Genomic DNA, 66,276 nt, shown 5'->3' with positions numbered 1-66,276 from the left:
GCTCTTCCATGTTGTCTGCATTACAAAGCGGGACGACGGTGCGCGTCAGAGTATCCTCATTCGGCGGTCACTACCTTTTAAGCATGAAATGCTTTTAGCTCCCGTTGTCGGCAGTGTGGTGACGTCACGCCGAGACTGAGAGCCAACATCCGGGCACTGAATTACACTCATCCGGGCACTGAAACGAGAGATCCGGGCACCATACGAGATTTAAATTGACTCTCCAAGCCCTCCTACAGGACTGGCATACAAGCGCCGGTAGCTTCGCGCCCTGCTCGGCTGCTCTGACCTGCAGGCCCAACGGGCCTTGGTCGCGCGAGCCCGGGCAGCGGCCGACGCCACTGGGGTCCCGAACTAGGGACCTCCACCTAGTACTTGTGAGGGCTGGCCCCCTTTGGGTCAGCTCATACCTCACCTCCCGAAGTTTATCTGTAAATAAATGTTTTCCACCACCACCGAACGGGTGGTGGCGTTCCTCCCTTCCTGTACGGTGTGGTTCACGTGTCCCCACGAGATGACAGAGAATTACTGCCTAATTTCCTTTCCTCAAAAAGCGTCGCGCGTTCAAAGGGCAAGGCATCGCGCCGAACGGGGGGTGGCGTTCCGTGGACTGCCTGGCAGCGCTACAACACGCTGTCGCGTTCCACTCATGAAGGCGAAGCTTAAGCGTCATTAATTAGCATTTAATTAGGATTTAGTCATTGTTGTGTCCCCTTATTGCTTTTGTGTGTGTGCGCCCCCGCACCCTCCTCCTAACGACCACCCGCATCCTCCTCCTAACGACCACTCGCGCCCTCCTCCTAACGACCACTCGCATCCTCCTCCTAACGACCACTCGCATCCCCCCCCCCCCCACGGTGCGCCCCCGCACCCTCCTCCTGTTCTGGGAAGCCACTCCCTCCCGTGGACGCTTCTCCGCTCCCTCCTTTCTTCGGGCGGCCAGTTCGGCTCCTGCCTCGGTCGACGCTGGTCGCACCCTCATCGGCTTTAAATAAACGAAGTCTTAAAGTACCGTGTGCGTCTTTCGCTGCATTCAACACAGCGACCGGACACGACAGTGGCGACGAGAAAGTGGATTCGACCCGCGCTACGCAACGCTATTGACAAGCCATGGCTACGCGAGGGTTTCCCAATCAGATACCAGAATTCAACGGCTCATCGTGGTCATCGTGGGTTGGACGCCTTCAGTTCTACTTTGAAGCTAACAACATCACAGACCCAGCCTTGAAGAGGGCCAACCTGCTGACGCTGTGCGGGGAGCAGACCTACGATACTGTCTGCGCCCTTATTCAGCCAAGCACACCAGCGGCAGTGTCTTACGACGACATCGTAAAAGCGCTGCAAAAGCACTACGACCCAAGGCCATCCGAGGTCTACAGCCGGGCTCGCTTCCAACGACGAGATCAACTGGGAGGAGAAACTGTGAGCGCCTACGTAGCCGCGCTCAAGAGGCTCGCTGCCGACTGCAATTTTGGAACGCTGTCGACAACAGCTACCGGGCAGGAGGGAGACGCAGCTTCTTCTGCTAACACCACCATGCTTCCCTTGGACGTGATGTTACGCGACAGATTTGTGTGCGGACTGAGTGACGAGTCACTGCAGCAGCGCCTGTTCGCTGAGAAGGACCTCACATTCAGCAAAGCTTACGACATCGCCGTTCGAGCGGAGAGCGCCGGTCACCAGCAGAGAGGGATTCGCCGGAACACCGAGCCGGTACACCAGACAAGCAACCAGGTGCGCAAGCCTTCTGTTGTTGTAAAATCGGTCAAAAAGGCACAACGCTGCTGGCGGTGTGACGACCAACACAACCCCCAGGGATGTCGATTCCAGTCAGCCACGTGTAATTTTTGCCACAAGCGAGGGCATATCGAAAGAGCATGCATTACGAAACGGAGACTTGCCAAGATAAAGTCACCTTCCCAGCCTAATCACAGCGTCAACGCCTCAGAGAATACGCCGCTATCTGATCTCCATGGAACAACATCAGCAACACCGTCTGTGTTGTACGACCTGAACACCATGAATCTCGGCACGCGACCGAAGATTTTTACAGAAGTAAGCGTACATCACCAGCTGATTAAGTTCGAGGTGGACTCCGGCGCAGTCTGTACTCTGATCAGTGAGGACACGTTCCGAACTTCATGGCCATCTGACGCACCCGCCCTGCAACAAGACGACACGCACCTGCGAACGTGGTCAGGACAGAATCTGCCACTATTGGGCTCTGCCAACGTGCAGGTTAACTACAACGGCCAGACCCATACGCTACCTCTGCTTGTTGTGAAGGGCACAGGATCAAGCCTTCTAGGGAGAAACTGGTTTTCTCCACTAGGCGTGATGATATGCGGCATACACCAGACGCCGAGCCAGAACATGGTTGAGCAACTGCAAGAGAAATACGAAAGAGTATTCTCGGAAGAGATTCCAGGAAACGAAGGGCCCCCGGTCACACTGGAGTTGTTGGACAACGCGCAACCCAAATTTCTGAAGGCCAGGCCGGTGCCGTTTGCTCTCCGAGATTCAGTTGAAAAAGAGTTGGACAAACTGGAGCAGCAAGGTGTCATCGAGCCGACGCAGCATTCCATCAAACTCTCAGCGTACGACTACGCTCTGGTCTACCGCAATGGGAGTAAACATCAAAACGCCGATGCGCTAAGCCGTCTGCCACTAGACGCAACTGTTGACGAACCATTTCCACCAGGAGACGTTCTGATGTTCGAAGCACTGCCAGAACCTCCGCTTACAGCAGGCACAGTTGCAGCATCTACGCAGAAGTGCGCAGCTCTCCGGCTAGTTTACACAGCTGTTCAACAAGGCAACGTGCATAAACTCAAAGGGGACAACTTCGACGCTTACCGCAGGCGAGCTACAGAGTTGAGCACCCATCGCGGCTGCATCATATTTGGGTCCCGAGTTGTGATGCCGAGAGAACTACGCGCACAAGCTATGTCTCTCATCCACGCCGGACATCGGGGCATCGTTGCAATGAAAAAGTGTGCCAGAAGCTACATGTGGTGGCCTGGCATTGACAACGACATCGAAACAGTGGTGCGAGAATGCAAGCCTTGCCAGAGCAGCCGGAGCGCCCCGCCGAAAGCTCCTGTCCCAGAATGGGAAAAGCCAGACACACCATGGCACACACTGCACATTGATTTTGCAGGACCAATTGAGGGCTGCACTTTCCTTGTGGTCGTAGATGCCTACACAAAGTGGCTTGAGATAAGGCAAATGGGACAGACGACTTCGGCAGCAGTCATTGACAACCTCCGATCACTATTTGCAACGTTCGGCCTGCCGCGCAAGGTAGTGTCGGACAACGGAACACCGTTTGTGTCTGCGGAGATCCTCAAGTTTTATCGCGACAACGGGATCTCATCAGTTACATCGGCCCCCTACCACCCAGCGACAAACGGACAAGCCGAGCGCTACGTAGCCGAGCTAAAACGCGCCCTTGAAAGAGATCAGACAGGCTCGCTGCAGCGCCGCCTTGCGCGCTTTCTCTTCAAGCAGCACACGACGGTTCAGAGCACAACAGGCGAGACCCCCTCGAAAATGATGTTCGAGCGTGAAATGCGAACCCAGCTCACAGCCATCCTCCCCGAGCCAAAGGCAGAGACGTTCCGGGAAGAAAAAGCAATTCCGCGCTGCGGCACGCTTAATGAGGGGCAGCGCGTCCTCGCCCGACAGTTTCTGAAAAAGCCACGCTGGGAGGAAGCTACAATTGTCAGACGCATAGGCCTGCGCTCTTGGCTCGTCAACATACATGGCACAGTAGCACGCCGACATCTCAACCAGCTGCGTAGATTTACGACGCCGTCTGAGAGCTGTCCGCCAGCGGAGAGAACACGTGCACCATCTTCCCACATAGCCTGGCACCTCTTCCCGGAAGAAGAGACTTCGCCCAGGACAGACCTAGGAGACACAGCGAACAACAGCCAGCCTACAAGTGTTTCTCCCCCGAGCGCACAAAGCCAGCGCGCCTCCACGCGTGAGCGCCGACCCCCTGCACGATACCAGGCAACTTTCTAAGGGGGAAGGAAGTGTTGTGTCCCCTTATTGCTTTTGTGTGTGTGCGCCCCCGCACCCTCCTCCTAACGACCACCCGCATCCTCCTCCTAACGACCACTCGCGCCCTCCTCCTAACGACCACTCGCATCCTCCTCCTAACGACCACTCGCATCCCCCCCCACGGTGCGCCCCCGCACCCTCCTCCTGTTCTGGGAAGCCACTCCCTCCCGTGGACGCTTCTCCGCTCCCTCCTTTCTTCGGGCGGCCAGTTCGGCTCCTGCCTCGGTCGACGCTGGTCGCACCCTCATCGGCTTTAAATAAACGAAGTCTTAAAGTACCGTGTGCGTCTTTCGCTGCATTCAACACAGCGACCGGACACGACAGTCATTAATCAGTAATCATTCACTAATTAGTAATTTGTCATTACTTCGTCATCAATTATGTGTGACGTAATACAGTGGTGACGTCACCAGTGTCAGATAGGCAAAGGGGTACAAATAACCGAGGAATGAAAACAATGATTACAAAGATGAAAGGCAAACAGAAACTGGATACAGCTGACGAGGCAGGACGGAAGAGATTCCCCAGACACTCACAGGAAACGAATTGGGAAAACAGCGCAATGAAAGACGACACAAGAGAAGGACAAAACACCAGTGCCTTCTCTTGTGTCGTCTTTCATTTAAATTGCGCTGTTTTCCCAATTCCTAAAACATGTACCAACCAGCCCGTAATTGCCCTCTACAGGAAACGATTGCGTCCACATGGACCAATGCACAGTATGTGTGGTGTGTTGAACACTAGACCCATTTCAATATTTTTACTAGTACCATCTACAACCAATGTGTTATGCCCGTAAACATTTCATGCTTACTCTACTCTCGGTTACGGGAGAGGCAGAGATTTTTCATCTCTAACTTAGACTCGTTGTTCTCATAAATGTTACTTTTCTTAAACCTGGTTAGTCCGGGAAATAATCGAGGCAGCTTCGATAGCGAGTCTGCGCGACGATTGTGTCAGCACGCCGTCTGTTGCTTTGTCTAAGAAAGAATTTGACATGTTAAAAATGTGATTATAAATATCTGTGATTATTTGTCTTATGCTTTTTTGTGGACGCTTGAACGATATGGTTGCGACGCATGTGCTTTTTGAGAGGGTGAAGAAGGTATAAGAAGCAATGTTTCTTCGAAATAAAAACCAGTTGTAAGTCAGCGCTTGTCTCTTGCCCCGATGTTTTGCGCTGTTCCATCAAGAATTAAACCTGGTGTTCTTAAAATTACACGTTCGCCCTTTAAAAGCGCAGAGGGGCGGGCCTCCAGTTTTTAGAACAGCCGCGTGCAGCGCGGCCGGCCCCCAACGGCATTCGCTCGCCTGTTACCTTTTATATTTCTCGCGCCTGTACGCTATTCATTATTTCCAGCACATCCACACGCGGTTAGCGCCTGCTGCATCCGCGTTGTATCCGTGAATGTCTGCCAACATGAGCCATCGCGGCCCTATTGCATAAATCCTGCCTGCTGGCGCTGACGCAGATAGTATGAGCTACGGCGGAAGTCGTTTTATACTCGGTCTGTCGTAAAATCGCTCTATCGCGGATGGCACGTGCAGGCTTGTTCAGAGTTATTTGTTCTTTTTTACCCTTTTCCTCTACTTACACAGTACTACTCCGTCAGTAAATCACGTAGTGGAGCTAGTTGGCGGTGCGTATTTTCTAGAAAAGGAATTGTGCCCTGCTTATTTAAGACGATCTGTTCTCGCTTCGGCGAGCGCGGCTTCGGCCGCTTCTTTTTGAGGGTGGTGGTGGTGGTGAAAACATTTATTACGAATGAACAGGAGGTATGTTTGGATCAGCCCGTAAGGGACCGATCCTTACAAACACTAGGTGGAGGTCCCTAGTATGGGACCCCAGTGGCGGTTGCCGCCGCCCGGGCGCGCCCGACTAAGGCTTGTTGGGCCTGTAAGTCGTGGCAGCCGAGCAGGGTCGCCTCCCAGTCCTCCCGGGTTGGGTTGGGGATGGGGGGAATAGCGGGGTTGGAGGGGCAGGCCCACACCATGTGATAAGTGTCAGAAGACACTGCACTACAGTGTGGGCAGCTGCCGCTAAAGGAGGGGTCAAAATGTTTTAGCGCTGCCGGGCACAGCAATGTATTGGTGAGAAGGCGGAGAAGGAGCCGCTCATCCGCCTTCTTCAGGCCTTTACATGGGCTAGGGTAAAGGCGATGACAATTTTGATAATATGTTGTAATATCTTTGAATGTATAGACCGGATTAAAATCGGGTTCCTGATCGGACGGGGAGGAGAAAACAGCCCGGTGAGAGAGCGCGCGGGCGGCTGCGTCTGCTGCCTCGTTTCCTGCCAACCCCTGATGAGCAGGGGCCCATATGAGGTGACGGTGTGCGGGGTCCGTATCCCGTATGCAATTTTGGTATATTCGATAGGCTAGGAAGGGAGTGCAGCCTTGTTCGACGTTCCGACAGGCCCCTCGCGAGTCGGTGATTATGTATTTTGAATTGGAATGTGAGGCCGCGAGAGCAATCGCGACCTCTTCTGCTTGTGTTGCACTGCGGGCTCTGAAAGTTAGGCCGTTAACTGTGTTGCTGTTGTGAACTACCGCGGCCGTGTACCATCCCCCGTGGTGAGGGCCGGAGGCGTCCACGTAGTATACACCTGTTTTGTTGCCATAATATCGGGCTAGCGCTTCCGCTCGTGCCAGGCGCCGACCATTATGGTCTTCATGTGACATGTTTGCTGGAAGAGGCCGCACGTGGAGGGCACGTCTCCACAGTTCCGGGATGCGAAACCTGTCTTCCATTGGAGGGGTGTGTTGGATATAGAGTCGAGCAAGAAGGCGGTGACCCGACTCCGTTAGCGACAAGCGCGTGTACTGGTTTGTAAGGTGCGCCTCCCGGAGTTCCCGGAAAGTATTCACCACCCCAAGAGCCATAAGCCGGCTGTTTGAAGTAGTGATGGGGAGGTCAAGGGCACGTTTAACAATTTTGCGAAGGATGACCTCAAGGGCGTCCTCCTCTTGTTTCCGTAGGTGGAGATAAGGAGTCGAATAGAGAATTCGACTAGTTACGAAGGCGTTTGCCAGCCGCAAGGCATCCTTACTTCGTAACCCTCCGCGTTTGTTGGAAACCCGGCGGACCATGCGGCCCACCTGGTCCCCCACCTTACGGAGTTTGGCCAATGTAGTGTCTGGCCGCCTGTGTTTGTGGATGTAGAGTCCGAGTACCCGTATCTCATCACTTTCGCGTATGGGACCACTCTCAAGAGAGAGAGATATTTTAGTTGTGCACTTCTGTGAGGGGCGGAGGTGCACAAATTCCGATTTTTGAGGGGAACATTGAAGACCGCAGCGGCGGGCGTAGCGGTCTACTATCGTCGCCGCTGTTTGCAGGCTGGTTTCAATATCTCCTGTGCTGCCCTGCGTGGCCCACAGAGTGATGTCATCGGCGTACAGGGCGTGCTGCACGCCGGCGACACCACTCAGCTGGGCCGGCAGGTGCATCATGGCCAGATTGAAGAGCAGCGGGGAAAGTACCGCGCCTTGAGGGGTTCCCCGCGTGCCGAGTAGATAAGGACCATGGTCTCTATCTTGAATTCGAATGTAGGATTGACGATCTATTAAAAATTGGCTTATGTATTGGAATGTATCGAGGCCGCAGTCGGTGTGACTTAGGTTAGTGAGTATGATCTCATGTGTTACATTGTCAAATGCCCCTTTAAGATCCAAGGCGAGTACTACCCTGTCATTATGGGGGCATTCGACGGGGTCAAGGACTTCCCGATTGAGTTGCAGGAGGACATCCTGTGCGGATCTGTGTGGGCGGAATCCGAACAAGGTGCTCGCAAAGACTTGTTTGTTTTCAAGATATGTAGATAACCGATCCCGCACCATCGTCTCCATTAGTTTGCCCACACATGAGGTGAGAGAGATGGGGCGGAGGTTATCTGTGTCAATTGGTTTGCCAGCTTCAGGAATAAAAGTGACCAAAGCCGTTTTCCATTCGATTGGCAGGGGGGTGTCCCCGCGCCAAATCGCATTGACGTATTCCAGGAGGGACTGGTATGCCAAGTCGGGCAGGTTCGTCAAAAGCTTGACGGTGACCTTATCCCGTCCTGGCGCAGTGCCCCGTTTCATTTTGGCGAGAGCCGCCCGCAGATCATGGAGCTGGAAAGGTTGATCCAGCTCCGTGTTCTCTCTGCCTGCATAAGAGTACGCAGATCCACGGGGGTCTTGGGCTGTACACAGATACTGGTCCCGAAGTTTCTGTGCCAGTTGAGTCGTGTTGCCAGAAAAAGCGTGCAGGGCTCGGTGCAAATGTTTTTGTGTTTCGGTTCGTGTTTGTGTTGGGTCGATTAGGGCTCGAAAGAGACGCCACGTGTTTCGGCTGGACATTTGTCGCGCGGCCGTATTGCATCTATCTACCCAATTGGAGTCGGCGAGTTGGGCCGCGTACTCTGCCGCTTTCTGGGTAAGCTCGGCAATTCGAGCTTTAAGCTTTCTATTGTGTTTCTGGCGTCGCCAACGGCGGACGAGGCTGCGACGGGCTTCCCAGAGGTGTAGAAGGTGGTTATCCACGTCCGTGACCGCCTCTGAGAGCTGGATGTGTGTTTCATGCGAGGAAAGGTGTGCCAGCAGCTGTTGGGACCATGCTGTGTAGCCTTGCGCGGAAATGGGTGTATTATCAAGTGAGTTAAAATTTTGCCTGAATTTCGTCCAATCTGGGATATGGGCTTGTGTTCTGGGACGCTTGAGGGGGCGTGTGCGTAGTGTAGTGTTAATGATGCAGTGGTCGCTACCGAGGGTCTCCTCGGTGTTGAGCCAGTCTGCGTGTCGTATGTTGCGAGTGAAGGTTAAGTCCGGACACGTATCCCGTGTCACGGAATTTCCTAGCCGGGTTGGGTGGACAGGGTCCGTGTGGAGGGTGAGGCCCAACGTGGACGCAAGCTCCGCCAGCTTACGCCCGCGCGACTCCTCCTTGCGATACCCCCACTGCTGACTGGGAGCGTTAAAGTCGCCCACAATCAGCAGGGGATCGCGGCCCGCTACTCTTAGCGCGCGGCTAAAGAGGTCCGCAAAAGTCACTCGCTTTAGTTTGGGAGAGCAGTACACGTTGAGTATATGCAACGGTGGGTCCCTGCGGCGGACTGGTAGGAGGGTCACCATTACATAAGAGTACTCTAGTTGGAGGTCGAGATCCACTAGGTTGGCTGTGTAGTCTTTGTGAACGAGAAGACAAGACGCGGGATCCTGTTGGAACGTCGTGTAATTTGAAATTGTGGCGCCCAGGCCTGGCTCTTGGAGGGCAACCACGGCTGGTAAGGACCCGAAAGTTTCAAGGTAGAGGCGGAAATTGGCCCGCTTAGTGCGGTCCTTAAAGCCTCTACAGTTCCACTGTGTTATTGAAGTTGACATGGCCGAATTGGATATGGCGGAACTCCTTTGATTAAGGTGTCTCGCCATGATTTAAAATTCTTGGGGGGGAGGAGGAGGGATTGGCTGCCTCAGAGCCAGCTACTTGCGCCATCAAGGGGGTGATGACGGAAGGAGCGGGGCAGCTGTCCTCATTGTCCGAATCAATAATCAGACGGTTGAATTTTGAAGGGCGGGATACGTCCCTAATGGGTCCCGTCCGACGGAGGAGGCGGGGGTTGTCCGAGATGTGTTTTGAGACCACCGCGGGGACGGCAGATTTGACCTTTGTCAAGATCTGGTCCATGGCGGTCTCGATCATATATCGCAATTTAGAGGTTAAGCGCTCCTCCATCGCAGAGATGGCTGTCACGAGGGCAGGCGAGATCTCCGCGTCGCTCTCCATTGCGTCCGAGTTCTGCGGGCTCGGTGCGGCGGACGCCAATTTTGTCTCTAAATTTTGAATTTTGTTGAGCAAAAGCTCATTCTGTGCCCGGAGCGCGTCTATCTGTTTTTTGTACTCCGCGTCGAGTGCGGAGACGGTTACGGGGGAGGTTGAGGGATGGGAGGAAGAGGAGGCGATCTCAGCCCAGCTGCTCACCTGTTTGTCGTGTTGAGGCGCTGATGCCCGGGCGTCGGCAGCGCCAATTGTCTTGAGGGCCGGGAAGTGGCCAGTGTCTCTGCCGCTGGGCGGTGGAGGCGCCGTCTTCTTCCCGGGCGCTGGCTTCACCGATGGTGAAGAAGGTGACGATGTCTTGTGGTCGGTGCCGTGAGCACCACGCGGCGTTCCGCCACCGGCACCTGGTTTTGAGTGACTTGGCTGCTTGCCAGGTCTCTTGTTTTTTGGCACCTCTGGGCGTTTAGCCTTGGGGCCATACACCTTGAGCTGCCGGAATTTTCCCGTGCAGTCGCGGGAGTTGGTAGCGTGGGCTTGCCCACAGACTGCACAGGACAGAGTACATTCATGCGGCGCCTTGACTCCGTCGACGGTCGGCGCCGTTTGGCCACACAGGCCGCACTTTTCGTCCGGGCAGGGGCAGGTGTCTGCTCGGTGGCCCACAGTGCCGCACCGCACGCAGGCCGGAATGGTTCTCTTGTACGCACGCACAAGGGTCACCTCAGAGTTATAGTGCACATATCGCGGCACCACTTTTCCCACGAAGGTGAGCGACGCGACGTCGGATTTTCCAAGCTTGCGGATATCGGCAAGCTCTCCAGCACGCCACTGGATCTTGTTTTGGAGGGACTCACTGGTCTCGTGCTTGGCCACGGTGATGACGCCGCGGCACACGTCTCCAGTGAGTTTCAACTGGCCGTACATAGAGAGTTGGCCCTTCGGTGATGTTAGTTGAAAATCCCGCAGAAGCTTGTCCGCGACGTGCGGCTCTCTGGTGCCTGCGACGATGAGGTTTTGCTCCCATGTGGGGAGCAGGCTGAGGGATGCTGCGGCCTTGGCGCCCAGGTAGGCCGCGAACGCTGCTCCCAGCTCGCCATGTTGGTAGACATCCCTCAGAGCGACGGTCACCCGGGGCTTCAGGATGATCACGATGTCTTCTGGATGAAGACGCGGCAGTGGCTTTGGTTTCCAAGAGGGTCCCGTCTTAGACTGGGCCCCTCCGTGAAGCGCTGCAGCGCGCGCAGCAGCGTTGTCCCGTGTTGAGCGGCCTGCCGACGTGGCGTCCGCTTTCTTCGAGGCGGCGTCCCGCTTGCGGGAGCGGCGTTCCACTAGTTTGAAGAGCCTCGGGTTCTCGATGGGCGCAGAATCCGGACTCTCAGGCGTTGGAGCTGAGGGAACCTCGGACCAGGCCATGGCGTCCGGGTCGTAGCCGCGTTGTACTTTTTGGGCAGCCATCTTGACACGGGTGGGCGACTCACTCACGGCCGAGCGTCGGCGTAGGCGTTAGGCCTAGCGCCGTCGCCACGAAACGCAAGTGAGGATCGGCCCTAAAATGCGTAAATGTTGCCCCACCTGTGTGTGAGTGGTGTCCACAGGTAGCTGTCGACTTCGCGAAGACAGACGCGGCTGCGTTGACGGGGTTCCGGCCGAGGAACCGTGGCTCCAGCCAAAAGTTGGCGGAGACGATGCGCTGTACGTCCACTCGCTCCGCGCGCTCACAGCGCCCCCCTCTTTTTGAGCAGCGACCGCTCCGGCGGACGCAGTTGTTGCTGCGACGCGCGTCTTTTCTCTCCTTTACTTCTTTTCTCTGATCTTTTAACTCTCCTCTATCTGCACGTGGCAGCGGCGGTGGCTTGGCTCGAGCCAGTAGCAGGCCCGTGCAATTTCCTCTTCATCCTTCTCTCAGTCACAACAACAACAACAACAGCTTATTTAAGACTAGCACACAGAGAGACATGGCAGTTATTGCGGGCTCGTAGCAGGGCGTTCATTGTTGATAGCGCCCTCACCACGCCCAGACCTGATAGCAGCTGCGGGATTTAAGCCCTTGAAGCAAGGCATTTGATTACAGGCATTGCGGATTGCACTACAGTGCTTCTTCTCGTTTTCGAAAATATTATCAAAAGCGGCGTTAGTTGAAGAGGCCGTTTGGTTAGATTGCGTATTCGCGGAGAAACCACTTGCATGAAATTAAATTTTGTTTTTAGGAAAGGAAATGACGCATAACTGTCTCACATTTATCGGTGGACACCCGAACCGCGCCGTAAGGGAAGGGATAAAGGTGGGAGTGAAAAAAATTACCGACGATTACGTTACTTCCTAATGCGAAATTTGAGCGCAGCAAATAAGCTGTTTCACCTTTTCGATAGATTGAGGCAAAGAAATCGAGCAACACATGTATGCGCTATCACAGAATTTTTTTTTTATTTTTCACACGTATTCGCAATTTCGGCTCGGGCGGTGCACATATACAGATCCGCCGCCACCGATCTGGCTCTCTGATTGCCACCGCACAGGGGTTGCATTGGAGGAGGAGCGAAGAAAGGAATTAAGTTCGAGCCGGCGCTTTGACAACCGGAGACTCGCAGGAAGAGGGGGGGAGGGGGGCGGCGTGTACACCCAGCGGCAAACGATGGGGGCAGAAGCGCGCGCAGCAAGCGGACAACACGATAAAGGGAGGAGGGAAGAGATAGCAGCGACTGACTGATGCCGCTGACGCCGATAGCGCTGGGGGGATGAAAGGGGGGCGGAGCTGGTTACGAGGCCGACGACGACGCGAAACCCAGGAACGGACGCCAAAGAGCTGCGCTCTAAAAAAATTCTCTACCTCTCCCGCAACCGAGAGTAGAGTAAGCATGAAATGTTTGCGGGCATAACACGAAGCGTACGCGGACACGACGAGACGCAGGCCTGACAAGAATGTACGACATGCAACGCGTTCGAAACTGTCTAAAGTACGTAGAGACGAAAGCGTTTTCCGCACCACTTTGCCTATGTGACACTGGTGACGTTACCACTGAATTACATCACACATAATTGATGACGAAGTAATGACAAATTACTTATCGGTAACGAATTAGTGACTTAATTACTGATTAATAACTAATTAATTAACTGCTAATTGATGACTTAAGCTTCGCCTTTAGGAGTGGAACGCGACAGCGTGTTGTAGCGCTGCCAGGCAGTCCACGGAACGCCACCACCCGTTCGGCGCGATGCCTTGCCCTTTGAGCGCAACGCTTTTTGAGGAAAGGAAATGGCGCAGTAGTTCGCTGTCATCTCGGTGGACACCCGAACCGCACCGTACAGGAAGAGAGGAACGCCACCACCCGTTCGGCGCGAAGCTACCGGCCTGTAGGTCCTGTAGGAGGGCTTAGAGAGTCTCGTTAAATCTCGTACGGGGCCCGGATGCTCTCGTTTCAGTGCCCGGGTGAGTGGAATTCAGTGCCCGGATGTCGGCTCTCGGTCTCGGCGTGACGTCACCACACTTCCAACAACGGGAGCTAAATTTCTCTAAGCGGCCTTCTCTCAAAGCCCCTAACAGATCACGTATGACAACGAAGTGTATTGTGGCATCTATGTGCTTTTTGCACGCGTTATTAGAAATCGGAAATTATAATTCCGTGCATTATCAAATGCACAGCTCGACTGATATCTTGATAAACATTGAGAAGACACTGGCAGCAGTTATTTTTTGTGACTCGTTTGGAGAGCAACCGGCGCTTGTATGCCGGTCCCGTAGGAGGGCTTAGAGAGTCTCGTTGAATCTCGATCAGTCTCGTACGTTGCCCGGATGTTCTCGTTTCAGAGCCCGGATGAGTGGAATTCAATGCCCGGATGAGTGGGTTTCAGTGCTCGGATGATGGCTCTCGGTCTCGGCGTGACGTCACCACACTGCCGACAACGGGCGCTAAAAGCATTTCATGCTTAATAAGAAAGGAAGAAAGAGGTGACGTAGTGGAGGTCTCCGGCGTAATTTCGATCTTACTGACATCCCACAGCAACCCGCGCCTTTTGCGATTCTCCTCCATCGAAACGCGGCCGCGGCAGTCGGGTTCTAACCCGGGTACTCCGGCTCGGTAGACGAGCGCCTTAAGGTATGTCACCACCTTTTTCAAAAATTTTTTTAATTTTGAGTATTAAATTTTTATTTCACATTTACGTTATAAAGCACCGTTTCATATGATATTCAAAAGGAAGAAAGAGTGAAAAAAGCCATGCTGGTATTAATTATTCATAAAAAAATGCCCAAACTTGGTTCTTATGCGAACATTCATAACTAGCGAATGGAGAGCAGGAATTTTAAACTTTTTGGCACAGACTTAGCCAACTAACCATACTGTGCAACCAACTAGGATCTTTGCTATCTGAAAATTGGGAAAAAAGTTATAGGAAAAATGCCAAAGAAAACAAAAAATTGTGTCATTTTTGCCTGCATTCCTTGACATAAAACATGATTATATCAAAACTCACCATTCAATTTAATTTATCCTAGTTCATTGCACAGGCTAATAACAAAGGAAAGAGCGTGCAAAGTTTCATTGAAAAATATTTATTTATTTCGAAGTTATGAATGTTTGCGCAACACGAAAGTGCAAGAAATAAAGTTTTGAGAAAAACAAGATTAAAGTTTTTCAATCCTTGTAGAAAGAAGATCATCATGCCCTAGGAAGTTAAAATCCTTCAGGTTCATAGCTAGGGCACTCCTTAGCTGATGTGAGCTCTATTTTGGCATTTGTTGCTGCCCGTCCTTTTTTGCGGAGATGTTTTGCCTCACCCGTTGATTGACGTTGGGCCTTCATCACATGGTAATGGTCACTGGTGCAACATGCTAGGAGAGTGTGGTGGCCAGATTCGATGCCTGCTTCCCTCAAAATATCTGCTGTACTTCTGTTGCCATCACTGAAGGACGAATTCGGTAGCATTCAAAGCGATAGCGCGAAGCAAACAACTCAGACGCTTGTAGCCTCGTACATCCCCCTTGCGGAAATTTAAAGCAATGTTTAAAAAGCAAAAGAAGCCTTAAAAATTGCCTTTGAGTAATCTTTTACATATCAGACTAAAACAAAACAAGAAATTTTCAATATACACCGCTGATTATTGCCGAGTTATCATTTTCTGTTACCAAACCACATTAGTTTCGGTTTCAGAACTGTTCACCACCTGTTCGAAAGTTGGCTGTAACTTTTTAACAAAATAAGATACGAACATTATTCTTGCTGCAAAACATTTTTGAATGTTTTGGAATTCCCAAAATATAAAAAAGAAAAAATATAATTTTTCCAAAAAAAACGCTTTTTCAAAGGTGGTGACATACCTTAACCACTGAGCCACCGCGGCGGATGACCGCATGCACATATACCACAACGCGCATGCGCTCACTGGCTTCTTTCTAAATCAGTGTAACGAGTGTGTGTTTCAATGTTGGAGTCAGCGCCCGTCCTCTCGTGTCTGTCTGCGTGCTGGTCTCATATAAGTATACCGCTGAATTATTATGCGTAGCATATTGCAATCACTCAGTTCAGCCCTTGGGCGCTGCCGGGCAGCCACCAAACCACGTGACGTGACGTCACGACAGCCGGAGGAAAAGCTGGGCCCCAACTCGCGCGGCCGCAGCCACCACCTGACTCCCGCTAAAACAAAAAAAAAAGAGAAAAGAAGAAAAAAAAAGAAAAAAGGAAAAACACAAAAAAGAACGGCTGAGCATGGTGGCGGTTGCCACCGCCCCGTTTCAAAGGGGGCGCTCCTATCCATCCATCCATACGTCACGGAGGAAAAGCTACTGAGAAAATCGAGTGCCGCCAAGCAATACCTCGCGCAAAAAGGCCGCGCAATATGCAACGCATTCTTGGCTTAACCAAGCTAAGCCTGGGCATCTTTTTTCCTAAGGACTATAGTGTACTAGATAATGGGATATCGTACGTCTCTGTGCGCTGGGTGAAGATGGCGGAATTCGCTTGCGAGAGCTCGAATAAAATGGGCGTTACAGAAACGTAAAACAAATTGGTAGATGCACTTAAAAAAATATTACTGCGTATGCGACAGTGTACGCACACCCATTTCTAAATGTTTATATAAGATAAAACTATTTCCGCACACAGGGACACATATAAAAGTTTGAGCGGACACTTAAGCTCCGCCTAAAAGGTATGTAAATGGGTTAATTCTTAATAATACAAAAAGGAATCCTTGGTCATGTTGCAAATCTCGAAAAATCAGTCCAATAAAAAACGCCTCCCAAGCACATTACATCATCCGCGTATAGATAACCTATACCAGTTTCAACTTCTTCAACTAATGTTCTTTTCCACCACCCATGTGAAAAATCATTTATCTACTTTGGCCTTCTTAGAGTTACTCCAGTCTTTAATGCACACACGAAATCAGGATGTATGGGTCATACCATTTTTTCGCAGCGACTATAAATTACAGTCTTCAGCTCATAACCTTCGACGTACCTTAAACGCATTTGAAAACACCGCTGGCTATAAAAGAAAGAAACTACGGAGTTACTTTGTAACGTTGTAGATACTTGTGTGCTATTAATATCATTGTTATTATTATTTGCTGTGTTGTTTAGCTCGGTGTGCTACTTGTGTTTGCGTCGTTGCTTGAAAGTGTGCCATCTTCAGTTGTCTGTTCGTTCTTATTTTTTTTTCTCTGTACAGCTAGGAGTTTCATGACATTTGTGTATTACTGCCTCTGTTCTATGCTTTGTGTTTTACCATTTATTGTTATAATATCCTTTATAGTTACTAATGGTTTATTGTCACATGCTGTACGCTTTGCCTTGTATTGGTTTCCTGGACTTCGTCAAGCTGCGTTAGCAGCTTTTATCCAGGAAACCATCCAGAAATGTCTCGTGAATATATTGGATTTAATTTAATATCATCATCATCATTATCATCAGCCTGGCTACACCCACTGCAGGGCAAAGGCTTCTCCCATGTCTCTCTAACTAACCCTGTCATTTGCCAGTAGCGGCCACTGTATCCCCGCAAATTTCTTAATCTCATCCGTCCACCTAACTTTCTGCCACCCCCTGCTACGCTTGCCTTCTCTTGGAATCCACACCGTTACCCTTAAGGACCAGCGGTTATCTTGACTTCGCATTACATGCCCTGGCCAAGCCGACTTCTTCCTCTTGATTTCGACTAGGATATCATTAACCTGCGTTTGTTCTCTCACCCGCTCCGCCCTCTTCCGATCTCTTAACGTTACTCCTATCATTTTTCTTTCCATTTAATATACAGGCGGTCTTTCTCTTATTCACGTTCATAGATCCCTGGGTACCCCTCCTGGCGCAGTGGTGCAGCGGTTAAGTGATGCGCCACTGCCTTGGGATGTCAGGTGCTGCCACCTGTGGGCCTTGTACGGCCCAGGTTGCTCTTCCCGAGCGACCAATAATTTAACTGACGCCTGACACAGTGGGTCATAGAGTTTCTTACTACTACCTAGAGGGAAAGCTGGCAGCCCGTCTATGGGAGTTTGCATGGCGACCCGTCGAGACCACTTCAGCCACCATGGGCGCTCAAAGCATCATGGGGCGGTGAGCTACTTGTTGCGGAACTGCAACTTTTGGCCAAAAAATAATCAAGAAATAAAGCTGTTTGATAACTACAAACGTCCTAACATTGAAAATCTTGTCTAATGATTGCAACAAACGAGCAGAAAAGCATTTAAGTGCAAAGTTTGCCCAAAATTAGAGACGACTCGCTCTCCTATTGGCCTAGTAATGAACACTATAAAAACTAATATTTCGTAATTAACAGGCGCACTTTTAAAAGTAAATATGTTTTCAAAAAAGATGTTGTCGCTTAAATACTATAAGAGGTTTTTTAATGGCATTTCGGAAAAGTGAAACCTTTTATTGGCGTCGTGTGTCGTCGCGTTTACACTACTATGAGTTTTGCCCACTGCGTTCGCGCGAAAGTCGTCTGCGCACACACGAACAGCGTTTTCGGAATGAAAAATTTTAGTAGTGCCACTCCATGTTTTCGAAAAGTTACGATTGTACCGCAACAAGTAGCTCACCGCCCCATGATGCTTTGGGCGTCCATGGTGGCTGAAGTGCAGCGCCGCCAGCTTTCCCTCTAGGTAATAGTAAGAAACTCTATGACGGTGGGTAGTTCGCTCACTATCCGGTGGGCAGGCTGTGATGACGTCACAAGGTCACGTGACCTAGGTGGCCCACCTGCCTCCTATAGGTTGCTCTCAGGGCACCACCTGCCAGAGCCATGCTCGTGATTTTTCGCTCACAACGCCGACACAGACAACGCCGACACCGCATATTCTAGTGAACGGGGCCTTGAATGCTATCGCATTGAAATAAAACAGCTACACAAATCGAAGTCGCTCAATGATCTGCTAATGCAGGGGCATAACTTATGAGACGCTTCACGCGAAGAGTCACCTTTTGAGCTGCTTGACCTTACAGCATGCCTTCTGTACATGTAGCAGTTGGTAATTTGATCTTGCTTCGAAAAAAAAAATAATAAATGCGGCTTGACGTTCTTTCTCAAGTGGAAAAAAAAAACTGTTGACATCTCTAATGTCTGTGCTCAGCGTGAGACGCACAGCATTACACGGATAGAAGGGCACCCCATAAAACGAAGGAGGAAGTAGAAGAAAGTTTTTTTTTTAGTTCAACTGAATTCCGCTTTCATTTATGGGTGCGTGTCTAGCATTCTTGGACAAAAATTTTGAATATCGGAATATTGTGACGTACTGTTACGAAAACATTGAAGGTGATGGTCAATTCTTCCGATAAGTGTCAAAATGTTTCTTTTAAAGCTTTTCCGTCGCACGCATCGAGCAGTTAATACTGCCACAGAAAATCAATGAGGAACGTTTTTAACGATAGCAAAAACATTAATAGCACAAATAAAATGCAAGCCTTCCGATGGGATACCTGCGGATATATTGATTGTTATAGTGAAATGTTACACTATATGAAGAAAATTGCGTTCATGAACTTTTTCCCGCTCACAAATGCTTTCGTCCAGAATTGCTGGTTACGTCCTGGCCGCTTTCACAAAAGTCTGCCTTGGTCACCCCTTACAAAAAAAGTTTTAGACAGTCTATAAAGTGTCTGTAGACTTCTGTCTATAAAGTCTATAGACTGTCTCTAGACAAAAGCCTACTAAAATGTGCATGGCCATAAATCTATAGATTGTCTATAGACTGTCTATGACATTTGTGTTGCCTATAGACTGTTCTCTAGGATTGGTAGGAAGGGACAAAAAGCAATATCTATAAGAAGCCAATAGAGTCAATAAGAAGTCTATAGACTGTCTATTGACCATTTTTTATAAGGGATGGTATAATTACGTTGCATATTTAAGCATAGTCAATTTGTGAAAATTCAGAACTTGTATTAATTCGCATTCCAAGAAGTGTGTACAGCCTAACAATTTATCTACAAATATCTTGAGGGTGCGATAAAATGTCGTCCTCAAATCTAGGAAACTGAGAACTTCCACGAATGCTATACAATAGCCTTACTACGTGGTTCAGAAGCAAACCCTTCCGTTCCATATTTTGCAGTAAGGCTGCACAAATTGTAAGCGCGCAAATTCGTTCCCTGCCTGCGCAGCCTTGGTTGGCGTCGAGCGCGCTCAAGGTAAAATTGCTGTGCAAGGTAGTTATAGACTGCCGCACTAGCAGCGGCTGCTTTCATGTTTGCCGGACGTTTGCTTTTTTTCTTGCTTAACCTTTTGCAGTCGTTTTTTTTTTCCTTCCAGGCAGCAAGGACTTCTGCGCCAATTTTAAAACCACATTCGAGTTGTTTTTCGGAAGGAAATGCCGCGGAAGGGGTCAGTAAAACTATCGGTTAAAGGTCTTAAATGATGAATTCAGGCGATATGTTTTCTTGCGATGGAGTTAACATCTACACTTCGAAATAGTTCTTAATGATACCATTCTACCTATCTACTGTTAACTGCAGGCACAGTTATTACTACCGATTAGAGTTTCAGCGAGAGCTGTTAGGCGCCCCTTCCTCGCTTTCGCGTCGTAGTAGTTGTATGTTGTCGTCGTCGGCGTAACCGGTGGGTGCGTTGTCATGGGAACCACTCTGAGGGTGGTTACCACCAGCCGAAGGTAACCAGCCGGAGGCTAGTTACCCTAGAAGGAGGAGGACGGTATGACGAGAGTGTAGGAAGGCGTACCACGGTAGTAATCGGCCGGAACATGGTTTAGAAGAACGTCAATTTGGGCTAGATGGTGCATTTTTTTGAGACTGAAATGGCAATAGTGCTACAGCAAGACGTACACAATAAAGACTGACGCAGGACAAGCGCTCACTTCATCTGAGTTTATTTACTGCAAAGCCAGCTGTAGAAAATTGAATGCATGCGCAAAAAAACCGGTACAACAAGGCATCAACGAAACTGTTAAAGATATGATATCTCAGTCTTGAAAAAGGCGGACCGAAATTTAATGTCATTCTAATCGAATGACATTTGAACATAATGTCATTAATCGACTGCTACACGGGAACATGTAATGTCATTAGGTTCGAATGACATTCGCCATCGAATGAGTTGGGGGAACTCATTCGCATTCGATCTTGAACCGAATGCCTACTCTGGACACCAGATACGCAGCAGAAACAAGCGGCGCGAAAAAATAATGTGCACACTGCTAAACTTAGAAAGTTTATTTATTTAGTTCTGCTTAAAAAAAGTTAATGTTGGTGTGAATCTGTTCACACCAGAGGCTGTCGTGGATCGCTATTACTCTCGGTCTCAGCAGCACCCAACAGCAGCGGCCGAGTGTGAAGCAGCGTCTTTCCCGCGACCGTCGGTCATTTTGAGTTGCGTGTTTCTTGCTGGTTGGCGTGCCATGTTCGTTAAGCTCGAAAGTACTTAAAGACATAACTGAGCAGATCCCCTTTTGGAAGTCATTTCCATGCTCCGCGCGTGTCCGCGCGCCGCCATGTCAGCCGTTTTGTTTGTTTACATTTATCAGATTTGTGGTTTACTTTGTACTTGGCTTGGCTTTTGATGGCTGAAGTGGTGCAGAATGGCCGGAAATAATATTTTAAGCTGCACACAAATGTTCTCACCCGCTTTTGAAACATTGCACAACAATTTCAAACATATTTTATGCTCGCTGATGTCTTTAAGTTGTACTATTTTTTTTACATATCGGCAATGCCATCATTTTCGAATAACATTATTTTTTTCCGTGTAGCACTGAAAGAGACCAAACGACATTCGATGCATCGAATGTCATTAGGTTCGAATGACATTAAATTTGCTAGTGCGACAGGGGTATAATCCCCTCTTTTTTTATGTAGAATACTTCAAAAACCTCCCGTGCCTTCATATCTCCACTCCTGCCCAGAATCTTTATCTCCTGAAGTCGTGGTTCGCACTTCTAGCATTGCTGGCATCTTTTTTGCACCAGCCCATGTTCTGCCGCACGATTACACACGAAGCACTCAGCGCAGTGCTGCGAAAGATGTGCACCTCCTGGATTTTTTAGCCATCGTGCATGCTCAGCAGCGCGGTCATAAACGCACCACCCCGTTTGGCCAACATAGGCTTTTCCGCAGGTCAGTGGTATCTCGTATACCACACCTGTGCAGCACGTACTGCTCGCCATGCGTTTTGTTGAAGGAGTTCTTTTTATCGCTCGCCCAGCTATGCACGCGAATTGCGAGCGATAAAAAGAGCTCCTTCAACAAAACGCATGGCGAGCACTACGTGAAGTGCTGCACAGGTGTGGTATACGAGATACCACTGACCTGCGGAAAAGCCTATGTTGGCCAAACGGGGCGGTGCGTTTATGACCGCGCTGCTGAGCATGCACGATGGCTAAAAAATCCAGGAGGTGCACATCTTTCGCAGCACTGCGCTGAGTGCTTCGTGTGTAATCGTGCGGCAGAACATGGGCCGGGGCAAAAAATATGCCAGCAATGCTAGAAGTGCGAACCACGACTTCAGGAGATAAAGATTCTGGGCAGGAGTGGAGATATGAAGGCACAGGAGGCTTTGGAAGCATTCCACATAAAAAAAGGGGGGGATTAGATTGTGTAAATGATACTTCGGTCCGCCTGTTCAATACTGAGATATCATATCTTGAACGGTTTTGTCGATGCCTTGTTGCACCGGCTTTTTGCACATGCATTCAATTTTCTACAGTATATTCGCTGGCTTTGTAGTAAATAAACTCAGATGAAGTGAGCGCTTGTCCTGCGCCAGCCTTTCTTGTGTACGTCTTGCTGTAGTGCTTTTGCCATTTCAGTCTCAAATCGGGAACATTTCTACCTAGGAGGAGGGAGGGTAGAAATGGGAAACCTAGGGGAGGGAGGGAGGGGAGCTGATGCAAAACGCGCCGCCAGAGGGGAGGAGGATCATCAGCGGCGCTTTGCTTCTAGAGAGGAGGACTGGAGAGGAGACCTAGACGAATGACGACTATGTGTGGAAAACTAAAAAGAGTGCCCTAGAACCATACAGGTGTCAGGTCACTCTCGTGTTCTCTACCACGACACATCGTAAAGTATGAATACCTTAACAGCTATCGCTGAATCTCGGGTTAAGCAGTGGTAACCGCTATGTCAACTTTTTTCTATTTGTGAACTTTGATAAGGTTTCCAACTGCTAGTCACGCTTTGTGTTGGTCTGTGTAATTTTGAGAGGATGTCATAATTCAAGACACTTTTTGTGCGACTCTCCTTCTTGCAGTACTACTGCTCCCCGGAGCCTGTGTGAGAATCAATCAATCAATCAATCAATCAATGAATCAATCAATCAATCAATCAATCAATCAATCAATCAATCAATCAATCAATCAATCAATCAATTAATCAATCAATCAATCAATCAATCAATCAATCAATCAATAAATCAATCAATCAATCAATCAATCAGTAGGTAAGTCAACCAATAAAATATTCACTCAGTCTGTAAATCCCTTACTCACTCGTTTGTTCAATGAAGTCCTCAATCGGTCAGCTTCTGCCAGCAACCACACCGATTTCCTCATGCGCCCTGCTGTAGGGAAATAAAACTCTCTGACATTAACACCTCGTGCTGCGCTAAGAAGTTACACTGATAGGTGTACTGTGCTCCTCCCCCCTCTCACCCACTGCAAGACCAACTGCGGCAAGGCCCTCCTAAATCACATCGCCATGTAAAACACAATTTCTAGACTGCTACCTGTCTGCCCACCTAAGCACAATTCCAATTGGAGAACATTCAACCCTTACGCACGATTGTCTAATAACCAAATGCGACTCGCCTCTCTGTAGACACTGTGGCGAAGCACTCAGGATTATTCATATTTTTATTCAGTATGCACATCTGCAGGAGGAAAAAGGCAACAACATTTAAAAGATTTACGCACGCACAATGTACCGCTGCATCCTCGCCAATGCTCATTAGAGCTCCGAATGCCGACAGCCTGGCCGCCATCTTTATTCGCACGCCGACCAGCATTCAACTGGTCAAGCACGCCCCGCAAGAGTGACAGGGGCACTGGCAGCAGGGGAAAAGACTCAAGCCAGTGGGAGGTACGGGAAACACGGGGAATTGGCGCTGAGAGGAGGGCGAGGGAGACGCTCCAAACGGAAAGAAGGATCTCCCGAATGGACGGGGAGTATGGCGGCTAGCAAGGCCCGGAACGACACCGCTGGCAGTCGCTCCTCCGGCGCCCCAAGCGCCCAAACCATCGGGGAAAAGCTGAGCCGCAGCGAACAAACGAGGTCCACTGCACAGTCCCCACCTTCCTTCTAAAGAAGACTACGACGCCAACGTACATATAAGCTTGGGCACCCCAGCCTCATGTGCTCGTTAACATGCAAATCTTGAGTATATCTGTTTTGTTCCAACCGAGTCTAGCGTTGTCTATTTGCCTCTCCGTCCTGCTTGGACGCGTGCAGTATGAGGGGTCGTCACAGCTTTGTTGGTGCGGTGCAGCCATGATCGGACCACATGCCACACCTAATCATCACAGCTGAAATGGCGGCCCACGATGAAGTCTTTAATTACAGCAAACAGCGCAAAAAACACAAAGACGAAAAGAAATACACTCGACGAGTGCTGACACTCAACTCACTTTATTCGCCATCGAAACCAGTTCTTATACGCATGACCGGCTGAAATCACCTAAGAGAGGAATGCGAAATGGTTATAAACATACAGCAATAACTAACAATGCACAGTGAAACCAATTTTTGTCGTGGAATGCAACTTCATCATCCGTGAGAAATATCGTAGGTTTACTGACACATGTGTTCCGATCAACTCGCCTAACTCGCTTCAGTTCTAGAACTCTTGAAGTGGCCCAAACACTTAGAAATCACTCGGGGCGAGGTCTGGACTGGAAGTGTCGCGTGGGAGTAACGCCAAGCCCAGTTTTTGTCATGTACAGCCTCTGTCAAAAGTAACGAGGCTGCACATTTTTCTTCTCAGTAGTATATTAAAGCTATTATGCCAGCCCTAAAGGTCTAAATGTCTGGTGTGGTAAGAAGAACCCCTCTTCTCACCTTCAAAGAACTTTTTGATCTTTAGGGAAGCCGTGAGGGCTCTGTTATGCGAATGAGAAGCAAACCATGGAACCTGGTTACTTTTGACAAAGACTGTACATGTTATGCGATGCGCGCAGTATGCGGAAGTGCATTGTCCGACAGGAACTGCGACCCCTTTCATCACAACTCGCTGTTCAAAGTGCGCGCTCACCGCGTGCTCCCCCATCTTTTTCAGCACGTGACTTCAGTTTCACGGAGACTTTGTCTTCGTGGGAACATAACACTCAGTGAGTGAGTGAGTGAGTGAGTGAGTGAGTGAGTGAGTGAGTGAGTGAGTGAGTGAGTGAGTGAGTGAGTGAGTGAGTGAGTGGTGGTGTTGGTGGTGGTGTGACACTTTTATTAGAACATCCTTTCTATTAGGCGCTCAGTACATCCTGGGCCAAGGCGACGAGGGCACGTTGCAGCCTCAGATCCAGGGAGGCGAGCCACATGGGCCACGGTGGGGGTGGGGGGAAAGGATAGGCGGTGGACTGGAAGGCTGCGTGGCATTGTGTAAGGTAGTGTTCTACGTCTGCATATGTGTGTGGACAGTTTGGGCACTGAGGTGTGGAAGTGTACCGGTACAGATAAAGTTTGGCTGGTGTACGTAGGAGATTAAACTGTATTCGACGAAGAATGCGAGCTTCACGGATCGATAAGGATGGGTGTGATGGTGGTAAATCAGCTAAGTCCGTTATAGCTTTAACTGGTTCACCTATATAGCCCAAGGTTACTTACTGACTGACTTAGTTTTCAATGAAGCTTCGGTAATGAGTAATTCCTTATTAAAATGGGGCTAGGCGACTAAACAAACGTCAAAAGAAGGGGTGGTGGGGGGGGGGGGGGGGGGCATTCTTGGGCCCGTCTTGGACCAGTCTTGGGCAAGTCTTGGCGAGCCGAATGACGCGTCGCAACTCAAAACCGAGAGACGCCCACCACAGCCCCAGCCACGTGTTCAGGCAGTATATCGGACTCGAACGAAAGGCGACCCGCCGCGTGAAACAGAAAGCTCGTCGGTCGACACGATGCGCCGCGAACGTTCGAAAAGAAAAGAAGAATGAATGAAAGAAAACGCTATGTATAGTCTAGCTGAAGCGAAGAGAAGCGACAGAGCAGCGGTATCGTTCACCGATTGGTCTACCCAACACCGCGTACGAAAGCTGCGCGCATTCTTTCTTCTCTCCCCCCCCCCCTCCCCTTCACCTCCTTTGCTCTCTCCCCGGCGATCTCTGACGCCGGCGTCATCGTGTGGCAGCCAAGTTTTGCGCGCGTTGCGCTAGGCAAAAAGCGCGGCGGCAGCAGCAGCACCTGTTGTTCGATACTGTCGCGCCCGAAGATCACCCTGACGCCGCTGGGCGCGCAGTTCGTGCGTGTTCCTTCTTTTTTTCTGCATCCTGCAGCGGATGTTGCTCCGCGAGACGATGGCGGGTGGTTTCTACTGTGTTGCGGGAACGTGAAATCATCGAGAGGCTCGCAGACTCGCACGGAACAGGATCACCGTACTCCACGTGCCTCTCCCGTCTGTTTTGGTCGCGTGCCTAAGTCTCTCGTTCGTCCAGAAGAACAACTTCAAGAGTCGCTTGTGTTGTCACCACCTTCAAGGGGCATAACCGTAACCGTGTGCAACTTGAAGCGTTTCTTGCGTTGTCACCGGCCCAAGCAACTTCAAGGGGCAAAACCGTAACCGTGTTCACCTGCCTGGCCGTGTTCTGTCAACGCCGCTGAAGACTCCTGGGGATCCAGGGCAGTCGCTTCGAAGTCGCAGCGTAAACTACAAGCGAAGTCATTCTGTTTGACCGTGCAAGTGACCACTGCCGTGGCTGGCTGGCATTGCCATCTTCTTGAAAGCACGTCTCCAAGCCTCGCTTGTGTTGTCGTCGGTCTAGTAGCTTCGAAGAACGTAGCCGTGGTCACCCGCCTCTTTGTGTCCTAGCGACATCGCTGAAGATCACTGAAGATCTCTGAATATTCAAGCGCATTTGCTTCGCGACAAATTTAATGAAGTTGTTCATGCAAGGTGCCACTTTAGAGACGCCGTTTTTGATGCGTTTCGTTGGTTTCTCGTTTCGCCGTGGCTAAGTGTGCCACTGAAAACGACCGAAGACACAGCCCGGCACGGCGTGTCGCAGCTGTGATACGAGAAGGCCCGAAGCTACGTGCACGGAAGCTACACGGAGTACACGTAAAAGCGCTGCTGCAGTTGAAGGATGGTGATGGTAGCAATGAGGTCTTCGTGTTTATGAAGGATCTTGATCTACTTGACGAAGAAGCTTCGAGAAATCCGAGAAGCGTAAATTCGTGAACACACGAATTGTAGATTGACGTCTACAGGCCTTGAAGTGTTTGTGGATTGTGAGGGCTCTTTCAACCATAGAGACTCCTCCCCCAGTCTTGAAGAGCTTATGCGAGTGCTTTCCCGCCACGTGTTTTGACAAGCGCGAACGTGGTTGACGTAGCTTGTGTTGTGTTGGCCGGTAATTCGAGTGAGTCTACGTCACAGAAGGTGACGTAGTATTGCCTGGTGCTTCTGGGAACAGTTTATGGTTGTACTGTGCGTAACGGCGGGCTCCGGAAAGTCAACCCCCTGAAACGCAGTTGAAGCTGAGAAAGGTACGCATTCTTGAGAAGCTTTTCCTAAGTCTCCTCTTCAGCCTTTTCGATACGTTGTTCTTCGCAGACTTACAACTGCAGGAACAAAGCTTCTGTCAGTTCTTCATCATTCATCATTCCGGCTCTTCATCATTATACGTGTTAGGCATTGACCAGTGAGATCACTGCGCGCTTGGATTAAGGTCAAAGTTGCACTGAATAGGCACTGTGCGTTTATAGTTAGTGATTAAGTTATAGTTAGCGTTTATAGTTAGGTTATAGTTCATTTTGCTTGATCGAAGGGGGCATACCGTCTTGTCATGTTTGGACGATGAGAAAAAAAAACTCCGTTTTACGTACCCCTTTATAACCTTGTATTTCTCGTAAGTCGAGGCTAAACGGTGTAAGGTAGCCTAGCACATGAAAGAAGTACGGCGAATTAGTTGCATTGAATGTTTATAGTCATTGGCTCTCTTGAGAGATATGTACGGACGACTGGTCGTGTTTATATGAGCAAGTATTTGCACCGCTATTGCTGCCCCGTCTTTTACGACAGGTATATTTGTTAAGTATGACTTTGTTCAAGCCACAAGGTAGAAAGGACAAGAGCAGACGCTTTTATGCTGTCTCACGGTTTTTGCGTCCTCTCTCAGACAACTTTTGTTCGCTGAGTAAATAGTAGTTACGGAGCGATAAGAAGGAGTGATTTCGTGCGCATGGGCACCGGAGGTATTGCCAAAGCCTAAATGTTCTTGCACTTCGTGTTCGCAAGAGTTTCGGATTACACCAGGGGCGCGGTGACATTTCCTGATCTACTGACGCCAGAGTACAGTCCATTGTTCCCTGAAAGCGGGTCGCCCAGACGTTCTGTTGGAAAGGCTCTACCAACCTTTTTGCCTTCTTCTCTCGACCTGAAGATCACTACTTTGATAGTTGGGGCAGGTTTGAGAGTTTGGGTAGGTTGGCAGAAGTTCGACATTTACTTTTTTTTAGCAGTGATTAGCCTGTTCCATTCTGTCAGGGGATATAAATGCCTATCACCGCACAACTCATGCCCTAAGTGTTCGCGCTGGATGTTGTCAAGCATCTGAATTGAAGCAGTGAAAACTCGGCAACGAATTTCGGCCGTCGAGAGAAGTTTTCACTCTTTTTTAGGCGCTGTATGTTTTCAGTAGAAAACACTGAGCTGTTTGCGTGAGTTCAACTCTGCCGGTCTTTTGTGCTTTTTGTTTGCTCGCTTCTCACTTTCCATCTGCCTCTTATTCAGCTTTTCTTGTTCATAAGCTGTACGTCGGTGTCTTTGTTGGACCCTTCCAATTGTCTACGTTGTTAGGTCAAGAAATAAATAACTGTTCTCAATTAGCAGAGAGCCGAGCAATTACCCCGATCAGGTACACTTTCCAGAAAGGCTTATCTGCACGTGGGAAGACAACCGCAGAAACTATAAACCATTTTTTTTTTCAGCTTGGTGGCACGCTTAAAACTCGCACAGAAGCGTTGTTTCGAATAGCTGTTTCAACAAGGACTTTTGTATCTGGCGATAAGTTATCAGGTAATCTCGCAGCAGCTCCGATATTCGAAGTAGATACAGTGTTCGGGCCTTCCAGAATGAATCTGAGTCGTTCGCATTAGGGCGTGCCTAAAATTTGTCGTCGTGCCCTATTAGAGGACCGGTCCATAAATTAATTCATAAAACCATAGTGTCGTGCACGTTTTAGCCGGACTCTCTCTGAATTGATGGGAGTGTGATTCTAGGCACTCGTCTTATGTTTCCGGCTAAGCTGAGTCTCATGCCCGGACTTCTGAATTAAAACGACGTTCCAGTTCAACACTGTCGCTTCTTCGGTTCTGTTGGGCTCTTATCGGGTTAGGTAGTGCTCACGTGAACAAATCAAGTATCAGGAAAAGTTCGTGCGCTCCCGAAAGTGCAGGCGTTTCGCGTTGATTTCCAAGCACACTTGTTAGTATTGCTTATATCTTATTTCGCTATCGTCAGCTCTCATAACTGTTCCCTTAGAGCTTTCTTATTCTCTTTTCATTACTTTTCCGATCCTTGACGCCCCACTGTTATATGTGAGACTCCATTCTCTGATAGTAGACCTCACTGGCGACTTTTCACAGGTAGAGATTGTCGCGATCTCGTTCCATCGTCCTTGGGGGCGCTGAAAACACTTGTTCCTCAATTCTGGATCAAAGATTTGTATAGGTTCCGGCAGACTGCCTCGCCATTGGTTCCCGTCGAAACATGTGCGTGTTCACGTCAAAGGACTGTCGTTCGATCGTTCCACCCCGGAAGCCGAAAAAGGGTAGCACGGTATGAACAGTCTTGTTCTTTCTAAAGCGATAAACTTTGACTCCACGGGGGTTTGAAACCACTCGGACCTACCGCTTTCCGGACAGAGTGTGCGTACAGCTAACGTCGAATTACACGTTAGTCTCGAGGTTCACCACGGTTGAGAGTTCCTCCGCTTGAAGACACAGCAAATCCGACGTAGCAGCGCTGAGCAGCAAGTCTTCAAGTGTGGTCCATGCATAAACCTCCTTATTGCATTGGAAACCAGCATTCGTAAACAACGGATATTGAACCTGTGGGCCGCTTCTGCAGCAAGAGCTTAACCACCGTTGTTACCTGGATTTTGCGAAGGCGTTAGTTTCGCTAATCTAAGTCACCGTCTGGGAACAACAGTTAGTGAACAAGAGGATACACCGTTCACTTCCTACAAGCGTCTACAGCTGACGCCACCATACACACGCTTCGACGACAATGGCCTGTCTAAACATTGAACACCTCTGATCCCGCTGCACCTGGCCCGATAAGCGGAGTCTGAATCCGTGGCGGGCAAAAAAAAAAGACTTACAAACAAAAAAAAAGGCGAGAAGCCTGCATTTAGAGGCCCGCACCTTATCGGTAGCCTTATCTTCGACGCTCGGCGCTGTACTATCGACCTTCGGTGGGAGGTCCCCGGCTGGAACAGCCGAGCTAGCAAGCGCACGGCTTGACGGCCGGTGCTTTGACGTCCGGTTTCAATTAGACAGCTGTTACGAGCAGAAACTAAAAGTGCACCTATCGTGCGCGTTGCGAAAATGCGAGGCGTTAAGCGATCGGACGTCAGCTTTCGGTGATCCTCGTCGACGGTGGGTTGTGAAGCTCACCGAACAACTGCCTGCATCCGCTAACGTGTCATCTCAAAGGTCTGCTTCTGGCTGATGCGTGCATGACCACGTCGGCGTGAAAATTGCTGTGTCCTGTGGACTGCGTGATAGCACGGGAAGAAAGCAAGTGTGGGAGGAAGACTTTAGGCACGTATTCGCTGAAGGACTCGGCAGCCTGCGTTAAGAGAGCCACGTAGTATAGACCATCTTCTCTCGGGGACCCAAGTCGAAACCTGCGATGCTAACCTGTGAGTATGCTATTGTTTATGCACAGTTTATAGTATTTAGGCAAGCGTATACGTGATAATCTATATTCTGTACGCAGCTTAGAATAGTATGAATATTGCTGAATAGGGTACGGTGTGCTGCTCTATATGTGCAGATTAGGAGAGCCTATTCCACGTAAGCGAGACGTGAACATTCATAATATTCTCTATAACACTTTATACAGAGAGTAGAATAGTATATAGTACGTGGAATAGTGTAGAATAGAACATCGTATAGTAGGGTATAGTATTTAGGTGATTATATAATATATATATATATATATATATATATATATATATATATATATATATATATATATATATATATATATATATATATATATATAGCGAAGTATACGCTTCGTTAAAGGAAACATATTTATTCAACTCGACGTTTCGATCGGAAGACCGATCTTCTTCACTCCTGAAGAAGATCGGTCTTCCGATCGAAACGTCGAGTTGAATAAATATGTTTCCTTTAACGAAGCGTATACTTCGCTATATATTCTTATAAGCAGTCTAGTACTTCACGCTTTCGCAACCTATATATATATATTCTGCATGCTGCCCTTTATGCACACTTTTAAATGGCATATAGAACAGTGCAGCATATTGTGGATGCGTGCACGCCATGCAAGACACTGGGTTTCATCAGCGTCAAATGAAACGCGAACAGCATAACTGAAACCCCGAAATAAAAAAACAAAACAAAATATCGGTTGCTGGACAGGTACACAGACGGAGTGCATTAACACTTCGAGGCAGCGGACTTTACACCATCGAAGTGTAAATCAAGAGGGCTGGCATTCGGTCTCCATCAGCTAACATATTGTCTTTTAGCGGTCTCCTTTGCAGTTGTCTTGTTCGCAATTCATTTGAAGCTTACAGTGCATACCATTATGTATATATACACACTATGGGCATGGATGGCCTGCTTCTGGTATGTTGGGGAATATCTTTTTTTTTTGTTATAGTGACCCAGAACGTTAATCTAGAGCAGGGGTTCTCAAACTGTGTTCCGCGGAACACAGGGGATCCGCGGGCTGTCTTCTTGTGTTCCGCTAGAACCCTCACCGGCCCTGACCCGGCAGCTGATCTGAGACTGGCTCTGAGTGCTACTGAGCCACGCTTTGACTTGCTCTTAAAAGGGAAGCCGCACCACCCATCACATTAGTATTTGTGTTAATCTGTCCAATAAACATTTAACTTTTGCAACTCTCTCTCTGCAAAAATGCACTCGACAACATTGCTGGTAAGTGAAAGCAGGGGGGAAGGGGGGGGGCGGGGGGGGGGGGTTCCCTGGAACTTATTGAAGGCTTTTGGGGTTCCTCCAAGCAAAAAAGTTTGAGAACCCCTGATCTAGAGTAACCTGTCGCCAACACCTCCCCCCTCTTCCTCTTCTTTCTTTCTTTCTTTCTTTCTTTCTTTCTTTCTTTCTTTCTTTCTTTCTTTCTTTCTTTCTTTCTTTCTTTCTTCCTTTCTTTCCTTCTTTCTTTCTTTCTTTCTTTCTTTCTCTCTTTCTCTCTCTCTCTCTCTTTCTTTCTTTCTACCTACATTAAAGGGCAACTCCGGGCATTTTTCGAACATTTCGTGTTGATGGTTACATCAAATTCCCTAAGGTTCCCCTTTTCCGTCAGAACAAACCGTTTTTCAAAATACAGCGACTTTAGAATAGCGAAAAGAAATCGAAACTCAGTCCGTGGTGAGGGACGACTCTTCATCTGACACAGTTATGACGTCATTAACGCTACTAAAACACTCGTACAGCCGGCCAGATCTGAAGCTGGCGTGCGTGAAGACTGCGTTTTCTGCGCTCCTGCAGCTTATGATGGAGCAAAGTTGCGAAAATATCAAATCTAAGCACATGCTCACTAAGCCCCTGCTTAATATTGAGCTTGACGCAAGTTTGCTTCGTCGCAAAGCACAGGAGCGCAGAAAAAGCGGCCGTCGCGCGCGCCAGATAAAGTTTTGGCCGGCTGTATACGTGCTTTCACAAGCTGAAGTATCGACTGCCATTGTGATGAGTCCTTTCAGAACATACCTAGTCGACCAAATGAAAGTCTCAAAATTTCGTCACAGAAGCGAGAGTGTGTAAACGTACGGAAAGCCGCCGTGGTGGCTCAGTTGTTATGGTGCTCGGCTGCTGACCCGAAAGACGCGGGTTCGATCCCGGCCGCGGAGGTCGAATTTCGTTGGAGGCGAAATTCTAGAGGCCCGTGTACTGTGCGATGTAAGTGCACGTTAAACAACCCCGGGTGGTCGAGAATTCCGGAGCCCTTCACTACGGCGTCCCTCATAGCCTGAGTCGCTTTGGGACGTTAAACCCCATAAACAAACCAAACGTACAGATAAAATGACGCTGACATCGGGTCGTCAAGTCGAAAAAAAAAACATTCTTGCCCGTAGAAATCATCCGAACTTATGCCACGCGAACGACCAACTTTAAAATCTGTTTGCGCCGGAATAAAATGTCGCACGGCTACCAATCTTGGCGGTTGTAACCAAGAACGAGAGAAAAAAATTGTCAGTGGCTTAGCTCTGGTTAAACCTGGAGGATTGCGAAAGCAACGAGGAGAGAGAGAGAGGCGATGGAGAGCGCGCGGCAGCGGCGGCGGCCCCGGCACGCTAGCTATGCGCAGCTACTGCGCATGCGGAACTGGCGAGCGCGGCGGCGGCACCTCAGAGTCACCCGCGCAGCGACGGTGGCGGCGCGCCAGCTGTGCGCCGTGTGACGTCACTGCTCCTCGCGCATGCGCAGTATGGCCTTTCGTCCGCTGCGCCGAAATGGCTAGGCCACTCGCGTAGTTTTGCTTTCGCAACAAAAATCAACAGCTTTAGTTTCCTTAGAGTATGGTAAGCTCAAAAACCCCAGAGCTGCCCTTTAGCGAACGTGGCTACATCGATCTTTCCGCACACTCGGCACCTAACTTGCACTATACGACTGAGCGCATGCTTTTTTTTCATCTTTTGCTTCTCTTTGTTTGTGAAGCACGACCTCTGCATGAACACAGTAGGCACGAGAGATGACAAAAGGCTAAGACCTACAGACAGTTCTGATGGGATGCGTTTGAGCATGGACCATAACAGCATGGTACGCTTTGTTGACATTTCCGTATACTTCAGCGATGTAGGGAAGAAGTATATCTAACGCGGAAAATGTTCTGGGACCCATTGTTCCGTTCCAAAAAGTCGGCGGCGACAGCGATGAAGCGACTGTTCTCCGAAACCTCCGTCCATATAACAAATGAACATCGGCCATGATATATCGGCGCAGTAGGGGTTGCAGAGCGCATGGCAGGATGCATTGCTGCAAATTTTTCAGCCGTTCACAAACCACCTGTTACCTTTCACAACATGATCAGTTTGTACCTTTTACTTTATACCAAAGAGCGAGTTTGCGTAATAAAAGAAAACGTATACGTGGTAACCAGCTCCAGCAGTATAAGAGGAGTTCGCGACATCTGGAGTCCGCTTTAGTGTGACGTCACAGGATCATGGCGCGCGTTTAAGTGGCTGTTGAGAGTTCCGAAGTAGCCTGCTGTGGTATTCTGAAGAACTTCGCGAACGTCCCCTAAAAGTGCAAGCGACATCTATGCGAAGATCCGGATTCGAGCACCCGTGAAGTGGAATGGAAGCGACGAGGGAGAGAGGATAGTGACGTGCAAACTCGCACGTGCAAGACTAGACAATGGCATCAGGATGACAAAGTGCGCGCCTACTAAATATAAACTACCGGAGGCAAGATACAAGCAAACCCCGATGACACCACTCCCAACGGACGCCAACCCGTTCTGCTTTGCGCTTTCTATCTGTTACATATTAGTATATGATATACTATCCTGATGAAATTGTATCACTGACATAACTTTCTGAAAGCTTTGGCTGGGGTTGTATAAACTCTATCGAATTTTGTTCTGCAGTAATGTATTTTTTGTCTTAGCTCGCATTGTATGCACAGGATTATTTTTTTTTTGTGTACCCGTTTCCTTTTTGTTCATTGGTCGCTCTATATTTTCTGCCCACTCCCCTCTGCAATGCCTGCAAGGCCCCGAGGGTAAAATAAAATAAAATAAAATAAGAAATATAGTATGAGAATTTCAGTTGTTGCTGCGCTCTTCATGTCCAATATTCTTGCATAAAAGATTTTGAATATTGGAAAATTGTACTGTTACGGAAATATTGAAGGTGATGGTTCACTCTTCCGGTGTGTAGCAATATTTTTCTTTTAAAGTTCTTCCATCGATCGCATGGAACAATTAAGGCTGCCATAGGAAACCAATGGGGAACGCTTTTGACGATCGCGAGAACGTTAATAGCAAAGTAATGCAAGCCTGTTGACGGGACATCTGCGGATATATTGATTGTTATAGCGAAATCTTACAATATATGAACAAATTTCGTTCATAAACTCTTTCCCGTTCTAATGCTTTTGTCCGGAATTGTTGGGTATGACAGCCCTTTTTCATTGGTGACGTCATAGTGAGGCGGGGTTAAGCGGCAGGCTGGCGCTGAAATTCATAGCTTCTTAAGTATAGTCGCCTTAGTTTATTTTATTTTATTTTAGTTTTTTGCGTCGCAAGAGCAATTTTGCGGTGAAAAGAAATAGGGACGGTTAAGCTAGCCGCCGCGGTGGCTCAGTGGTTATGGTGCTCGGCTGCTGGCCCGAAAGTCGCGGGTTCGATCCCGGCCTCGGTGGTCGAATTTCTTTGGAGGGGAAATTCTAGAGGCCCGTGTACAGTGCGATGTCAGTGCCACGTTAAAGAACCCCAGGTGGTCGAAATTTCTGGAGCCCTCCACTACGGCGTCTCTCATAGCCTTAGTCGCTTTGGGACGTTAAACCCCATAAACCAAACCAACCAACATGATTAAGCCGTATAGCATTTTTAAAAGGAAAAGAGAATTGAGTTGACAACAACTAATATCTATACATTTTTAATTAGGAGTTATTGTTCTAGGATCAGTCCGAAAAACTCTGGAAAATACTCTTTCCAAACCGAGGAAAATCTTTTAACAATTCGAAGTTGTTTAAAAAAATTCGATTCTGCTGGCAGTCTCGCCTGAACGTAACAGAGGTTGTTTTCTGACCTTTGGATAGATTTTGACGCGGACTTGTCCGTGTGTGACAGACATAATGTGGAAATCTATGCGGCGAAGGCCCGAAGATCGGGGTTCGAACAGTGGAAGAAGAACGTTGGAGATTGGCCACATTTTGAAGATTGGAAATTCGAGGCTTTCCAGCAACTGTTTGCTCGTTTAGTGCAAGAAAATTAAGAGGTTACCTGTATTGGGCATGAAATGATGTAATATCAAGATCAAGCATGCGATGGGAACCGGTATAGTTTGGGCGTATATGCATGTCCCGAGCGGGTCCTTCCTTTCAAATTTCGCTTTGGGTACGCTAGGTTTTTCGGTAACCGATACAAGACGTCGACAGGGCTTTTCTAGAGCTCAGTGCTCGGAACATGCAGGAGCCGACGCTGCAGTTGATGACGCAATGCTCGTATAATTGTATCTATTTCAATTAAGCTCGTAACGAAATAAATAAAACCCGTAAATCTCCGAATCGTGTGCAATGCAAATTGAAAACCCCGATAGTCTATAAATAAAGAAAATAGGAAGAAAAACTCCAAAGAACATCCTCAAATTGTGTTGAAAAAAAAAAAACTGCAAGAACTCAGAACCCAATAAATTATCACGTGGAATAGTTGCAGCAATAAAACAGCGTGATTGAGGAAATGCGTTTGTACTCATAAAGGCGATGCATGACGAGAAGTGGTGCACATTTTGATCTCAAGGCCTGATCATTTAATCTATAGCGGTGGGAATAAATTATAGTTTAAAATTAAAGTAACTCAAGGGCGCGCAACTTCCAGACGTACCGAGACAAACGTGTTCTAAAATACGAGCAGTTTTTCTTTATTGTTACTGTTTTCAGGGCGAAAAACCGAGAGTGAGTTATCTGCCAAAATCGCTACTGAGGGGCGATCGTTTTGGGGACTCGGAGCTTGGCCTTTAGTATTCGCCTGCACCAATACGTTGTTCTAACCGTAGGCTTGAAAACTTTTGGCTAAATGTGTTTTCTTAGGCAGAATGTGTGTAGCCGAATCCTTGATTTGTGTTGCACAAATTGCTGCGTCATTAACCGTGCAAACGTTCACAAGAATTGCCCACAAGAGAGAATTTTTTTCAGCTTTCCATTACTGCGGCGTTTCTAACACGTGCGACACCGCTGGATACGGAGCATCTTTCGTAGGAGTATCCGTGGACATGTCTGGTTCCTCTATGCTTGTGGGCATTATATGGATGTTTACTGCCGCATTTTTATCGCGTGGTGCTGACGAAACTGAGTGGCGACCGGCGATTTGGGTTCGAGTGTTTGCAATGGGCACTTCCCTGACGGCAAGTCTTTGATAGATCCCCGGGCATTACCGTCATGTGCTCTAGTAATACTATTCCGCCATAAATAGTAATACCATTATCTCAATCAGTGCGCGTCTTCGGTAACAACAAATGAAGCACTGCGTTTCTAAACATCAGGTTAGCGCTGCCCTGAACTGTATTTGACGTCCAAATGCTCTTCATTTGTTCTATTAGTTCCGATTCATTAGTTCATTAGCCCAAAGGCTCTTCATGAATGAATTGATTAGTTTATTCCAGTCGCGGCGGGTGTCGGAGGGCCAGACGTTCATTAAGGCGCAATTAATACCGGAGATTTGTCAATAGACGTAAGACCGCATGATTCGTGGTGCTCTCCTACTTGGGCTCGTTAGTGCACATTTATTCGAGAGCATAAAGCAGCGCAAAAAATAAATAAATAAATAAACGGGGCATGCGGACAGGACAACGCACGGAATATCAACGTTATGTTATATACGGAACGGTTCCGATATATATTTCATAAGCGCGATGGTTTGGGCGACCTGGTTAAGCAACGATCGACACTTTTAGCGCAACGTAGGATGGGACATGAATGCAAGAACCCATATTATTTATAATTTATACCCGATGCGTTCTGAAAGGCGACGGCACCGTGACGATCAACGCTTGTCCGCACGCATAACAGCTCATCATGGGGAAAGAGTGATATAAATCTTTAATGTTACGGAAAATGTGTACAGCTGCCTTCCTGTCATTCGCCTTCAGGAATCCAACGACATCTGAATCGTTTACAAGAAAGGGATCATCCAATTCTAATCGCTTCAAATTCAGGTGTAAGCATTCAGCAATGGCCCTAAAGGTGCACTGAAGAGAAATCTGAACTCGTTTTTGTCCTGCCGGAACTTGACCTACACGTTCCTAGCGTTCTTAGAAACTTCGAGTTATCGCCCTGCGCGGCCGATTTCCCTAATTTAATTCCGATTAAACGTCCCGGCTCCCGCCTGTTTTTTGAATTCCCCGCGCACGGTGGGAGGAGTCGACCAACCTTTAAGCCAGACCCGTGGCGGCTTGCCGCTCTGCCATCGGCGGAGTGATACGTAGTGATCGATGAAAGCAAAGAGTCGACGGGTATTTTTATTTCCGTGGGCCTAATTTGCAGCTATGTAGTCTTTCACAAGATATATTTATTCAAGGAAACCCAAAAAACAAAATAAAAGCGAAAGCAAAGCCGCCACGCGACTGCCTGAAAGGCACTTCATGCGTTGGTCGACTCTTCCCGCCGTCTGCGGGGAATTAAAAAAAAAAAGCGGGAGTCACGCGTTAATCCGATTTAAATTAGAGAAATCGGCCGCACAGGACAATAAATCGCAGTTTCTAAGAATGTTGGCAGCGTGTAGATACAGTTACCGCGGCAAAAAGGCGAGTTCAGATTCCTCTTCAGTGCACCTTTAATATTGCGAAGTTCCGACTTCAGATACGATCATACGCAAAGTACATTCAGCCTTATGCGTCATAGGTCTGACAAAAACTTTCTAGGGTTCTAGACTGCACAGTTTGCTTTTGACAGAAAGGTATATATTACTTTTGACAGGAGCATAACACGCATACCATACCTTCTGAAAAGGAGGGCGTTTTTGCCGTTTTTAGCCACAGTTCATTTCTGTCAAAAGCGAAATGTGTTGTGCAAGCGGTATTTAGCAGAGTGAGCAAAGTGCGTTTTGTAAAAGCAAAATCATGACCTAAAATACTTTGCAAACAGCTTCAAGTAAGCTAGCTTGTTCGTAGTACCGAGAAAAGAAAACAAACAGCCTATAAATGTTTTTCACAGCTAATACGCATAAGCCAGAATTCTCTTTGCGTGCATCGTACCTGAAGCAAGAACTCAACAGAAAGGTGTCGTTATATTCTTGCCAGAAAATTTGCAGCGATCACAATTAGATGATCCTTTCCTTGTGAGATATTCAGAAGCTCCTGTTGAATTTCTGAAAGCGAGTGACAGCTTGACAGGGCAGCGTGATATGAAGAACCGAAAGGCCTCTTTGCCTATTTTCCATAGACATTAAATATTTATTTTACTCTTTGCCGCACCATGAGCTGTCGTATGTTTAGACAAGTTTTGATCGCTATGGGGCTGTCGTCTTCCAGCATGCTTCGGGTATACGTTCTGGTAGCGTCTGTGTTTGTGTTCTCGTCTTCGTGTCCTGTCCTGCATTTGCGCTTGAAGTGTTGTCGCATGAGAGAGCTATATACTCTTTTGTATCGTTTCGCACGAGATTCTCATTTACGTCGATATGATTGTACCAAATTCACCGCGCTACCTCTCCTATTTGCGTCAGTTTATATGTAGTGGTGGATGCGAATCATTTGCTTGTAACGTGCACACGTTTTTGAGAGGAGCGTGAGAAACTCGTGTGCAATCTGATGAGAGTGAATGTCCCGTTGGACGACGTTTCTGGCATCGTGCATCCTCAGGGCTTCCCCCCGAACTGAGCGATGGCCAGTAATAAAAAAAATGTTTAGCTCTGGGCAGCGTAAGCAACGAGGAGAGAGAGAGAGCGAGAGAGAGGCGATGGAGAGCGCGCGGCAGCGGCGGCGGCCCCGGCATGCTAGCTATGCGCCGCTACTGCGCATGCGCAACTGGCGAGCGCGGCGGCGGCACCTCTGAGGCACCCGCACAGCGACGGCGGCGGCGCGCCAACTGTGCGCCGTGTGACGTCACTGCTCCTCGCGCATGCGCAGTATGGCCCTTTCGTCAGCTCCGCGAAATGGCTCGGTGACTCGCGTATAGTGTTGCTTTCGCAACAAAACACTCGAAGTTTTTCGACTACACTGGCGGCCTCGCGGGACAGTGATAGATACGAAAAAATAATTCAAATGGGTGACTCAGGCGGAACCGTTGCCGACATGCCATGGACTGTAAGGCTAATTCCGCCTGTATGTAAACACCGCCACCGAACGGATGAAAGCTGGTGAAGACGACGATATCCAACGTGTATCGCGAATCGTAATATGCGCAATTGTTTCTTGTTGTTTTCCTTGCCCTCTTTGCCTGTATATTGGAACCTTTCAGAACAAAACACACCGTTGATAGTAAGCGCCTCGCTCTGTCCATTGGCTCATCTCGTTTTAATGTGATTTTTTAAATGTTGCTGAAGAATAAACTGCTTATAAAAGCGACACTTGTGGAACGCTCACGAACCAATGAATGCCTTCCACATGCTGTACAAAATGAGCTGGTACCGCATTGGTAAGACTACAAATCAAAATCTCAGCGCAAACCAACTAGACGAGTTTTAACCCAGCGTCCCATTAGGCTGGTGGCAGCCAATTTGCGACAGTAGCGATAGGTTCATTCCTGTATTCAGACATACGCATGTATAGGCATTCGTAGAAAAAGGAGGCTGACTGTCCACTGACAGGCCCTTCGCCAAAGAGTTCCAGCACACTGGTACCTATAAGCGCAATGCATGACTTCTCGCAAGTAGTTTCATCTAATACACTGAACAAAAAATGCAGGCTGTTTAGCTCACAATGAGGGCACAGTAAACGGCAATATATTATTTACTGTACACATTTACTACGTGACGCGCAGATCAGGCATTTTATCATCAAAATGAAAGAAGTGTACATCGGCGAAACGGGAAAAAAAGATGAAGAGAACTACAAAACAAAACCCTGAGCTTGATTGTTCGTTTTTAATTGAGAAATAGTCTTACTTTCCCACATGAAGTAGGCCTCGAAAGGTATTAAAATGTTTCTATATTGGTTACCGCAGTTTATTGTTACTCAGGCCGAACTAAGGTTGTCAAGGATGTAGTACTTACGCAAGTAGTATGTAATACTTGTTTAAATATTTATCTGAGGGGGAAATAAAGTCGTGTTTAACGTCACGGTAAATAAGTACAACCACGCGGAGAAGTTGTAAAGCTTATCTCCTGAATAAATAACGGTCTTGCCGTTTACCTGCGATACACGGCGGTCGTATATCGTTTGGGAGAATTTTCTTCTGCCCTAAACTGTGGGTCCGATAAGGATAAGACAAGGTGAGCCGCAAGAGGCCGCTCCGTGATATCGGACGTGCTCTCCAGAATGGTCGCGTATGATCCAGTCTAGAGCACTGCACGGGCCTCAATCTGAGGCCCGAGCCCGGCCCGGGCCCGAGACCTGAAGCCCGAGCCCGGCCCAGGCCCGCGGCTTCAAGCCCGGGCCCGGCCACGGCCCGCTAAATTATCGTTCTAGCGAGCCCGGCCCGGCCCGTGAATCCCGGAGTGAAGCCCAGCCCGGGCCCGGCCCGGCCCGTTTCACAGTAACGCTTCAGGTATACTGCTCACTCTGAGCAAGTAGACCGCTACTACACCGATAAGAAACTGGCCGACAAAGGTTCTGAAACTGCAGTTTGGCTTTCAGAAAGTTTGTTCTTTTTAACCCAGAAAGAAGTGATGAAGAGTAGTGCTCGCCAGGCCCGTCTTTTGGAGAGTGATCTCGTGTAGGTGGGCAAAGATAAACTCGGAAGTACCGAGAGCTAAATAAAAAGGGCTGCATACACTCGTAGTAGTCGACTTTGCGTTCCCCCATGATTTTAATCAGTTATATTCTGCCGCCCTCGAAGTATATATATTATAGCTGCCTAGCAAGCAGTGGGATGACATTTCTTTTAGTGAACGCGATCTTACAGCTGGAGCTCATAGCTGAACTGGTCGCCTTTCAGCAGAAACGAAAAGCTAAAAGGCTTGAGTATTTCACGGTATGTGCTTAAAGACTATAAGCGTCCTAAACTGATATGTTCTTCCCAATTGCATTTCTCGTAGTGTATAGGTATGTTTTGGGATGGCGAATGATCAATGACCAATTAAGGCCGGTTGAATTTTACTCGTACTGCACCGCGGCGTGGAAATAAGGAAATAAATAAGCCAATGAATAAAGCTTAGTTTTTTTTCTCGGCGCGTACTATAACCCATGCTCATCCATGTCGCTGCTACAATGCCGCAGTTGTGCACTTCCCTCTGCAATAGCGAATGAAAAGTCGGACACCAGCCGTTTCTGTACGGACCCAAGCCCGACTCGGGCCCGCAGCTTTAAGCCCGAGCCCGGCCCGGGCCCGCAACTTCAGGCCCGGGCCCGGCCCAGGCCCGGCAAAATAAATCATGTCCCGGCCCGGCCCAGCCCGCGGGCCGGGCCGGGCCTGGGCTTTCGGGCTGGCCCGAGCCCGTGCAGTGCACTAATCCAGGCAGCCCACTCACCAGCAGCCGCACATGTACAGGGTGTGGGCGGCCTGTGTGGTCGTCAGGGCCGCAGAGTCGCGTGTCTTCAGATGACTATATGTATGTAGTCCATACTGAGCCAAAAGCAGTCACGTGATGCGGAAGGTCCAGCTATATGTGGCCCATTGTCGAAAATTGGCCATATATAGTCGTGATATGTGGGTGCACCAGCTGTATGCGGCCTATTCCGGAGAATGAACCACTTACCCCTGCCACCTCTTTGCCCTGCTGGAGGGTATAAAGTCTCAGAGTCTTTGCATTCATAGCTAACTGAAGGCGTTGCTTCTGGGGTAAATGACGTCACTGTCCTACTATGACTGAACTGAAAACTTCTGCAGAAGAGGGAAAATACGGGCTGGTTGGTACATGTTTTACGAATTGGAAAAACAGCGCAAGGGAAGACGACACAAGAGAAGGACAAAACACCAGCGCTGACTAACAACCAAATGATTTATTGCTACAGGTGAGGCAGCATATAAATGAAATGGCACCAGTAAAAACACAGAATAAGCATGAGAGAAAGATACCGCGTAACCACACAACTTGACTAAAAAAAAGGCACGCCACTGATTAAGATACGCAAGTTCCTTAGGTAGTAGATTTATCGATGGGCTGCTGATACAGGTGTTACCTAGCTTTTTGATATGGCAAGCCTCCGAAATGAGCCTTGTGGTCTCACCTTTATAACGGGCGATGATAGTGGTCCGATTGAGACCTGTAGCAATAAAACATTTGGTTGTTAGCGCTGGTGTTTTGTCCTTCTCTTGTGTCGTCTTTCATTGCGCTGTTCCTCCAATTCGTAAAACTACTGCGCTCACCTGCTGACCAAAGACATGTTACCAAAGTTTGCCTAAGCCGTAAGAACACTGTGATCCCTGGAGCGGGCACTTTCGAGAGTGTGTCATCTATGGCTATATGGCCCAGCTATGTCCGGCCGTGGAGTACAGTGCGGCTGTCATTAGTACCTTCACCGGCATGTGGTAGGGCGAATGGTCTGAGGAGCTTGTCCATCTATTTCCTACCTGCCCGTCTTCTACAGCGACAGCTGTAGCAAAGAAGGTTTCTCTGACCTGCGGCTTTGGCGTAACATCACGCAACGCTCATTGGTCAGATGCAGTGACACCACACATGACGTCACTGGAATGTACCATGGCAACGAGCCATGCTCAGGGGTCAGAACACAGTGACGCCTCGAGTAACATAAAGATGACGTCTGGAGCACTGTAGTAGAGAAGTAGACGAATACTAATGAATAGACGATTTATTCACCACCGCAAACATATGCCGCTGAATATCGCGTTAAGCAGTGGTAGCCGTTCTTTGAGTTGTTTTTTGCTTCCTTTTCGGTCCGGGAGCAGGCGCCGGCATCTGTGAGGTATGGCGAAAACATCATCGACATGCTTGTCATCACAGTTTCAAGGTGGTGTTCAATACTGAGGAGTTACATCACTCGCCATGCCGATTTCAACAGGTGTCCACTTATATAGAACCTCTTCGGATTCAGGGGTGTGCGTTGACGGTGCAGTGAAGATGGACACCTTGGGACTGTGCGTCACTCGGCAACTTGCGGCAAGGCGATAACTTATCCGGAGGGCAATTGCCGTACCTGATGCCCCTATTGTCCTCTAGGGAGTGAAGTCATCCATCTCGGCTGACGAAACGTTCGATTAGCTCTCTGTTCTCTCGACAGCGATGCTTATCGCATGCATTATAGTCTCCACATTCCAGGAAACTGTTCTATTCGTAGGGGGCATGAGGGACAAAAGACGCATACAGACGAAGCAGATACGACACTAGATCTCAGCTCCATATTTTTCAATGGAAGACAACTGGTGAGAAGTAGGCGTCCTGGCGTGTCTTGCTTTGCAGACAGTGATGTAGTACCTGTTCCACCAGCTGGACAGCTGACTGATGCTCAGTGATGTACAAATGACTGACATTTTACAGCTTTTGACCGCGGATTCTAACAACCTTTAGAATACAAGCACTTCGAGAAGATCTTCTGCGCACTCCGGTACGATCATCTCGCCGCTTATATAATTCATTTAGCATACAGCGCTTGCACGGCTCCACCAATGCATTCAACAAATCGTTTCTTCCTTGCGCGATCGAATTTGGGAATAACTTACCCGAAAACATTGTCGTTGAAACTAATCCTTCCAACTTTAGACAGCTACTCATCGACCATTTCCAAGAAAAATAAAACTTTCCATGTATCAGCTGCGACGTGCTACAAAACGATCACTTTACTGGACACGTTGTATTACTGTGGTGTGTATTTCTGTATGTTTTTTTTCACATTGTTTTTGATTGACTATGTTAATGTATTTACTATTTTGCTTGTTTTTCAGGTTGTCTTTGGTTGACTTTATTATTCGTTTACTGTTTTGCTTTGTCTAGTTTTCTTTCTAGTTTTATTCTTTTTTCTGTCTCCTTTTTTTGCCTTTCCTTATGAATGACCGTCGGACACTTGTATCCCCCCCCCCCCCCCCCGTTATGGAATGTCCCCACGGGACCCTTAAGGGTTAATAAATGATGATGATGAATCGATGTGAATGCGTTCTCATCATGCACACGCTTAGCCGAATGATTTTCAGTTCTACGCTCGCGAAATGCACGTCCCATCGTCCTATGAGCAGCTGGCAGGGACTAATACTTTTAGACTCTGCAGTAACCCTGCAGTAACGGAGGTACAGTGTTATCTTGTTTATTGTCTCCCCAGCTTCGCACCACGTGTACTCTCGGTTAACTGTGAGGCTGGCGTGTGTCGGCACTGCGTGCTCACATACTGGCGGCTACCTTCTGCATCAGCTCGTGAATGCAAAGCAACGAGAAGAAAAGTCGTGCGGGGATGTTCTTACTTTGAGAAAGTTCTATTCAGATTCTGTTTATTTTCTTATACGCTTTCAGCAGCGTGTACACGAGTTATATCTGAGGCCTTTCTATAGCTGCTTTTTTCCGCCGTTCGTAAAGTGAAGAAATTCGTGAAATCGAGTTTCGCTGCAAATTGAGGTTCGCTCTGGCACGCGGGCCACGCTCCGCGCATCCAAAAATTTCTTTAGACAGTATATAGACTGTCCATAGACTTTTTTCTATGTAAAGTCTGTAGACTTTCTAGAGACAAGTCCTATAGACTAGTCTATAAATAATAAAAATCCTTTATGCTGTCTATAGACAATCTACATATTTATGGCCATACACTTTTAGTAGACTCTTTTCTATAACACTCTGTAGACTACGAATAGACAAAAAGAAATATCTATAGGAAAGCAATAGAGTCTACAAGAAGACTATTGACAGTCTATAGACCATTTTTATTAGGCCGAGGAGACCCGCCGCGGTGGCTCAGTCGTTACGGCGCTCGGCTGCTGACCCGAAAGACGCGGGTTTGATCCCGGCCTCGACGGCTGAATTTCGATGGAGGCGAAATTCTAGAGGCCCGTGTACTGTGCGGTGTCAGTGCACGTTAGAGAACCCCAGGTGGTCGAAATTTCCGGAGCCCTTCACTACGGCGTCCCTCATAGCCTGAGTCGCTTTGGGACGTTAAACCTTAACAAGCTAAGCTATTAGGGCGAGGAGCTTAACTATCGTCGAATAGGGATCCTTGGACGTCCTAGGGTCTTTGGCCAGTTATTCAAGGATTCTCCAGAGATTATTAAATTTGGCGTAGTGGGCCTTTTACTAAGGATTCACTGATTTGTACAGAGATCAGTTGACGTCTAAGGATCCTTTTTATCCTTGCGCATTTCGTGTAGGTGCATGTGATGTGCAACAGCGCATCAACCTTGAGTTCCCCGTGTCGGCTTAGGATCGGTGACGACGGAAGCACACCACTCCGTCGACGCTGCCACTTTCTCGGACAAGGTTGTCAAAACATAGCCGTTTTGGCTCCGGGAGAAACGTAAAAGAGGATGTTAGTCTGCTCTCCATTTTTTTTGTTTTTCAGATTATTTGAAAACTGCTCTGGGCTGCCAATGCACACAGTTACACAGAGTGAATTGCATTTTTTGTATGCCCTTCCATCCGCGGTTGGATAGATTAGCCAACGACCAGCACAGAATGCTATCCGATTGTGCTTTGAAGACGAACAGAAGGAAGCAGTGGCTCACCTTTAAAACAACAGCAACCGTGGTCCGAGCTCAACTGAATAACGGAAAGAGCATCTGTGTCTTTAGAAGACCTCACTGCATACAGTAACAACGGTCGCGTATAACGTATACTGCAGACATAACCGCTTTGGTAGGAAGAGGTTATCCATGCTATTCGATAACCTTGGAAGAAGACAAAGAAGTGTTGGAAGAAAAAGAGCACCTCGGTAGAATAATTTTGAATTTGTTTTCTTTCAATTATCCTTTTGTACAGTTGTACAGTCGAACAGCTTTTCTATGCCTCCCGATCCTTGGCATGTCTCCCAATATGTGTATGGGCCGTTTGTTGTTAGGGCAGAATTAGACTGAATTAGACTCCACTGATGTACCGCGGGTGGTTTTTGTTAGGACAGCAACAACAACAGTATTAATTTTAGACTGCCAATCTTCACTCGATTTGTTTTGCGAAAAACGCCTTTGAGCTACAGTCGTTGTTAGGACAGAATTATAGTGAGGCTCTGCAGAGCAAGCCTCTCCCTCTGCACTCATGTACTGCGAGTGGTTGTTGTTAGGACAGCAACAACAGTAACAACAGAATTAATTTTGATCCACCAATCTTCACTCGATTTGCTTCATGAAAAACACTGTTGAGCTGCAGTCGTTGTTAGGACAGAATTACAGTCAGGCTCTAAATAGCAAATCTCTCCCGCTCCACTCATGTACCGCTGGTGGCTGTTGTTATGACAGAAACGACAACAGAATGAATGTTAATCCGCCAATCTTCACTCAAATCATTTTGCGAAAAACGCTTTTGAGCTGCAGTCGTTAGGACATAATCATAGTGGCGCCACTGATGTACTGCGGGTGGTTTTTGTTAGGACCGCAACAACAACAACATAATGAATATTAATCTGCCAATCCTCACTAAACTCGTTTTGCGAAAAACGCTTTCGAGCTTTAGTCAGTCACCGCCTGTATCGCGGTCAATCCTCCACAGTGGGTATGCGCCATTTATCCCATGAGGACAACAACAACAACATGATCATCTTATCAAACTCCGTGCATACGCAACGCTCAGTGTGTGAATGCATGGAAACTCTACACGGAGCAGCAAGCACACAATCCATGCAGCAGGGCAGTTCAGGCGTAGTTTGAATGAACCTGCAATCCTTTGTTTCATTTTTCCCTTTTTTTTATTTCTTGTCTTGTCGGAAGGGCCTCAGCTGCTTCGTTGGGAACGCGGCGCCCTCGATCCATGCAGCAGGGCAGTTCAGGAGTAGCTTGAACGAACCTGCAGTCCTTTGTTTCATTTTTCCCTTTTTTTCTTTCTTGTCTTGTCGGAAGTTGTCTCAGCCTCAGCTGCTTCGTCGGGAACGCGGCGCCCTCGGCTAGAAACAACTGCGTAACAAGAAGGAGTCGAGAGCGAAACGCTAGATGTAATATAGCAGGCGCTCCTTCATATTTACACAACAGCGAAGCCCCGACGTGACTGTATAAAGCTCCACGGTCCTTATTTTGTGTTACGTTTGCGACAGCGAATGTACACAAGGAACAGAGGAGCGTTACCTCGAGGAATATTAAAAGGCCGGAGCCCCATGCGCGCTGGCGTTGATTTAAAAGCGCCCTCGACTTAATTACTTCCAGCTAGGGTAGTGCGCGACACATGGTTATAAGACTTCAAGTTCTCTCTTGTATAAAGCGTCAGACGTTTTTTTTCTTGGACCTGAATGACTAGAGCTCGTCGTGGCGAAGGCGGCAGATTGAGCTTTAAGAATCTGAACTGTATTTACGGCGGAATGGAGATAACCACTCTGCTGTCCGGATGAATGATACCTTGCGAGGACAGGGTAGTATCTTGCGCTTGATTCGATTCTGAATGCGTGTCTGTCATTCTCGTTTAAATAACGCCTAGAATCTGTCTGGACGGGAGGTTTAATTTAGATAAGGCTTTGAAGCTGCAGAGACCTGCCTACACAGTTAGCTTTAGTTGTAGTCACCACTCGCGGGCCTTAGAGTCGAGTGATGAACTTCATGAACTCGACAGCTTCATTAAATTTTTTTTTTTGCGCCATATAGGCTTGTGCACGGTACAAAGCTGATAAAACAAATGCAAAAAACATCATTCTGCACTCAGGGCTGTTGAAAACGCTGATGTGAGCCCTTACTCGAACTGTTGAAGTTCTGTCGTTCTCCGCGACAGATTGCGACCTGTCATCGTGTCCGTTTGAGTTTTGTTTCCTATAGTGCAACTAGATCATCAACTCTTGGAAGGTGTGATATTGCTGTCCACATTTTTTTTAACAATCCAGTATATAGGGCTGAATAAATAGAATGCGTCCTTGAAGCACAGTGTCTTCTTGATTGTAAGCAGCATCAGAGCTGCCACAGACGCACTAGAAACAGGAATAGCGTTGGAAGAGGAGGAGGTTGATTTGGTTTATTGAGGTTTAACGTCCCAAAGCTATTCAGGCTATGAGAGACGCCTTTGTAGAGGGCTCGGAAAATTTCGACCACATGGGGTCCTTTAACGTGCACTGACATCGCACAGTACACGGGCCTCTAGAATTTCTCCTCCAAAGAATTTCAACCGCCGCGACCGGGATCGAACCCGCGTCTTTCGGGTCAGCGGACGAGCACCATAACCACTGAGCCAGGAAAACTTTTATTCTAGCGTTGGCGCGCCACACCTTGTAGAAATGTTGTTTTAGCTAGGCATCAATGCACACGCACTTTGCGCGATGCACAGTAAATGTAAATCGGGATGGGGACGGTAATGGCTGGGCGGCTTGAATCTGGGGAGCTGCCGCACTTCGGACTTTAAAGATTCAAGGGAAATGAAACTTCGGCTTCAGTTGCAAATAAAAAGAGACCAGAATGCAAGGCGTCGACGATTTGCGTACTCCGTAATTATTAACACTCGAAAGGACCTTCCCCGCGGTAAACTGTATCCATATCACTCTCTTGCGCCTCTTCGCTCACGGAGAATAGCGAAAAATTGGGCGCCGATGGAGAGGGATGTTACTTTTGCGGTTTACGGTAAGTGAAACTAACGCACTATAGCCTGATACAACTCAGATTGAAGCTGAAAATATGTCGCGCAATGGAGACCCCCAACCAATGCCATAGGCCTGTCGTCATGACGTCACAGTCAGCAGCCCTGCACCTGCTAGCGTGCATATTTATGACGGCCGTGGCCAATCAAAACAGCCAAAAATTAAAAATTAGATACAGTACGAAAGAAATCGCTTTCTTATGACCCTTCTATAGCTCTGCTGCAGCGCGATGGGAATTCGTTGACCGAGTAATAGTTGATTCGATGACTGAGTGATTGACGTGTCTGTTGTGATCCTAATTGACCGCAATCATCAAGAGCGAGATTGTGCGGCTTTGAGCCTGGTGCTTTTGTGTATTCTGCATGGAAAGGGCCAGCCACAGGAACAAGAAAACATATGGCGACTCCCAGGGCCCACGTGTGGAGCGCGGGAAATTAAACTCCTGGCTCATATGCAACCGCTAACTCTGACCTCTCCCCACTGCCTCCGAACATCACGCACAACAAACACGCTCTCATCAACGCCACTTGATGGCCTGAACAGCAAACAGCTGCGGAACCACGGCGAAACGAACCCCTCCCGTATGAGCGGCGGCTACAACAGAGGGCGCTGGCGAAAATCTACTTCAAAGGGTCCCTCTATACTGAGAGGGCAACACAATTCTTTCATGATGCCGCCGTTCTCCTCACTTTCACGCTTACTGCTTATTGTCACCCTCCGCCCGCATCTGTGATTGGTCCAGTGCGACCACGTGATGCACCGTACGCCTAACGGTGGTTTCTATTTGCCTTGGAAAAAGACAAAATTTTGTACGCGCGAGTAATACACGGCCGCGTCGCAGCCAATTGCTCGAGCTATAGTGCACGAATAGTCACCCAGAAAGTGAAATACTGTCAAACCTCAAAGTCAAAAAGTGCCCTGTGTACCCTTAAGTAATGGCCAACGAACACGTAGAAAAGTGATCTCCCATTCCACTTTCCCCTTTTTATCTCTCCCTCCCTTCCCCTTCCAACGTGTAGGGTAGCGTACTGTACTGGGTGTCGCCTAGTTAACCTAAGTTAACCTCCCTGCCTTTCCGTTCATCTCTCTCTCTCTCTATCAAAAACTGGTTATGACAGAGGTGTAAAACCACGGCCAGGCTTCGCACTCTTCACATCCTCCGGTAAAGTTTGACCTTTGTAGGGGGCGCTACGAGCGATAATGGGCATGGAGTCGTCTCGATAGTCACGAAGAGGGAGGAAACCAGTGGGAAAAAGGAATTGTCGCTACTCTGTCGGCATGGAGCGACCATAGCCGGGCCACAAAAGGTGTGGTAACGAACGTCGAGCAGTGGATTTCCGAGACGCAAAGGAGGTCGCTGTGGCGCGATAAAGGGGCGGCGAGACTACAAAGGGCCTCAGAATGCGCATGCCTTTGTGGCGAGCCCGCTGTCTCTAAAGAGGCTGGCAGTTAATTTACCTAAGGCGTGCGCGAGTGAGAAAGCCCGCTTGGTGTCTCTACAACGGGGCCATTTGTGAGCATACGGTGCGTGTGCGATTAGCGACAGGGTTTATCCCGGCTCGTTAGTAACGCTACAGGGAGAGGGCACAGAAGAAGAACGAACTCTGCGGCTCGTTACGCTCCTTTGGCGATCAACGCGACGGCGAGCGGCGCGTAAAAGGCTTAACCCTTTAATGCCTAGGCGTTCAAAACGCGACGATAAGAGTTACGAAGTTGCCGCATTTCTTCGCTAATAGTTGATTAATTGCAGAAATTAAAAAAAATGGATAGGTTTATTAAGAGAAAGATAATTGGAACATAGTTTAGTTAAATTTAATGCTTTCCGAACGCCTTAGGACTATAAAATTGCTGGAAAATACGCGCCACCATAAAGTAAAGGAAGGGCAAGATTTGAAATTGGTCTATGATCTGACAATACAGTATCACTACCGCAGAAAGTTTTGGCTGTCTCGCCGTTAGGGTTACGATTTGCATGAAATGATCATTAAGCAGCCTTCTGTATTTCTGACGAGCAAAATTTTGACCTTGCTTTGATAAATGTGCTGGGAAGAGCGATCTTTGAAATTATCTTAACAGTTTAACTAGATCTCCGAGCAGAAGTAAAATTCACTCACGCTTCTACGCTCTGTAGCATTGATGATACGCTGATCATTACAGTCAATTGAAGGGACGTTGTGAGATAACTCAGTTGAGCTTTTTTTTTGTGATTCACGATAGCTGTACCTGCTATGGATGTTTTATTTTTTTTCTCCTACAGCACAATTACCGAGATGTTAAAGGGAAAGTTGGAATGCTTTTTTTCTCCCTCTACTCGAGCTCACCGTGACTTTCGTGGTCACGTAAGGAGTGGTGTGTTTGCTTTGATTTTATTTACCGCGCTTGAGTTTTTTTTTTTTTACTTTCGTCTTCCTTCTGCTATAAAAGTGCACCAATTGCACGCGCGCATCCTGCGTTTTCTCATCCTTGCACTAAAAAAAGAAAATCTCCCCTGACGTCACAACAGTTTAGCTGTGGAAGCGGCCTCTGAAGGTGGCACCCGCCTTTTCTTTTTCGCTGTTTTTGGACTACACTATATGGCCTTCGTTTTCCATGTATCGTCTTCTGTGAAAGTAGCCTTTTTTCTATTGGAAATTGGTAATCAATGGACCCATGACAACCTCAATTCGTTCACAGCGTACTTTTAAGCGCGTTCAGCCCTCGTGCTCCAGGTCACCATTCCTATTATTTGATGCACACGGAACACACCAATGTTCCGCTGAGGTCCGAACGCGGCGATGATCTGGACGTTTTGTTGTGCGTGTTACGAAAAGGCTTGATCACCGTATAGCTTCCGATACAGAATAATCTTTTTGTTCCCTACCCGAGTTAGCCAAATGTGAAAAATGTGAATATGGGGAAAAAATTCACAATTTCATTTTTTGACCTTCACCTTAATTAGCAAGGACGCCCCCCCCCCCCCCCCCCCGCCCCTGCCCTAGTAACAATCACCTAAAATCCCTTGGTGCAGCTTTTAAGCAGGTCTGGGTTTTTATGTTTGGTCCTGTGTATTACGCTATTGTTTCGCACAGTTAACTGAGGGATCTCGAGCGAAGTGTGATATAAGATGTCGGCTTGAAACTCATTGTCATATGTAATTCACAAAGTTTGGAGGCTAAGTTTTTTTTATTTTACAGGGTCGCGTAGCTTGTCAAAAATGATACCGCAGAATGTTTTATTTTGTGCAGTTTTCGGGAGGGACTGTTTTTAAACTGAGAGGGCAAGCTGAATTTGTTCTTCCACCGAACATGAAACTTCCACTTTGTTTTTATTCAAATAATTCCAGACTTTCGCTGTGGTCGTCTAAGTGTGAGCATTCCTATACCTTCCCAATGCACATGCAGGAGAGTTCGGAGCTGTAAACGAAGTAAATCACCTCTTAAAAGAGAGAACAAAAAATAAGCGTGATCTATCTGTTGAACAAAAGCACACAGTATCGTATAGAACCAAACGGGCGGACTGTAATAGTGCCGCCTGCTATATATATATTCACTGCCAGATGGCGCTGTTCTCAATGCAGGTGCTACGCGGCCTTTATGCGGAGCAATTCAGTTCTCGCATTATACTCCACGTCTACTACTTGCGGGACCTTTTTGGGCTCTGTGTCATTTCGCTGCTTAAGTAGAACGCTCTTGCGCAGGCTAGTTTGTTCACGTCAGGGAATGCAGAATAGCACAAAAAGACACGGAGGAACAAAAGGTCTTTTGTTCCTTTCTTTTCTTGCACTTCTACTTCCCTTTACTTCCGTGCTCTCGTGCACCGCATCTGCTCGAGCTTTGAACGTGAACGAGAGCGCGGCGTCGAACGGACCGTGTCTTTTCATCCACTCCATCTCCCGTTCGTTCTTTACGATCGACATCTCGAGTGATCTTTCACTTGCCTTTTTCTTTTTTCAAAGTGAAAGCTACTCACTTTTCATTGCGTTCTTGCTCTTGCAAGCACCCGCTGTAAAATACACACTCCAGCTGCGTCTGCTATTTTGTTGGGCGCCCCGTCGTCGTTAGGCCTTCGCAACTCACCCCTCTAACCTTTCATCCCTGTTCTCTTCGTGAGCGTCGGTTGTTTCACTTTCGCTCGAGCGCATGCACATCATGGAGAATTCATTTTGAAAGGCGGACCTGTGAAGGGGCTGCGTGTTTGTTCTTGCTTGAATTATTTACGACTTGGCGTACGTATATACTCAGGCGCAGGCGCCTCGTGAGAAGTTATGACTCTACGATCACTCATTCCAGACTTTAGAGTCCGCGCACTGACAGCATGGTTGGAGCGAAGTGCATCCGCCTAGCGTCGCTAAATGAAATCGCCAGCCTGAGCTTTGTTTTTTTAAGTAAGACTGCTAAGTGGTGAGAGAAAGATCGGAAGAGTTGAAGGCTTTCCCTCGTGAAAACTTGTCGGTAGTAAATTCGTCGCCTCTCTAAAAGAGGCGATTAAATTCTGAAGAACCTATTTACTGTCAATGGATGCTTTTGTGAATGTTCATTGCTCAGTTCTGTCATAGTCATTTGAGAGTCGAGTCATATTCGATAACGCTTTTTTTTTTACCGTCTCTATCACAGTCGCTCTTTGTAGGTCACTTGTAACCTCTACAAAAGCTGAGCGTTCGCAAGTTTTCCTAGTCGATGTGATGCATGTGAAGAATTTGAGCGTTTAAAATTTTATTTGCTAGATGTTTCTCTTAATCACCAAAGGTGCACCTAGGTTATTGTTTAGACCTTGGAAGGAATAGCTACAACGTTAGTTAAGAGAGTTATAGTTTAACTGGTGAGGTCTTTGTGCCCATTTTTATTTCGGTTGTTCGTTGCCATTGGGAGGACGGACAGTTCTGCAGAATGAGAGGCTGAGTATAATTGTTTTTACCATCGGCATGCTGTTTGACTCTTATTTAAATCCAAGTACACTGACGTATTTTACAACTCGCCCCATCAGAATGCTGTCGCCGATGCTTAACATCGAAATGGCAACCTAGTGCTGTGCAGCTGAGGTACATCGGCGGAAGTCTGGACTGTTTCATTAGGCTTGACCTTATGATGTCTAGCCAATAAAACCGTCTCATAAAGGTTGTGAACATCCAAAAAGAAAGAAGTGAGGTACAAATATGAAGTACAGGTGTGAGGTAGAGACCTGAAGTACAGGTGTAAGGTAGAGGGATGACGTAGAGGTGTGGGGCAGAGATGTGAGGTAGAGGCGTGAAGTAGAAGTGTAAATTAGAGATGTGGAGTTATAATGTAAAGGTGTGGGGTAGGGATATGAAGTAGAGGGATAATGTAGAGCGATGGTGTATAGATGTGAGGCAGAGGCGTGAAGTAGAAGTGGGAAGCAGAGAAGTGAAGTAGAAGTGTGGTGTACAGGTGTGAGGTAGAGGCGCAGAGATGGGAAGTAGAGTGTCACGTTGAAACGTTAAGTACAGGTTGGAGGTAGAGATGTGAAGTGGAGGTGCAAGATAGAGATGGAGTAGAAGTGTAAAGTAGAACTCAGAGATAAAAGCGTGTGAGCCATGATGGAAATGTGTGAGGTATAGCTGCCAGTGTCACTTTTTTTTGAGTAGATGAACTGTCAGCGATTTTCTTGCTATCCGGTCACTGAGCATAGCCAGTTCTGTTAGACGCCCACCTGCTAGTGTGCTGAAAATGTCAAAAGCCTGAATGTCCCAGGCTATCATTTTTGAGAGTGCAGTTCTGCCTTAAATCTTGTCACATAACAGTGCACGATACGAGCAATAACTTTGTCACGACAAGCCTTTCGTGGATGCTTGTTCCTTATGTCGGCACTTTGCTGGTAACGAGGGAGGTTCGTAAACTGTCGGCTTAGCCTTTAACACTTGCTCATTTCTTAAAGAGAAGCCCGCCAAGAGAACCAATGCATGCATGGGGTAGACGAGCCCGCTCGCGCCGACCTTATCGGGTGCACATATTTTCTGGGGCCACTTGCCATGTTCCAGCATGCCCCTTTTTCCCCCCGCACTTTTGATTATCATCGAGCATGCACTGTAAACAGCACCGCATGTATGCGCACAGAATGCAGTTTTCTGAAATGCGAACATAACTGCCACAGAAATCTTGGGGAATGTGCAGAGCTGCGAAGAATGAAAGCTTCGAGCTCGAACCTCCCAATACCCACTGGTCGGCGAAGACACCGGAGAAGCACGTTCAACGCTGGAAGTTTGACCGCATGTGCCTTGTACGCTGCTACACGCAATGCCTGTTCATTGTACCAGGACAGCTGAAAGCCTAGCTCAGCTGTGCTAGTTCCTCGCGAGAAATGTTAACGTTCAGTATAGTAGAAAGAAAATAGATATATCCCGATCGACGCTTCAGCAAACTTATGACTAAATGCATCTTGGGGAAACGCTTCATGCACGACGCTTTACACTGCAGTCGGGCATGCACGGACTTGTTTGCTCCTGCACGCAGGGTACTCACCTCTCCTCACGCATCGTCGCAGTGCACGCAGGCACAAGGAGTGATGACGTCACGAGAACTCTTCTGATCCTAGGCCAAACGCAGGTGCCTGTCTGCAGAGTCCGCCAGTGGCCACTCGCCAATGGTCCCTGCTGGCGCTGCTTGCGGCGTTCACCCTCTTCAACGTCACATACTGGTACGCTCAACGGGACTCCTGGAAACGGGTTCCTGCTCCGGATTTCTACCGCGCCACTCTGCTGAGTCACCACGACTTTGAAGCGAGCCGTGAAGAAACGTCTCGTTGGAATGACGTGCCTCTTGAACTGCTCTTCTGGCGCCCTACGGAGGCATTGCTGAGTGGTTACGGTAGGCTGCCCTTTCCCGTGGAGAACGTCAGCTTCCTGCCGGTGGCGTACTCTGTGGTCCAACGGTGCCGGAACACTGGTCCTCTGAACCACATCTTCTTCGTACACAGCGCCCCGGGTAACTGGGTCAAACGCCAGCTACTCCGCGAGACCATAGGTGACGCCTACATGGCGTTAAAACACTCCTGGACTACCGTCTTCTTCGTGGGTATGTCTCGGAACCTGCGCGTCCAGCAGATGGTCCTCGACGAAGCCGAGAGGTACGGTGACGTTGTGATGCTCCCATACATAGACGCGTACCGCAACCTAACGTACAAGTTCGTATACGGAATGAAGTGGACCATGGACAATTGTCCCGGTACCCGGTACATCGTCAAGATGGACGACGACATCGTGATCAACCTGACAAAACTCATGGCCTACCTGAATCTGAGGACATACGAAGAACGGCTAGCTCTACATTGCTACGTCTGGACCAACATGATGGTAGAACGGAACACCGACTCCCCGTGGTTCATTCCTAAAAAGATGTACCGCAAGCGTGTTTTCTCCCGGTATTGTTCGGGAAGCACGGTCCTCTTCGACAGCAGGGTCATGGAGGCCCTGTACAACGCGTCGTTCTTGGTGCCTTTCATGCCTGTGGACGACGTCTACGTTACCGGGGAGGCCGCTAAGGCTGCCTCCATTGGACACGTGAGGCTCAACCGCTTCTATGCACTCTTCGACGACAAGTGGGAAGAAGTGGCCAGGGGAAAGTACATGTTCGCCCAGATCTACAGGGCGAAGAACCGCAGGAGAAGCTGGGACCTGATTATGCGGGAGCTCAGGGAGCCAACGCTGGCGTTCCTGGACTATGAGGCGCCTTCGAAAGAGAGCGCGGCCAGTGGCGTAAAAACCGAAGAGTCGGTTTCTGCCGACGAAGAGTCGGCGGCGCCGTCGAACTCAAAGCCGATGATGAAAGAAACGCGGGTGGAATCTAATCTTCATAGAGACAGTAACGTGCCGTCACATGATGTGGCTCGAGTGACCGCAATAGCCAATGGTAACGCTGCACCTCTGCGTATTGCCTCCAACGTTGATGACAGGACAGAGTACCAGGACAAGTCTGGTGTTCCTCGTTCTGCACCGGAGATTAGTAAAGGGACGATCTATAAGAGTGAAGAGAAATCTGGGAGAGGAAGCGCAGTAAAGGATGATTGAACGCCCGTCACACGTTTAAGAACAGTAAGAAATTGACTGTGTGCCGAATGGGCAATGCAGTAACACAACTTCAAGACTTAGCCACGTGACCAATTCAGCGCACCCTGAACTTCCAAACAAAGGGGTTTCTTGCTGTGACTTTAACAATTATGTGGTGTCAAGTGCTTGCGGGACAAGTAACATGTGTGTTGTGTAGGAATGACAGCATGTGAAACTTGTATGATCGCGCACAAGACAGCTCACAAGTAACCAAAGAATGTGCTTACTGAACCGACTTTCTTATTTAACTCTGAAGCCCGCGGTTTGAACCGCATGACCTCTGTTTGTGACACCCTTCCGAACAGTGCGAATACTCAAGGCAACCGAACGAGGTTAAGCTGTTGCAAGACAGATTCAGTCGTTTTTCATGGCTGTATGTATGTTTCATGGAAACGGCTGTATTTTGTTGGTTTTCGTTAATTTCTTTTTTGTCCCAAGATCTGTGAGGTTTAAAATTTAATTCACTAAGTCAAAAGTAATTCTTTTAAGCACATTTTTAATATTATGTGAGCTTCGTTAATGTGTTTCATGCCTTATTATGAAATTTATTTTGCGAAATTAAGATTTTTAGATAAAATATGAACAAAACTTTCGAAGATATGCTTGTATCAAAAGAGATCCAATTTTAAACGAACTTTGTAATGGAAAATGTTGGTTTATCCAATAGCAAAAAATTAAAAAAAAACAAAGCTCTAATTTGTACAGTTTTCCAGCTAGAGAACAATCATTTTATGCACTATAGTTGGGAACGCCTTTGGACGAAGCAGTCGGGCGAACCCTACACAGAGATTGTGGACCACCTAATTGGTGTAAAATGTTCGGAGTGGTATCAAACGAGTCAGCGTGTTACGGAGCACAAGATTACTAGCCGAACCAAAGGGTATCTCATCATAGGGATTCGTACCGACGACCTTTGGTTACCAAACCGTGACGTCTTGAAACGTCAAGCGTCCTTTACGGCCAAACTAATTGACATAGGACATTCGAAGTGGCGTCAAATGATTTGTCTTCTTGTGCTGTATACGTTGGCATCAAAAAGTACATGCCCGGATATAACGAAATTTTTTTACCGGAAATAGCGGAGATGGCTAATGACTCAATATTCGTTCTGTATTGCTAACGCTCGGTACTCATACGCTGCCTCAGCGTTTTGCTCTTTTTTTAGCAAGCGGTTCAAAAATTTCCGCCGTGCGGAAAAAAAGACGAACCGGAGAAAAACTACAGCTATAAGTTTATAGCTTGATTGCACAGCATGTTCAAGAACAGCTGAAAGCTTTTGAAATTATCGTTCGCATGAGCGAGCCAACGATGGACAATGCAGGCGCGGTATGGAAAGAGTTAAGCATAATCAATAAACTATTAATTTTCTGTTCACTGGGAGACCCTCATGGAAAATATCTGTACCGATGCATATTGCGACCCTACTTGTGGGTATGTGATGGTAAGTACTGATTCTGTTTCTTGAATGCGTTTCGTTTGCGATTTGACCATGAATTACATTTTGTATTTGTTTCGCTCCCCTGTATGTTCTATATAGGGATAACAGCATGAATAAATAAAGATTCTCCAGCGTTTCCGTGAAGAGAGCAACTCTGTGTTAACGACTGTTGTTAGCGACGCCGTGAAGCAGTGTGCTTGAGTTAACACACTTGCCAGCTTAAATAAAAACTACATGTAGAAACGCACAAACACACAAAAAAACGTAATGTAAGCAACGGGTAACAGTGAATCAGGTCAGGCAAATGAGATTAGGAAGTTTGTGACGGTATAGGTGACTGCAGCTGGCAGAGGACAGGGCTAATTCGAGATCAGTGTGAGAGCTGAGGCTTTATCCCTTATACAAACGTTCTATAGACAGTCTATAGACTTCTTATTAACTCTATTGACTTCCTATAAATATTGCTTTTTGTCTATTCATAGCCTATAAACTGTCTATAGGCAAAAGTCTACTACAGTGTATGGCCTTAAATCTATAGATTGTCTGTAGACTGTCTATGGCATTTGTATTGCCTATAGACTGTTCTCTAGGATTTGTGTACAGGCATTCTGTAGACTTTATAGACAGAAGTCTATAGGCAGTGTATAGACTGTGTAAGGAAAGTTGTTGTAAGGGATATAGTTCATTTTACATAAATGTGCTGGCAATGATGATGAGTTCGATTTGTAGACTATATAGTGCCTGGTGATTCATTCAACTCATATACAGCAGTTGTGACAGCCACGCATATCTCATTGTTATGGATGGGCGTACCATGGGTAACACCGTGAGAGAGAAGGGAATTTTAATGAGAGGAAAAGGAGATGTCGGCCGGTGGTAACATGGCCCTGGCATGCTGGCCTCTTAGCACCGTAAAAGAGGTAAAGGGGCCAGTGCATGATGGTACAGCTGTAGTGTACAGTGTGCCGTGCGCGCGAGCTCTCCTTCCTTTTCGATTATGGACACTCCACGCGCCCGACCTGTACATATGTTAATTTCTAAATAGAGTGCTTGTATATAGTATCTCTCCCCCCCCCCCCCCCCCCCTATCCTTTCTGGCTGTTCCCGCAGCTCTTCCATTTCATCTCTCCAGTCTGCCTGCTATCCTTTTATTTCCACTGTCCCAACTCAGGTGCTTCTTGTAGCAATGACAGGTGCCGGGGCTAGCAAAAATATTTTCCTTCCTTTTAATTATTTTTGAATAATTCACTACTACTACTAAGTACGTCGGAAATTTAGCCAGTTCTGCGAGCAGAAATAATGTACATTTCTACAATCAGCATTACAATTAAGTGATGCAAACGGCATTACTGAGCATTACTGAGTTAGGTATCGTTTAAAGGGAACCGTTGTTTCTGCATGATGATCAACCACTAACGACGCTTCGTTGATAGGTGGCGCTAGTCTACCGCAGGTAAGTAAAAACAACTGATAAGGCGCGCTGTCGAGGCGCCCATTTCGCCGCCCACGTGACTTGGGCCACGTGACCTGGGCCACGTAACCTGGGCCATGTGACCAACGTTCTCATGGGGCCGTATTTCTTAGCGGCGTTTTAGGATGACTAATGTCACTGCTCAGCACCGCCTTCGATAGCGGAGCCGGATCATTCAAATGCCGGTCAACACGTCACAAGTCGTAAAAAAGGAAAAAAAAGAACCAACCAGAAATCGAACTGTCACAAAATGCGATCCTTCTGTAGTACTATCTTCGGCTGAAGCCGATGAACGTGTCGCCAGTAGAACTGTGCCATTAACGCTCCGAGAGAGTGCCATCACATATCGCCGCAAAACGCCCACACCAATGATGTTAAGACTATGACACAGTTGAGAGAAAACTGACGCCAACTATTAATTTAATTTTGCCCAACGTTTCGGGACCAACTCGGTCCCTTCTTCAGGGGCGACTAAAGTGTGCCAGCAGCAGCGGGGTGTTGCCTTCGCTCTCCCTTTGTTCGCACGTGGCGCAGTCCACTGTAACACACTGTCAGTGACTGACAGAGAGGAATTTGTGAAACGAATGAAGATTCGGCGTATTCGTCTAATGCTATTAAACATGTATATCCGCTTTCTATTGTCTTAATGGTGAAAATTTTGCGCCCTGGGTAGACAGAGTATAACTGGTCTTGGCATTGTATAATGTAACAAGTAACAAAGGCATAATAAAGGTAAGCAGACTGACGGTTCCCCTGCCTATAAGGCTTGCGCTCCTAGCAACATCCTTAAGGCAGAGTGCATGGTGCCGTGAACACTACTATAGGGAATCTCAAACTAATTTGGCTGCGTGCACGCAGCCAAATTAGTTTCGCACTGCCATATGTTTGCCTTCCATTGGCCAGTAGCTGGGAAGGGAGTAAGGGATAAAAGTCGTATCTTATTCCGCCATGATGTATTCTCCTGTCCCCTTGATTGCTGAAGAAGTGAAACGGTGAGTCACAGCCAGGGAATGTGCGAAGTTAGGAGATAGTTGCCTCTCGATTCCCTGATGATGATGATGGCGGTTTTTTTGGCGCAAGGGTATCCTAAGGCCAAAGAGCGCCAGACACAAGGTTTTTGGCCGGCTCAGGCAAAATGTTAAAATCAACACCGGGTGTATAAGGCCTACGAGTAGCTAGCATGTACAGTCGGGGACAAAAGTCTCTGGACCACGTGCTCCTCAAACGAAGCCGATAACTCTGCTATTAAATGACGGCTGGAGACAACACTTGTGGAAATGAAAGAAAGAAATTTTGACTTTCACTTGCACAAGTGTGGTCTCCAATCACCGGCTAATTGCGAAGCTATCGGCTTCGTTTGAGGAGCACGTGGCCCAGAGACTTTTGTCCCCGACTGTACATGGTTATAATGTGTTAGGAGGGTGCACAAGTCAGGTAGAATGGCCTAAAGTAATGTATAGCGTCTCAAATTGTAAGAATTGCTACATATAAGAGACGAAGCCAGGAAGCCTCAACCACAGTTCTTGCTTGAAGAAGAAGTGCGAGGCGTCTGGCAGCTACGGCTAAGCCCAACCTTCTCCACAGCATTGAGGAGGGTCTTAGGTTACTTTGAATAAGAGATCTCTTGTAAGAACCCTACATGAGTTAGAAGTTTAAAAACCTTGTTCAATGAAAACATCCGGTCATCACCTAAAAATAAAGAAAGGCGCATTGGTATTTTAAATGTGTACAGCTCTGGGAAGTGCTGTCGCCTTTGTGTTTCCAATTTAGGCACATGATTAATATGTGGACAACTCAGATGTGGGCTCCACATCTCGTGCACTGTGGTGCCGGTGTATCCTTGAAAAGAGGTGAGTGTGTGATGTATGTATGTCCTATCCTCAGTCTGCAGAGAGCGACTTCTTCGAATCTATTTTGCTTTTTTGTGGCCTACCTTCCAATCCTTGGTTTTACTGCATTCAGTTTGTTCTCTGTTTCTTTGTCCCAATCCTGCTGCCACTGTTCGAGGAGTGCTGTCTATACCATGGCCTGAGGTAATGGTATGGTCTCGATTTCGTAAGCTGTAAAAAGCGATAAAAGTATGCGATATCGATGTAAAAATTAGGCGTGGTTTAGCTCTGGCTAAGCCTGGCCAGTTGCGTTAGCTGCGACGCTTTTCGAATCGTGCAGCGCGTTCTTCTTCTGTCTGTCGAGCGCGTTGTCTCTTTCTCGCTTGGTCCTGTCACCGTTGCTTCTCTTTAGCGCTCTCCATAACGACAAGATTCCACCGAGGCGATGCGCGCATATACCCCCGCGAAGCGCCACCTCTTCACCGTCTACCGCGGCGGAGAGCATGCATCTGGCGGGAGCGAGCGACTATACGCGCGCAGCAGCGGCAGCGGCGCGGCGCGGCGCCGACAACGACAACGCCACCTGGCGGAGCTCGGCTGAAACAGTTGCTAGGCAACGGCTGTTTAAGGCCATTCGGGCCTACCGGCCACCGGCTACGTGACGAGGCGAAAACCTGGCGTAGTGTTGCTAACGCAACAAAAGCACCGAGAGGTTACTGACACGGCGCTTTCAGAACAAATTACGAAATCTTTACGGCCAGCGGGCCACGTCTTTTAGACCCCTGGCCTATAGAGCAGCTACTTCTCTCATAGAGTGCAGAGAGGAGGCCACTGCTTGAGTCATTGTATAACCCTTGCTGTTAAACTTTACATAACTGTATATTCAAGTTTATTTAGCTTTATGCCTACGTTCCAATGTGTTTGCCACTTAATAAAAGGGCCCTTGAGAGGATAAAATGTCTAATATACGCAATCGCGTGACCAGTAGATTTGCTTGCAGCCGTCAGCTTAGAGCCAAGCTATGTAAAAAGTTTGATCAGAATTGCCTCGAAGATTTTCGCAGGCAGTTCCTGTCAAGTGAAAAATTACACGCGTATTATAGTTACTACTATGTATCACTGGCCATTCGTGAGCACTGAGAAGTATCCCGCCTGTTGTAAACTGTTCTGAAGCCGTGACAAGGCTGTTACGAACTTTCATGGTCCAGCTCGCGGCCTTAGCAGAATGTGTTGAAAAAAAAAAAAGATGGATGGGGTAGTTGTGGCGACCTTTCGGGAGTTCCAGAACAACAGCAGCCGTAATTCTGAAAGCAGCACTTTCATTAAGAAAATAATGTCGCAGCAGCCATGTTTGAAGTGTGGACTACGGCGCAATATTCTTCAAATTCTCGTATTTGGTGTGTTTTGATTAAAATTTGAGATGCTCTTTGTGTGCTTTCCGCAGACGGCTGCCTAAGGGCCTTGACGGCAATTGCCAAGCGGTGGCTTCCAATCTTGGGCCTCGTGTTCCTCATCTACATCGCCTTCTGGACCGCGGGCTACAATCCAGTCAGCTGGCCGGTACCACGGCAACAGGCTCCAGGCGCCGTAACCGTCACGCATTCCGAGGCATCCTACAGGTATCCTCATAAGAGTCAAGCATCAATACGTCCAGGAATTCAGTTGAACGATTCGACGACAGGCGACGCTGCCTGGACGCCACCGACGAGTGAAGAAGGGTCTTCACCCACAAGACAAGGTCCTCCTGAGGTAGCAAGACCGAAGCAAACAACGCCATTACTTTTAACTGAACCAGAAACGCCGCTGACACGGCCAACGACATCTCTGACGTCACGAACTACAAGACGAACGAGAGGAACAACACTGCCTCCATCTACGACGACAGCTGAAGACGACGGACTTACTTGGAACCCATCCGAACAGTTACTGAGAGGGTACGGAAAAGTGCCTTTCCCGGTGGAGAACGTTACATCGCTGCCCACTGCCTTCAAGGTCGTTTCAGACTGCCAACGGGACCTAGACTACATATTCTTCGTGCACACAGCCACTACCCACTCGGACCACCGCCGCGTCCTAAGGGAGGTGGTCGGCAACTCCTCGTTCGGCGCCCAGTACAACTGGACGACCGTCTTCTTCGTCGGCATGTCACCGGTGGAACAGGTGTGGGCGAGCGTGACGAAAGAAGCCGAACTCCACGGGGACGTGGTGGTGCTTCCGTATATGGACACCTACCGGAACCTGACGTACAAGTTCGTCTACGGAATGAAGTGGACCCTGGAGAACTGTCCCCGGGCACGGTTCGTCCTCAAGATGGACGACGACATCGTCTTGCACCTTCCTACGCTGGTGAAGAAGTTCGGCAAGACCACCGCTAGTTCTTCAACCGGGGTGTCTTCATCAAGCACCCCTCCACCTCCTAGGTTCCACTGCTGCGTCTGGGATGGGATGCCGGTCATCAGACAGACTGCTTTGCCCTGGTATCTGTCGAACGAAGTGTACCCGAAAAAATACTTCCCTAGGTACTGTTCCGGTAGCGCAGTGTTCATGGAGTCGGCCGCACTGGGGCCCCTGTACAATGCCTCCTTCAAAGTGCCGTACTTACCAGTGGACGATGCTTACGTCACAGGTGAACTTGCGGCCGTAGCCGGCATCGGACACGAAGCGCTCAACCGCGTATACTCTTTCGACGCCAATAAGTGGAAGTCGGTGCTCGACGGTACCCTCCTAGTCGTGCAGGTGTGGAACGCCGATACGCGTTCTAACGCATGGAAGCTCGTGGTCAAGGCGCTCAGTGAACAGTGGAGCGCGATAATGTCTGTGCCTTCTTCGCGTGTGACAAAAAGTGTGCGGAGCGTCGTTCCTGTGACAATATCTGCGTCCACAAGAAGTGAAAAGAAATCGGTTAATACCACTTCCAGGACGCCATAATAAGCGAGCGTGTCAAGTGGTTTGTGCCCTAGGTTCTAAGGACCGCTGTTTGCTTCCGACCACAAGTTGGTGCGGAAAGCAACACGCGCAAGGACTGAACACATTGAAGCAGGAAGTACCGCAACGCTGGAGGATTTGACTACTTTAATGTGACCTTTGTTTACGGGCATCGTTCTGTTTTCGCTAGAGATGTGGATCGGTATGCGGGTACTAATCTCGTTTACTGATCAAAGGATGCGGAACCACATGTGTGCTGAATCCTGCAGCTAGTGGTTTTAGCCAGGATATGTCTCAGAAAGGGTCGCCTTACACTAGTTTCTTTTTTTTTTGTAGCAGGATGTGCTTTTGGCAATGCCGGTGTTTTGTTTCGTTTGGAGAAAACTATAGCCTTAATCTTAAAGTTCGTGAAAACGGCACTAAGTGCACGGATTCCGCAAGGCGGTCTTAATAAGACAGGCGCCTTTTCAAGAGCAGTTGCGGGCTAAAAACAAAAAAGTAATTGTTATAAATATGCAACTCTAAACTACTAGCTGTGTATAGCACGTCAACTGTTTTGTTTTGCGACGAGAGCTTATTTATTTCTTGTGATATTTACACCTGCGTCACTAAGCGGCCAGTTTACTCCTCCCATCCGCTAATTGGCAGCAGTTTGAGGCAAATTTTCCTCTACTGTACTTTGGCTGACAAGGCGTCCACAAGAAAAAGAACATAATGTCCTTACGCAGTGATTTGCACGAAATTTGTGGAAGCCTTTCTGTGGGCGAGGCGGAAAAGAGAACACAGTGCTTACAACTCGTACACATGAACAGTTTATGGCCGCGAGGACATTATCATCGTTGTTTTATTGCGTACTTAATTTCGGCAGTTAAGTATACTGCGAAAGCATTATTGCCCACACGCAGTGTTTATGGATCACGCGGATGGACTGAGGTTTCGTTTTCGTTGGTCTGTTTGAGCGGGCTGTTGAGTATGGGGCATAAGCGATATCAGCCGCCTTATCAGAAAGGAAGCGTAGGCAGGTGTTAGCGAGTGCGATTAACTCAGTCTAGGAGGCTCTGCTTCGAACAGCCAACTTAGTTCTTCCGTTCATAAACACTCCATGGGCAGAAGAATGTACATTGGCCGCAACGTGACCAATACAGAGCTTCTGCGGATGGTTATCTTATTGCTTTGGGGCATGATAAAAAAGACAATTGCCCCGTCTCTTAAAATAACGGAAGGTACTACAAACTGACCTCAGACCACTTACTAGCTTGCTCTTGCCTTGGGTGCTTAAAAGTAACAAGCACAAATTTTCATTTGTAAGTCGTTTCGATTGCTCAGAGTTTGTGCTTAAGATCTTTATTTCTTGAGGTTCTGCTTCTGGGACTGTTAATGCATACTTAAAAGAATGATGTTCTGGCATGAAGCGAGCCGTGTATTCAAGCTGTGCACTCTTTCAGTAT

At 48.0% G+C, this 66,276-nt stretch overlaps 1 protein-coding gene across 1 annotated transcript; it reads left to right on the top strand.

The window, feature by feature from the left end:
- The first annotated feature begins 26,943 nt into the window (after positions 1-26,943).
- On the top strand, positions 26,944-57,127 carry LOC149347942 (acetylgalactosaminyl-O-glycosyl-glycoprotein beta-1,3-N-acetylglucosaminyltransferase-like). Its single transcript, XM_089586047.1, has 2 exons — positions 26,944-30,330; positions 55,668-57,127. The coding sequence occupies exons 1-2, from the start codon at positions 30,321-30,323 to the stop codon at positions 57,125-57,127; spliced, it is 1,470 nt and encodes a 489-aa protein (XP_089442173.1). The 5' UTR covers positions 26,944-30,320.
- Positions 57,128-66,276: the final 9,149 nt, after the last annotated feature.

The sequence above is a fragment of the Amblyomma mixtum genome, chromosome 4, assembly GCF_055824585.1.
Source record: "Amblyomma mixtum isolate Tamu chromosome 4, ASM5582458v1, whole genome shotgun sequence".
In the NCBI taxonomy this organism is placed as follows: Eukaryota; Metazoa; Arthropoda; class Arachnida; order Ixodida; family Ixodidae; genus Amblyomma; species Amblyomma mixtum.
This window is presented reverse-complemented; position numbering and strand designations above follow the sequence as displayed.